Below are 72089 nucleotides of genomic sequence, written 5' to 3' on the forward strand. Positions count from 1 at the left end.
AATTTTAACTACTGTTCTGTAGCCTAAAGTCTATCTAATGGATAATCTCCTTCCATATTACACCCATACACTCCAATATTATGTTACAACTCCCAGCATCCCTGATCAGTGGCCATGCTATGTGGTGTACTGATGAGCATTAGAGTACTGATGAGCATTAGAGTATGACATGTGTCTGGAGGGCCAAAGGTTCCCCATCCTGCTGCATTACTCAACGTAAATCACTATTTATTCAAGGAAGCTCATGACCCAAGTCTTTAATATATCTGGACATTGGAATGCATTTCTTAACTTCTAGACCAGTCTTAGTTTCTAAAAAACCAAGAATATTGACTGAACATCTCTAAAAGAAAATCAGGTCAAAATGGTGAAACTGAAATTCTGAGACGTGTCAAGAATATTTAAATTAAAATTATCCTAGACCTATCCATTTTGAACAGGAAAAAGTACATTATTGCACGTCATGTATTTCTATACAGCAAATTATGTTGAATAAATTATCTGCTTATGGTCTCAGGTGGCTTTGCATTTTCATCATTTGCCCATTTGCACAAAGACTGCAAGTATCTCACTGCCGCTATTTTCAAAATTTTATCTGCATAATCATTTCAGATTGCTTGTTTAATATAATTTCATTACATTACATTGGGGAAGACTGTGCCCTGCCTTACCATGTGTTGCTTTATGCTTCACTGTGGATGATATATTTCCACTTCAAAATAAATGCTGTGTACATAAGAGCTAGAACATTTGTGGGAAAGCACTGCAAATGTGTTTTTCCCAAGCTGTTTTTGAAATTCATCTCTTCCATTTGCTGCACTTAACTCTGAAGTTCATCTACTTGACTGGCAACAAGTTCTGCACGATGCTGACTCTGTCATTTACTTTAAAGGATATTTCAGAATTTTCATGTCTTAAGAGAAGTGAACAGAGTTCTGTATCAAAAATCATCAGAATTGCCTTGCTGGATTACATTGTGTAGTACCATTTTCTAGTAGTGGCCAGCCAGTGAACCAGATCATGCCTTTGAGAGTGCAAAAGAAGGACATTAAGGACCTTTCTTTGCTGTTTGCCACCAGCATTTTGTAGTGATGTATGCTGCCTCTGAACATACAGGTTCATTTCTGGTTTCATGGCTAATAAATATTTGCGCCATTCCAGATAATAAACAGTAGAAACATTTTGCACAAGCAACATCAGTTTCATGCACTGTTGTCACAAGGGAGCTCATTATTAATGTAATAAAATAACACACTTTTTACAAAAGATATGAAAATCAATAGAGTTAAATACTTAACTCATTGAGGCAAACCTGGATATTTACAACTGATCATCTTTAGTGATGGGGTGAATTTTGGAACTGGGAGAATGAGAATTCCCCCATTTTGGAAAGCTTCATCCCATTACTAACCAAGTACAGTATCAGTCAAAATCATAATAGTGTTTGCCTGTACCCCTGCCATTAGCCATTCCTGTCTACCAGCCCCCACCCCCTGCAGCTTCCAAAACAGCATACAGAATGGTTCTAACTCATCTAAAGTCCTGAAATGATGGCTGATTTATATGATCATTGTAGTGTTTCTGGTGCTGAAACTGTGAATTCTTTCTATCTGTAGCCAATTGGTCAGAAAGTGCCACTGCCATGCATAGAACTCAACCATTTTTCCATGCTACTGCAAGAGAGGCTTGCTTATTCAAAATATAATCTCACACATAGTAGTGGTTGGTTACACATGACTTGCTGGCTACAGGCAGGGGCAGTTGATGCATCTAACAATGTAAAGCAACCACTTCATGATATGAATCATTATGGTTTGGAACTGGCCTGGCATTTTTGGCTGAGGAGAGTAAAAACCTGGATTTCCTACATCCATACACAACATGTTCACTCCCTTCCCTTCCCATCACTCTAATTTTCAGGATTATTCTTACCTTCTTCATCATACTCACCCCCCCATAGTTATCAGGTACTTTAAATTCAGCCAGTGCAGCTAACTGACTATATTTTAAAGTAGTCATATCTTAAGAGGCAATTTATATGGTTCTCACACAACTGTAGCAATAATTTACAGCTAAATGTCCTACCCCATAAAATAACTAAATGAGTTTTCTAGTTTAAAACTGCTTAAATCATACTACTCTCTCTGCTTATGAAAGAATAGATTCCCCTGGCCATGCAAAAGTAATGATATCAAAATCTGTTAATTGTAATATCTCTTTTTACATGTTCTTTGTTTACAGCCCTGTTCAGCTTGATCTTCATTTATTGTCAATTACATTCCTTTGTAGATCATGGCTTTATTTATTTCAGAAGTCTTATCTGTATCAACATTGACTGATCACTTGTAAATTGTGCTATGCATTTTTACACATAGTAATTCCAAATAGATGAGTGACCTTCCACGCAAAACCATTTATGCAAACTAAAGCATATATTCATACAGCATTTCATTCCCTTTCTGTAGCAACATTTTATTAAGCATTCCTTTTGAGAATGCCTCCTTTAAAATGTGCATTTTCTTGTATTATTGTTTATTGATTTATTGTTTTATTAGAAAAGAAGCCATGATGACCAAGAATCAACATTATTTCTACAAAAAAAAAAAAACAAATACTGGAAGCAGATTTCTTTGAGTCCAAGTTATAGATAGCTCACTAAAAAGAGAGAGAGAGATTTTCCACCAGTTCCCATGTTCCCCGGATACCTCAGATCCATCTCACAGGTACAGAATGTCTGATGCCTGTTGGCAACTTTTTATCCAACCTGGCCTGAATGTGTTCATCAGGATAACTAAGCTGAAGGCCCCTACTGAGAAATGACAAGACAGGGTTTTAACACTTTGCAGATAAACAAAGACAGTTCTCTCTTAATCTGTCTCTCAAACTCATGAAGTCATCCAATGAAGTTTTTTTTCAGTTGAAAGGTTCAGGATAGCCAAAATAAAATATAGCTTCCCACAATGCATAATCAACTTATTAGAATTCAATATAGCACAATATGATGGTGTCCTTTAGAAAGGATTAGAATAGGTCCCTGACTCACATGGAGCCCTCCTTTTGCAGCTTGGTGTGGAGGTGGGATGGAGGAGAGCAGGGGCACCATCTTAATGCATTCACATGGCTGGGAAGCAAAGCAACATGGTTGAGTTGGGATGGGGTGGCTCTCCCTGTAAGCCAATTAGCTCACACTTGAATCGTAGGGTGGCACTTGTCAAGAATACCTAAGATTGACCAAAGTAAAATGGTTCAGCCAGAGAGAATTGTGGGGAATATTTCACGTAGGTTCCTGAGATGATCTGTGCTGAGAAACATTAGGACATCTCATACCATCCAGCTGCAGATTGTTACTCTAAAGGGATGCAGCTGAACCTATATGGAGTTAAAAGAAACCAGGCTCTTATATTTTCTGGAGTATTAGCTTAGGTTTGGCAAGTTTTGTTTTGTTTTGTCCATTTCAACCATTCACTGAGTTCATATAAGTGTTGACTATGCCTAGGCCTGCTAAGGGTGACTGGACTTAAAAGAATTTATGTGCTGCTGTCTTTTTATGTGCACTTCTAATATATCTAATAAACTAGCTCATATTACTTGGTGTGTGCTGCTTTGGCTCTGAATCTAGTACCATGACCACAATGCTACTGACTACTGTTTTGGGGTTTGGCTAAAGGTTCCAGAGCAAGGAGTGTACCCATAACTCTTGCCTTGGGAATCTCTGTCATTCTAATTGGTGTTTTGAATTGCCCTTGCTCAGAGTGAGAAGCCAGGTTAAGGAGTGGTGGCAGTCTGCCTATCTTATAAGGTTGGTGTTGCTTGTAACTCAGCCTTGGTAAGGTGAGGCATGGGGAGTGCCTACCCGGGAACAATTGCCCAGGGGGCTGAGGGTTGAACCCAGGAAACAGATGGGAGGTCTTTGACAGCACTGAGCAGGATCGATAGTCTTGGTAAGTTTAGTCTTGGGCAGAATCCATAGTCAGGGTAAGAGGGGGATGGGCTCCCTGCTTTTCTCCTTTGGGAGCTGCATTGTCACATATGGTCCCAGCTCAGGGGACTAGCTGGGTAAAGGCACTCTCTCGTTAGCCTAAGGGCCCAATGGGATCAGTCCAAAATCTGGTGGACCTATTACATCAGGCTAACCCCTGCAATTGCCCCCTTAGCACATGGGCTGGGGATGGAACTTATACATTGGAGCAGACGGGCTGCATGATGATGGGATCCTTGCCCTATGCCAAGCCAAACCTGTAAGCTGCTGTGATCAATGAAATTGTGGTCTTGTTCGTCCCAGAAAAGTCATCTTGTCATGTTTTGCTTCAAATACACTCTCTGCCTTTGTGTGCACCTGAGTCTGCAAAATAGCTAGGTCTGTGAATGATAATTAGCCATAGGTGGTAAATGGGATCTCAGTGTTCAACTCTGATTACCAGATGAGACCCTGGATGAAAAAATATAAAAACAAAACAATACAGCAGGTCATAGAATGGTCATAGAAAAAGCATGGTATGCTCATCATCCACATACCTCTGCTATGAGTTTCCAGAGGCATTTTAAGCCATTTTTCAAATGCAGTGCATTCAACTGGTGAAGCAGAAGTGCGGCCACACTGCTTCCTCCTCCCCTGGCCACACCTCCAAAGTCCATGCATTGAACATGGACAACTGCCTTGACACATAAACAAGCACTCAACCCCACCCCACTCCACTCAATCAACTGGGAAGAGGACAGAACAGAGTACTTCACACAAGTAAGCAAGGGTAGGGGGCATTTCTGCTACAAAGTATAACTGCTGTAATTGTATCATGTGTTTCCTCTTTCTTGCAGAGTGTAGGGTGTTCCCCACATTTCCCTCTCTGCACACATACACAGAAAGACAAGCTTTCTGTTGGCAGACCAGGCACTCCACACCAACCATTCCTGTCTTTGCCTTGCAGGATTGCAGCACAGATGTATGCAGAGGAAGAAGAAGCTGTCTCTGCACCAACAGGGCTCCTCTTCCACCTCCAAGGCAGAAGATGTAAAAATGTTTGCAGTCACTGCAGTCTCCCTTGCCCAGTGGGTGGAGGGAGGGAGGTTGAGGCATGAGTACTGGCTGAATATTCAAATGGCATTATCATTGCTCTATCTTAGGCTGCTTTCACACTGCACTTTATTCCATTATTCTGACGATTTCTTACTTGGTAATTTGTGCATTATATTTAATCTTTCACATGACGCACGAGCTAGCCCCAGAATTCTAGTGGAATATAGTGGAAGTTTTGCACTAATTTCTGTGATAAATGATACCAGAAATAATCTGTTAGCAAGGTGGGAACTCGGAAGATTGCAGGAGTTTTTTGCTAGCTGCAGCCGCTCATGTGACAGGCATCCCAGCATACAATGCATTCCTGCTCTTTAGCCGCCCAAGTTTTTTTTTTTTTTTCCTGATGAGCGTTATACTGGTATTCTGGCATCAGTGCAGAAAGCAGCAGCATTTCCCACACACACCTTGCATGACGACGGGATGAGATCTTAGACCTCCTACACAATGGGGAACAGTGTGCATGTGTGAGGGATGAAAACAAGCCATGTGAAAGACAGATGTGTGAAATGCCGATATATCGGCTGAAAAAGCTGCTGTTCCTTAATGCAACAGGTACTGCAGTGTGAAAGGGATTTTAGAAATTGGGACAGAAGTGCTACCATTTAAATCCATTAAACTAACCCAATCATCCCCATGTGGGAAAGCAGCCGAACTCTCTCACAAACACCTACTCTGCATCTAGGACCATGTGTTCAGCTACTGACTATTGCTCATTTCTCTCTGTATATCTGCTCCTGCTCTCTACAGGCCACTCTCCCATAGGTCCTTGATCCATCCTTACCCTGTTCTGTGCCAACCATGAGAGAGACCAATCCCATGACTAGCAGCAGTAACCTGGATGTTCCCCTGTTGCCAGCCTAGCTATGCAACAGGTAAAGGTTGAACTACAGGCAACTGTTGAGCAACTGTCCAAGGTACAGGAATACTTCTGTGGTGAGTGCTTGGCAACCCCATACATGAGCCTTTTCTTTTCAGAATGTCCTGCAGTCCAGATGCTGTGCAATAAAGGCTATAATTTTTGCACATATTTTTGCTGCCAAGATGTGGTTGATAGGGAATCCCTCTAGTGTGATCTGGTTTCACCTGGCCTCAGGATGGGACTCTGAAGAATTGTTCAGGGATCTTGATGCTGTCTTTGCCAATGGGTCCTCCACTGTCTACTTGATCAGGTACTCTGGAGTTGGCGGGGGAGCCAATCATCTCAGGGAACACAAAAGGAATGGGTGTTGTTGCCAAGGTGCATGAGGTATCCCATTTGTTGAGAGAGAAGGATGATGAGGGGAAGAGGGAGGAAAAGGAAGATGTGAAGCAGATAGAGCTGGTGAAAATGGAGGGCCCCAGCCCAATTTCTGCATCACAGTTACATTAGGAGGAGCTTCAGGGACGTGTGGGGGAACTCTGGTGATCTGTGAGGGGTGGGAGGAGGTCTAGCAACCCTTGTGGGGGACTGGGGGAGCTCTGGTGACCCACAGGCTTGAGAAGCCTTGGCAACCCATGAGGGCAGGTGGACCTCTTGTGACCCATGGGGAATGGAGGAGTTCTGGTGACCCATGGGGGAAGGGGAGCTCAGGTGACCCCTGTGGGGGAGGGGAGATGCTCTGGAGACCTGTGGGAGGAGAGGAAAGGCTTTGGTGACCCATGGGGCATATGGGGAGCTTTGGTAGCCCATAGGGGAAGGGGGCAGCTTTGGTGACCCATGGGGGCCAGGGGAGCTTTGGTGAAGGTAGGCAGGATTGGTGAGCAAATCAAGCAGGTGCAGATGTCCCTAGTATCTTATGTTTTGCATGAGTAACTTGGAAAATTCTTTACTGTGTCACTTTTCCTTTAGTTTCAGATTTTTGGATCTCGTGTGGCTGGTCTTTGGTGCAAATGGAGTTCATTTTTGTTTTACTTAAACTAGAATATTTCTCATAGTTTTGCAAGAGAATATGCACATAGTAATGAGAAATGAGTTTTGGAGCTTTAGTAGTATACTACATAAACTTTTGACTGTATTGAAAGCATAAATTGCCCCAAAACTAGTTGGTTAATAAGATCACTGACATTTGCCCTTATGAATCTATTTCAGTTTAAAGATATCTGTTGGGCATATCAAATCCACATATGATCTGAAAGTGGCAATAACTTTAATTTTTGTTCTGTATATGAATAATGTAAAAAAGAAAAGCACAATACATTATATATTAGGAACAAAGAGGACCAAGGTTTGTTTTCACATTTTGGTCAAATGAGAAATTGCTAGGTTTTGAGAGCCCTCATAGCCCAACTTTTCAAAAAAGAGTTGATGTTTTGTCAATATTGATTCAGTCTTCCTGGTGTCAGTGGAGTAAAAAATAATAAACTTCAGTTGCTGCAGGGACATGAAGAAAATATGTTTGATTGATTCTTCCATTATCCAATGACAGCTATTATAAAGCAGGGAGTAAAAAGGGCAATTAGATTCTTACATTAACTGGGGAGGGTGAGGAAAAAGCAAAGGGAACTGCAGTGTTTTAGAGAGTTGACAGAGCAATAGCACTGAAACACGCAAAATTAGAAGCTGGAATGATCAGTCTATCAGGCATACTTTTCAAAAGTCCATAATTGGTACTTTCACCCGCTACAGATAATGATAAGTGCTATTTAGCAGTATTTAAAGGAGAATGATGTCCAAAAGTAGTATGCTGATTAGGAAGTAGGGTAATTGTGTAGGCATTAATGCCAAAAGTAAATGCAGAGTGAAGAGGTGGAGAAAAATATTGAAAAGTTGTGCATTACTTTTGCTTTTGTTACTTAGCTTCATCTGTTCCAGGAATAAAGGCACTTTTAGTATACCACTTACTTTTAATTTGCTTCTCAGCTTTTAAAAACACTCAAATCTTCCCTGTCCTTAATTATTATTATTATTATTACTATTATTATTATAAAACCCCTCTCAACTTTTTGTCCTTTATTTCTACAATGTTTATTTCAGCCTATTTCCTCATTAAACTAATATTATTTTTATTTAGGAAATGTATAGACTGCATTTCTCCAGGCAGTGTATAAATAAAATAGAAGATCAAATACAGTTGAGTCCATAGTCCACTAAGAACAAAAATATATAAAACCATCATAAATTATATCTATATACACACACACTGTGTATATATATACACTGTGTATATATATGATCTCAAAATGGTTTACAATGAAGTACATATAACTAAACACAATAAGTACACTAAAAACCATATCAAAATACATGGAAAACAGCGATAATGCAATATAAATGACATTTTCATACATATACATACACATACAAACATATGCATAAAACCATCATAATTAAACAAATGTAAAATCAATAAGACTTGTAAAACAGATATAGATGACTGAATTATTTGTCTTGGTAGGCTTGCCAAAACAAACAAAATTATCATTGATGGTGGCCCAGGACATGGGTCAACTATCCATTTGCAGCACCATACATGTAACTACATTTCACACTCTAGGGGAAAATTCTAGTGATAACTTTTTAAAAGAAAATGTGAACAGTCCATGAAACTCATTCTGTGGCCGCTTTATAATACCCCCATATGCTGAAGTAGATAAACCATGGAATCTCTTCAGCTGATCAGTAACACTTGTTACGAATGGACCTTGAACTTCCTCATGAGCAGAGCTCACTAGAAATGCAAGTTCCCCTATTGAGAGCAGCAGGATCTTTGGCTGGAGTTACCCACACGTCACCCCCAGAGCATGTATAAATTTACCCTTCACCCAATGACACACACACACTGAAAGTAAAATAAAGAGTGGTTTTATTAAGAGAAGAAACAAGGAAAAATATTGCTGTTTACAATTACAGTTAACAATGAGCAGCTTTCTAACTATTATTCATTCATTCATCAACACTGGATAGACTAAAGCAAAGAGACTAACCCTATGAACACTTTCACATGAAGCTCACCCACACAGAAAGAAAAAGGAAAGAAAAAGGCCCAGAAGCTGCATATACCTTTCCTGGAGAGTTGCTGCAAGACTAAGGCTGAGAGAGAGACTTTCCTATCTAGCCCAATGAGCTAAAGTTCCGCCCTTTGTAACCAGCACTAGATTTGAAAGTTCTCACCCAAATCCTTAGCTTAGAAGCTCTGCAATTGTCCTGAACAGGCTAGGGTGCGTTGATAAGAAAAGCAGCTGTTGGAGCCCTCCAGGAGAGGAACTGCCAACCCCTTCTCACTCCTCATGTTTTATACCTTTTCCTAACTAAACTGACCTCAATGTAAACCCAACTCCAGGAAGATGTGGACCTGACAAATAAGAACAATGAAAGAATTTAGGATCATCAGTCAAGGAATTTGTTGTTTTTCCAGAAACCATTCCTTGAGGAATTCCCAGATAATGACTGCAATCTCCTACCTGTGAACTCCTAATGTTCTGTCTCTTCCTTTAAGATTATCATAACGGTTATGCAGACCATTTCCTCATTTGAAAGGAGCTATCCTGTCTCTTCCTAAAGGCTTAGATATGCATAAAATTTCCTAGTTTGAAAGGAGCTATAGAAATGCATAACATTTCCTAGTTTGAAAGGAGCTATTCTGTCTCCTCCTAAGGCTTAGATTATCATAAACATTTCCTTTGTTTGAAAGGAGCACCTATTCTTACTGGGTGACATTCCCCAAATTTCCATAGGAGTCAGGAAGTCTATACCGTCAGGTTTTCAAGGTCTGTACTCAGAGGTCACAGAGGGGCTGTCTCCCAGGAATCTTTGCTGTTGCAGGCTTTCCAAACTCTGGTTCACTGAGGTGAATCAAAGATTAAAAATCCCCAGTATTTGATTCCTCATTACATACTATATATTTTTTTGGTTGCATTTCTATAACTTAGTTACTACGTATTACCCAATGGCACACCAAAGAGAAATTAAAAGGATTTCTCACCACATGGTAATAGATCCCTGCAATTAAAAAGAAAAAAACATATAAATTCATAATGATGTTCTGCAGTGTAATGACTGCAAGTTGATAATACAGTTTATCTTTAAAAATAATACCTTTTGCTAGCACATAAGACTTACAATGAAATTTTTCTTTCAGTAAAAAATTAGTATTCTAATCCATCATAAGGGAATTTGTTTCTTTAGAAAAACAAACAAATACTATCTACAATCCTCTACATGGGTACCCAGTGAAAGGGTGTGTTTTCAATCAGAAGGACACATGACTAATGGTATGCTGGGTTTTAAGCTCAATTTACTTTTCTCCTGAAATATACATCAGAATAAATACAGTAATTGTAACAGATTAATTCAATTCGTTTTCCTTGAACTCCCCTTTCCTGTGCAAGTGAAAGTGGGAGGTGGGGGAGAGAGAGAAGCCTCTGAACTACAAACAGAATTGATCTACTTTTGGTCTATGACAGAGAAAAAACACCTTTGACCACATTATGCCAAAGCATTGCTAAGGGCTGTACTTTCACAAGAAAGGTTGGGAGTTTCAAGCTGCAGTCCTAAATATACTTTAAATGGAGTAGGTCCTTTTGAACTCAGTGGAATTTACTTCTGAGTAAATATGCTTAGGGCCTTGCAACCAGTGTGTGAGTGGCATAAATTGACTGGATCTTTTTTTCTTGGGGATGATGATAAATTACACAGCTTCCATTGTTCCATGTGGTCATTTGAAAAGACATCTATAAACTGCTCCCCTTTCAATAATATGTGAATAGACCATGAAATCCATATGTAAGCCATACACCACTTTTTCTTTCTATCCTGTGTTTCATTTGTGATTCACAATCTGCCTTTGTGTTACATTTGTGATCCACAGTCTGAACTCATGAACAGAAGGGAAGATTATATGACGATATATTTTGAATTCTATTAAGTTTACATACTTATGCACTTGGTCAGATCCTTAGCTTTCTTTCATTGCAGAAGAACAAAGGGAATGGTTTAATTTTCAGCTGAAGAATTCATATTCTCCGTTTCTAAGGTTACCACCTAAGGCTTGTATATTAATCTGCTATGTACTTTTGGAACAAAGTAATATCAAAAAAGATGATCTGCTTCTTCAAAGACAGAGGAGACATAGTGAAATAGTAGCTAATTGCATTCTTCTGCTGATAAATTGTAGTTTAGTTGAAGGACAGTTGTAATTATTTCTGTTTCAAGGGTAGCTTAGGCACGGTATCCAAGACAAAAGCTTCCTAATCTACCCTTCATTTCATTTCCAAGGTTTAGGAGGGGTCAGAGAGATTATGCCCAAGCAAGGTCAAGGTGATTTTTAAATAATAATCTCAAACTCTAGTTGTTCCTGCAATGTATACTTATTTTCCTGATGTCTATGCAAAACTATTAATGATCTAAGTGGCAGTAATAAGGTGAGGGTTTATCACAGAGAATTAAAAATTCCTTGTACACAGCTGTCAGCCCCTAGTTACCTTATGAGTGTGTGGGCGGCTGTCTGGCAAGTGGAAAAGAAACATCTAAATGTTATAATAAGCAACATTGTTCAGTGAAAATGTAGTCAACAATCCTGAACCAAACTTGTACATACAAATATATTCCTATATGGCACCTACTTTTTACTTTTTTAGAAATAATGTGAGCATTGTCAAATATATACTCCTGATTCAGATGTTACAGAGAAATAGAGCTGGGTATCATCAGCATACTGTTGACATCTCGCACCACTTATAGGACCCTTCCAACTCTACTATTCTATGATAAGTCCCGAGCTGGAACACTAGAGGCAGCCTCAGCATGGACATTGAAATCACCCAGGACTATTGTTCTGAGCTCCTCCAATACCACAGCCGAGATGGCCTCTGCCATATAAGCCAGAGAAGCTGCAGGGCAGCAGGGTGGATGGTATATCAGTAGCAACCCTAGTTTCCTGTCTCCTTGGCCTGACAGCAGGTGCAGGCCCTCACAGCCAGCTCCAAGACAGAGTGGTTTTCTGGTGACAGAGATGGAAGTTCTGTAGACCACAGCAAATCCTCCCCTCTGTCCCTGCAGCCTGTGCTGGTGTTGCACTGAATATCCAGGTGGGCTAAGCTGGGTCAGATCAACTCCTCCCAGCTCACCTACCCAGGTCTCAGTAATGCACACCAGATTGGCACCTTCATCCATGATCAAATAATAGAAATAGAATATTAGAGTTGTAAGGGGCCTATAAGGCCATCGAGTCCAAACCCCTGCTCAACGCAGGAATCCAAATCAAAGCATTCCCGACAGGTGGCTGTCCAGCTGCCTCTTGAATGCCTCCAATGTTGAAGAGCCCACTACCTCTCTAGGTAATTGGTTTCATTGTCATATGGCTAACAGGAAGTTTTTCCTCATATACAGTTGAAATCTGGCTTCCTGCAACTTGAGCCCATTATTCCGTGTCCTGCACTCTGTGATGATTGAGAAGAGATCCCGGCCCTCCTCTGTGTGACAACCTTACATGTACTTGAAGAGTGCTATCGTATCTCCCCTCAGTCTTCTCTTCTCCAGGCTAAACATGCCCAGTTCTTTCAGTCTCTCCTCATAGGGTTTTGTTTCCAGTCCCCTTATCATCTTTGTTGTCCTCCTCTGAACCCGTTCCAGTTTGTCTGCATCCTTCTTGAATTGCAGAGACCAGAACTGGACGCAGTATTCAGGATGAGACCTAACCAGTGCTGAATAGAGGGGAACTAGTACTTCACACTATTTGGAAACTATATATGGATGAGTATGGTCTTATTGTGCACCGATCTGGCATTAAACAACAACACATACAGGCCAGTGGGCACAGCAGATGCACAATGAGGAACCCATCCATGGGAGGAGTGGGAGGGAGGGAGGAAGAAGGCGTAGACAGCTTTGCCTTTGTCTTCTATGGTAATTCACCCCCCATGGCTATGTCTCCCTCTGCCCATAATCACTGAAATTGGGGTGGCATCACCGATGTCCTTTCTTACTAAAATTCCTCCTAAACACCTGATATGGACCCAACAATAGCCCACCAACAAAACCTATCTGAGCCAAATATCCCAGCAGGCCTCTGCGAGAACTGGGAACACTCAGACCCACTCAATGTGTGAACAGGCCCCATTGCCCTTCAGTAGTGCTGTCAGGGTAGGACTTTAGAACAGAAATCTGTCTTGGCAGAATGAGCAGTAGGACCACCAACCACAGCAACATTACCGTACCACATTTTGAAGTAAGTGAAACAGTAGAGGCTAAACCTTTGAGCAATGGGGCATTTCCTCACTAACCTCAGTCTGCACTTAGCCAGCCCCCACCTGCCTGCCTTCTCACTTACAACCAGTCCAGGGCTTGGCCTAGGTCTCAGGTTCCTCTCCCTCCTTAGTCTCTGTTTTACTCTTGCAGATCTCAGCAGGGAAGAGGTGGGGGACAAAACTAGAATTAGTTGGCTCTGCCTGTCATTGGCTATGGTTTCACCTGCTGTTGGGGCTCCCTGCCTTGTGCTCAACCACTCACAATTGACAGCAGCCACCATTGGTGTGAAGTATTACTACATGTATCTCTACTTAATATCTATCCAATAGGAACAGTTGTAGTTGATGTACAAGCCAAAGCCAATAAATGTATTCCTGACCACTGTGGTCACTTGGGCTTCCAGTGACAATAATGGGGCAAAGGATCCTTCAGAAAGAGTACATCTCTATCCAGAACAGCTGACCCACCTAATTCCCAGATCCATCCATTCCTCAGATTTTCAGTCTTGTCAGGATTCAGTTTCAGCTGAATATGGTCCCTCAATGCAACTCTCTGAAATTAGTCCCCTAGGTAGGAGCAGAACCACTGAAAAACAATGCCTTCTATCCTAACCCACAAAGCTGGTCCAGTAAGATACTTTTAAAGAGGGCTTATAAGAGGATTAGAAAATTCATGGAAGATAAGGGTATCAAAGGCTACTAGCCATGATGGCTATGTTCTTCCTCCACAGTTGTGAAGACACTATGCTTCTGAATAGCAGTTGCTGGAGGGGAGTGCGCTCTTGTGCTCAGATCTTGCTTGTGGGTTTCCCACAGGCATCTGGTTGATCACTGTGAGAGCAGGTTGCTGGGCTAAATAGGCTTCTGCGGGGAGGAAGGGCGGGATATAAATCAATTAATAAATAAATAAATTGGCCTGATCCAGCAGTCTCTTCTTATGTTCTTATGTTGATTGTATCAAAAGCCACTGTGAGACTGAGCAGAAGCACCAAGGTTGCATACCTTCCCCTATCTTCATGAACACGAAACTACTACATAGAAAATGGCTTACTACTAGCACACACTGTTTACCAATTTGTTTCTCGGACAAAGAAAGTGTTGGTGTTCAAAATGGCTTAAGGTCCAGTATACCTTACGGCTCACCTCCTCCCATGCTGCCCTGCCCACTCTTTAAAATAGGAAGGAGAGGCCCTTCCCTGTGTGTGCCTAGAATGGATGCATGGGTGGGTGAGACATGAGAGAGCGGCTGCACCCAGATTGTGGCACACTTTGCTTCATAAAGTGTGACTGGGCCCTTACATCAGTATTTCCTGCTGAAGACCTTTTCATACTAGCAGGATTTCATTTCATCAGGCAGATAATGCTTTTTATTATTTTTTACAATTGTTTTATGGGATTGTAAAGTTATAAATGTTGGAAGCTGTCCTGAATGGTTTTTTTAAAAAAAACATGTTTTATTATTTTTCTGAGTGGTGTATTTGACACTAGAAGGGCAGGATATAAATGTTTAAATTTATATCTGGAACTCCCTGCCTACTAATAGTAGGCAGCACTTTTCATTACCCTGTGTTTGATCCCTATTAAAAACTTTTTTCTTTAGGCGAGCTACTGAGACATGTAATTTATTATGTATATTTGTGCTTAATACTAATGATTTTGTTTGTTATTGATCGATTTTATTATGTTTACTTGGTTTTATGTTTGATTTTATTGGTATTTTCTTGTGCATATTTTATATTGCTTTATGTAAACTACTTAGAAGGAAGTTGAACAGTATATAATTCTCATTCAAAAATTAAAATTAAATAAATACATGATTCCACTACTGTTGGAAAAAACAATGAAATAATCATCTTTCAGTAATCCTCATCACCACAAATAGGAACAGCCATAGCCCAGTGGTAGAGCATCTCTTTTGCATGCAGAAGGCCCTAGGTCAGACTGGGAAAGCCCCTGTCTGAAATACTGGAGAGCCACTGCTAGTCAGTATAGACAATTCTGAGCTGAATTAATGGTCTGACTCAGTATACAGCAGCTTCCTATGTTCCTGTCAAGAAAAACTGTTCCTATAATACTTTCTGCACTTTCCCATCTCTCCAGTCTACTTAAGCAACAGGTGTCATCACAGTTCAAGGACACAAAAGCACTTGAGGGGGGTTCGGAGCTGGGCCTGTGATGGGTATGGCCTGGGAATATTCCTGAGGGCTGGGCAGAATGTGTTGGAGGGCTGCTGAGATTCCCCACATCTCTGGGATAACAAGGCTAACTGAACACTGTGTATGCTCATATTATTATTATTATTATTATTATTATTATTAATTAGACTTTTATACCGCCCGACTAGCTATAGCTCTCTGGGTGGTAAACACAAGATACAATAAAATCACACAATATAATACAGCAAAAACATATAAAAATAAGAACAATCTGAAATCAATTACAACAACATTTAAAAATTAAGTTAACTTAAATTAAAATGCCTCAGAAAAGAGGAAGGTTTTAACTTGGCGCCTAAAGGAAAGCAACGTTGGCGCCAGGCGCACCTCCTCGGACAGACTGTTCCACAGTTTGGGGGCCACCACTGAGAAGGCCCTAGATCTTGTCACCACCCTCCGGGCTTCTCTATGAGTCGGAACCCGGAGGAGGGCCTTCGTAGTAGAGCGTAGTGTACGGGCCGGTTCGTATCAGGAGAGGCGTTCCAACAGGTATCATGGTCCCGTGCCATGTAAGGCTTTATAGGTTAATACCAACACTTTGAATCTAGCCCGGAAGCATATTGGCAGCCAGTGCAAGCGAGCCAGAACAGGTGTTATATGCTCTGACTGCTTGGTCCTTGTTAACAATCTGGCTGCCGCATTTTGCACTAGCTGAAGCTTCCAAACTGTCTTCAAAGGCAGCCCTACGTAGAGCGCATTGCAGTAATCCAAACGCGAGGTTACCAGAGCATGTACGACTGATGTAAGGTCCTCCTTGCTCAAATAGGGACGTAGCTGGGCTACCAACCGAAGTTGGTAGAACGCATTCCGTGCCACCGAGGCTACTTGAGCCTCAAGTGAGAGGGAAGAGTCTAAAAAGATTCCCAGACTACGAACCCACTCCTTTAGGGGGAGTGTAACCCCATCCAGGATAGGGTATGTATCCACCATCCGATCAGAGAAACCATGCACCAACAGCATCTCAGTCTTGTCAGGACTGAGCCTCAGTTTGTTAGCTCTCATCAAGTCCATTGTCGTGGCCAGGCAACGGTTCAGCACATCGACAGCCTCACCTGAAGAAGATGAAAAGGAGAAGTAGAGCTGCGTGTCATCAGCATACTGATGACAACGCACTCCAAAACTCCTGATGACCGCACCCAACGGCTTCATGTAGATATTAAAAAGCATGGGAGACAAAACTGACCCCTGCGGGACCCCACATTGGAGAGCTCACGGTGTTGAGCAATGTTCCCCAAGCACTACCTTCTGGAGACGGCCCGCCAAGTAGGAGCGGAACCACTGCCAAGCAGTACCTCCAACTCCCAACTCCGCGAGCCTCTCCAGAAGGATACCATGGTCGATGGTATCAAAAGCCGCTGAGAGATCAAGGAGGATCAACAGAGTTACACTCCCTCTGTCTCTCTTCTGAGATAGGTCATCATACAGGGCGACCAAGGCAGTCTCAGTGCCAAAACCAGGCCTAAAACCCGATTGAAATGGATCTAGATAATCGGTTTCATCCAATAGCGCCTGGAGCTGGCCAGCAACCACTCGTTCCAAGATCTTGCCCAGGAATGGAACATTCACTACTGGTCTGTAGCTGTCGACATTTTCTGGGTCCAAGGAAGGTTTTTTCAGAAGTGGTCTCACCACTGCCTCTTTCAGACAGCCAGGGACCACTCCCTCTCGTAAAGAGGCATTTATCACTTCCTTGGCCCAGCCAACTGTTCCATCCCTGCTGATTTTTATTAGCCAAGAGGGGCAAGGATCCAGTACCGAAGTGGTTGCACGTACCTGTCCAAGCACCTTGTCCACGTCCTCGAACTGAACCAACTGGAACTCATCCAGTAAAACATGACAAGACTGTGCTCCGGACACCTCATTCGGATCAACTGCTATAAATTGGGAGTCTAAGTCCCGGCGGATGCATGAGATCTTATTCTGGAAGTGATCAGCAAACTCATTGCAGCGGGCCACCGATGATTCCACCGTGTCCTGAAGGCCAAAATGAAGTAGCCCTCAGACAACTCTAAAAAGCTCCGCTGGGCGGCAAAGAGATGACTTAATAGTGGCAGCAAAATGTTGTTTTTTCGCCGCCCTCACCGCTCCTACATACAGCTTGGTGGAAGCACTAACCAGCGCATAATTGCATCTGTTGGGAGTTCGCCTCCATCTCCGCTCAAGCCGCCTCCTATCTTGTTTCATCGCTCTCAGCTCTGGAGTGTACCAAGGAGCTGTATGAGCTCTACACAGGAGAGGGCACACAGGAGCGATCGTCTCAACAGCCTGGGTCATCTCCGCATTCCACAGATCAACCAGGGCTTCAACAGGAGCGCCAGTCCAATCAGCCAGAAAGTCCCCCAGAGCCCTTTGAAAACCCTCAGGATCCATTAGTCTCTGGGGGCGGACCAATTTAATAGGTCCCCCACCCTTGCAGAGGGAAGAGGCTACTGAAAGTCTAAACTTCAACAAGCAGTGATCTGTCCATGACAAAGGGAGAGATGTAAAACTCCCCACATCCAGATCACTATCCCCATGCCCAGTAGCAAAAATAAGATCTAGAGTATGCCCCGACACATGTGTTGGACCACTAACATATTGAGACAGCCCCATGGTTGTCATGGAAACCATGAAGTCCTTAGCTGCCCCTGACAAAGTAGCCTCGGCATGGATGTTGACATCCCCCAGTACTAATAGTCAGGGGGATCTCAGCAATACCTCCGAGACCACTTCCGTCAGCTCAGTTAGGGAAGCCATTGGGCAGCAAGGTGGGCGGTACACCAAAAGGATTCCCAGCCTGTCCCTCTGGCCCAACACAAGGTGCAAACACTCCAGACCGGTAACTGTATGGACATGGTGCTTGGTGAGTGAGATGGAACTCTTATAGACCACAGCAACCCCACCTCCCCGACCCTCAGATCTACCATGATGCTGAACCAAGTACCCCGGTGGGCAGAGCTGGGAGAGACTAACTCCTCCCTGCTCACCCACCCAGGTCTCGGTTATACATGCCAGATCGGCTGCCTCGTCCACAATCAAATCATGGATGAGGGAGATCTTATTGTGTACTGATCTGGCATTTAGGAGCAGCATCCGGAGATCTGAGAGTTGGCTGAGAGGACGACCAACAAACCTGCGGGTGTGAGAAGGACCGGAACAAGGCACAGCCACTACATGTCTGGGCCGCGTTCCCCTTACCTGGCACGTCCTTCTCAATGCCATACCTCCCTCTGCCCATCACTACGGTAATTGGGGCCCCCTCAAGTCCCCCCGCTTGATGGAAAAACCTCTTTCCGAGGCACATAATAAAACTTATATATACAAACAACCATATATACAAACATACACACTCACTCACAACACACACTCATATACACAACCATCCATTCAAATTCAGACCAACACGCACTCTGTACACGCAAACGCGTATATATAACCAGCCCATTTTGTATGCATGCCTAAGCATGACGATTATGGTATGGAATTTATTTATTTAATTATTTTACCTTAAGTTGTGAGTTTTTTATTGGTTGTCCTATATCATGGGGTCCACCGCAAAATTCCCCTAGAACAAATGGTTTGGACCATTTGTTCTTCCAAACTTTGTAGAGCAGCATTTTCTAGGCTGCTTTGGAAATTCCACACGTTTTTACAAAATAACATGGATAACTGCTTTACAAGATTAATCAGGTCTGCTACAGCCTCAATGAGTATCCATATATTTTATATAGGTTGTGACTGCTTGTTTTTAAATGATACATAGGTCTGATTGATTATATATACCTACATTGCTGACTTTTAAAACAAAGGCTGTAAAGGAGGGATAGAGTTTGGGTGGTTTGCGGTTTTTTTCACCCATGTAGACTGTCTACTGCCTGCTACCATGTAATGTTTTCTGTATAATTCCCATGCTTTTAAACAGAGCTTTGACATGTAAGGCATCTCATTAAGATTGTATAGACCTACATTGCTGGCTTTAAACAAAATGATGTAATGGGGAGCTGTTATTGCAGGTTTCAAAAAGCCTGCATTGGGGAAGTGTTTTAGCTTCCCATATCACTTATAGTATCACCCTCAATATAATTTCTGTTACAGTTCGTTCGGAACCTATGTATTTTATTGTTTTATATTTAAAAGTAATGAACACAGGGAATTGGGTTCCATAGCAAAATTAAATAAATAAATAGATCCCTGGAACAAATGGTAGGGACCATTTGTCCCTCCCAAACTTTTGTAGCTGGCTTGGGAAATCTAACTTTCCACATGCGTGGTTTTAAACATACAGCAACGGAGAACTGTTTTAGCACCCCAATGCAGGTTTAAAAAGACTGCCATGGGAAACTGTTTTAGTAACCCATCTGGCTTATAGTATCACCCTCAATATAATATCTGATACAGAGTGTTGGGAACCTATGTATTTTATTTATTGTTTTCTATTTAAAAGTAATGCTGCCTTAGGATTGGGTATCACTGTATGGCTTTATGGGTCGTGGGGATAAGGGCTGGGGGTTGGGGTAAGAGCTGGGGTGGGGGAATGGGGGGAGGAAGCTAGGGGAGGGGAGGGGAGGGGAGGGGGAGGGGGAGGAAGGGGCCAGGGGGGTCATCAATCATTTTGTCAGGATGTTTTCTGTTTAAACTATAATTCCCAAGCTTTTAAACAGACTTTAAATACATGTTTTCAAATATAAACTTTATTGTTCAACAACTTTAACATCCTTAGTCGCCAGAGAATATTTCATCTGTAGTTTCTTGTGTTAGAACAAGACAATTCATACCGTAAGCTGATAAGATAACAATATGGAGCATGCATTCTCAATTTTAGAGGACGAAATCTGCCCTCTAAAATTGAGAGCTGAAAAAACTTCTATAGCCTCTGTTTCTGATGACACTTTCAACATGTTTGGTCAGTGTGCTTCAGGATCTGATCAACAATTTTAACAGAGTCCTGGGAACGGGCTACCTTTGTAACCAGGTTTAATATCTCATTAACAGTTTCTTGTGTTAGAACAAGACAATTCAGGCTGTAAGCTGTTAAGATAACAACATGGGGCACATTTTTAAAGCATATTTTGCCACTAATAAATCGTAACTTCCTAGAAATCTGTTTCCCTCCAGAAAAGACACTCATGAGAACTCTGTCCCAGGGCATCTATGACACAAGCAGCGCATGACTTCCTCATGTGTTGCATTAAACAGTGCTTTAAAATGGCATACACAATTGTTCTGACAATGGCTTTCATTGCCCCCCTACGTTTTCTTGGTAAAATATTGTCTGTTTCATCAGCTTGAATCCCAAGAATGCTTCTAAGGATGAGATGGGAGGGCTGATTTGATGTCAGATCTGCAGAATCCTAAATAATAATAATAATAATTTGGAAAATCATACACAGACCTTTCTTTGGTTTTATACTACATCATGGAAATAATGACCACAAACCTGCATTTTAATGCTTCCTGTTGATGCCATTTTCCAAAGAGCTGAAGGTGTTGGCTGTTGACAAACTTCAACAGAGTTTTCCGTTGTTGAAGGACCCTAGAAAATTAAGCACATGCTTTAACATTTTTGCAATCTTTATTTTACACTTCCTCAATCATTTACTTTCCAAATAAAAGCTTACCGGCATTACAGCATTATCTGAGGCAATCATCTCTAACATGCTGATCCATCTTTGGTTGACCTCATTCGCTTCCTCTTTTAGCAGTTTAGCTTGTGGAAAACAATCATCTTCATCAGAACTTGTGCTAATATAGCGCTTTTGAGGTTTAGGCTCCTCTACTGCTGGCTGCTTGGTTAATTCCCCTGGACTCTTAGGAGTGCTGCCTGCTTCCATGTCTACTGCTGACTGCTTGGTTAATTCCCCTGGACTCTTAGGAGTGCTGGCTGCTTCCATGTTCAAAACTCAGATTGTGTTCAAAGCTCAGAACAACCCTGGGCATGCAATACTGGCCGGGGGATGTGTTCAAGCCACAGAACATGCCTGGGCATGCAAAATGCCAGCTCTGACCGCCCCCTTTCCTGATTGGTTCAAAACCTGATGGTTACCATAGCAACAGTGGGGCCATCTGAAGGGGGAGAGTTGGAAATGGACCCATTTGGGGTCCATTTCCAAAGGGGTGAGGGGAGGGTGGGAGGGAGGTCAGGGGCCATAAATCATAGCCCCCCCTAGGTCCACAGACAGGGGCTGGGACTGGTGATGTCATTTGGAAGGGGTAGGGCTGGGGGCTGGTGGAAGGGTGGAGGGTAGGGGAGGTCAGAGGGAGGTCAGGGTCAGAGGTCATCATCAATCATTTTGACAGCAGGTGGTCTTTCTATACTACTAATGCAAATGTGTAGTTACATTTCTGCTTATTTTACATCTACAGACCAGAAACGTTAACTCTACTGCTAGACCAAGATGAAATCCAATCACTCTTAATATTGGGTAGAATATTGGAAGAAGAAGCCACTGAAGAATCATGCAAATATGTTTATATTGTTGTGGAACCATGGCCATTTAATGGTCTTTATAAAACAGCAAACATCCTGCCCTTCCTCCCAGTAGGAGCACAGGACTATCCTTTTCAAGTAAATGTTATATGTACATGAACTCCAATATCTTTGTGCCTCTGAGATAATACATCAAGTTCAGTTGTATCAATAAAATGACTTTTGTGGCCATGAAAATACTGTGTGAGCTACATACAGTATCTGCAGCTAGCACTGGAGACTCATAAATAACATAATAGTCACAGGTATCTTGTCAAAAAAATAGTCATTATCTCTAAAATATTGATTAGCAATAAATCAATAAGCTAAATTTCACTTTAGAACCTTGATATTAAATTGCCTAGTTGTAAGGGGGACATATTTCACAATATATGATTCAAATCTCTCTCTCTCCACTTACCTAGTTCAGTATGCAACTTTACATGCTTTGGTATCATCTGTCATTAATGAAATGCACTTACATGAACTAGCTGCCTACTTTTAATTCAAAATGGGCATTACAAAGCATAAGAATCAGTTTAAGTGGGGGCCCAGCTGGGAGAAATGAGGCAGAACAGTGTGTTAGATCCACCATCTGAAATCCTGTTGCTTATACACCTGGCCAGGGTGAAAGATGGCTGTTGCTGATGTTTTCTTTTCAGCTGAACCACCTCCAGACTTATGCAGCAGAGAGGTTCCTCTCTGGGAAATGGACCCAGCTGCTCCATTGCCAGCCCTGCTCCACTTCCACCCTGTTAATTAGCTGGTAATGTCAATTAGTAGATCCAATCAGGGCCCATGCATAACATGCCAAAATTCTGGCCTATGCATCAACCTTCACTGGAGTTTTACCCTGGTTCTGTTTGTTCAGTAGCAATCCAGTGGAACAGGAGGGAAAATGTAATCCATGACTCAAAAAACACTAACTCAAAAATATAACTGAAATGAATGTCACAGCAACTCAAAGCATCATAGGAGATATCTTAAAACAATGTGATAGCACAAGCTAATTAATTAAAATAATAAAATATGGACTAACAATAAATCATGTATTGTTTAATCTGAACTCCCTCAAGTCCCCCTTCTTGTGTATTTTAGCCCTAGAATATTAGATTAAAGAAAGGCATAGTTACCTATGAGTGGGTAGGCATGAAGCCTTCAGCTTGGGCAAAGCATGTGAAAGCAGGACAGAGCAAATAGCAGCAAGAAAATTAGAAAAGGTAATCCAAAGGCTATTCTGCCTCCCCCAACAAGAATTTCTAACTCACTAAAATCTGAATACAACTTTTATACCAACCAGCAAATTTAGTCACGAAGTAGGAATAATCTACTAAATTTACATTAATTTCATTAACTGTAGGTGAAACCTCTTAATATGTGGTCCATGTGCAGCCTATGAATTATAATCCATCTGGGAGGGGGACAAAGGAGCATCTGAGACCCCTGCACCAGTGATTTTCCAAGCAGTGCCCTTTTGCATAGCGTCATCTCCAGCAAGAGAAAGTGACAATCCAAGCAGCTTTCCAATCAAAAATCACACACAGCAGAAAAGTGTCATCCATCTTGGTTCATTATGGCTTCAGCATCCACTTTTAATCTAATTGCCAAATGTAGACCATCTATAGGCCATGTACAGACCTAATTCAGACCAGATTAACACACCCCACTCTCATAATGCCCCATTTTGGGGCCAAAAATCAGCTACTGCCACCTGGAATATCACTAGTGGTAGCTTCCTAAGTACCCATGGTTTCTGTGGAAACAACAGGGGCCTCCACAGCAGCAGAGCCTCCACTGCCATTAGCCAATCCCAGTGGAGAGATATCTGCACCCATTTCTAATCTACTCCAGTGACATAGATTGGTGTTAAGGACTGCACTCTAACTGCAGCTTTTAAAAACAGTTGGCAAATGATAGTGAAAGGTACATCTCATTTTGGGTGATGGATCTTTTGTTAGATCCAGATTATTATTATTTTTGTCACACTATGACTATCAAAGACCAATTCTATTTCAATAAACAAGACTGCAGATGCTGAAAAACATGGGAGCCAAGGCATCCAGCTCATCCCTCCTGTATGCAACATGTGGGAGTTTTGTGCTGCTCTCTGTTCTTCCCATCAACAACCGTCTGTATGCTGGATCCGTTCCTTACACAAGGACAGTGCACATAATGATCTAGGTAGATGATTGACATATCCAGTAATGATGATCTTCAGACAATCCGTCTGTCTCAGATTTTCTCATTACAAGGTGACATTTATAAGCAATGGGCAGCATGCAACAAAAGAATTCCACAAGTGCAAGGAGTTTTAGCTAAACAATAGAACTTCCTGCACACCTCCAGGTGCCCCCCTAAATCTGCTCTGGAGGGTTGATTGAGGGAAATCCTGGAACAAATGCCCCACAGGAAGAAGAGACAGCAGGGAAGTTCCATTGCACCACTAAAACTCCTTGCACTAGCAAAACTGTATGGCTGGATTCTGCCCATTGTCTAAATCTGCATCTCATGCAAATTAAATGTAGATTATCAGAAGTCACAACTGTACTGAATAATCTAAACACATAGAACAGATGAAAACTTCGAGGATTACATAGATTTCACATCTGGATTATTATTATTATTAACAACAACAACAACAATAACAACAACAACAACAACATTTGTATACCGCCCCATAGCCAAAGCTCTCTGGGCAGTTTATAACAATTAAAAACATTAAAAACAATATACAAATATAAAAACACATTTTTTAAAAAAAACAATTTAAAAACACATGCTAAAATGCCTGGGAGAAGAGGAAAGAAACAAAACTTCAAGTCAAGTCTGTCTATTTTTGCAAAATATAGTCGTTTCTTCTGTGCTTTCCTTTTTCACTTTATTCATCTGTTTTTTTAAATCGTACCTTTTAAGCAATATAAGAACGAGACAGAGACATAACATTACAGTAAGGCCTCACTCATACGGCAGGTTAGGTTCCAGACTCCCGCCAAAAAGTGAAAATTGCCAAAAAGTGGAACACTGACAATAAAATGGTGCCTGACGCCCAAAAATGCCAAAAAAGCAGAACAAGCGCCGTATGAGTGAGGCCCTACTGTAATTGAAAACCACCGTATTAGCGGAATGCCGAAAAGTGGAACGCCAAAAAGCAGAGCCCTACTGTAGTTAGTAGTCCTCTGTTCACAGAAGGCATCAGTAGATTTAAGACAAATCTTTCTGAGGTACCTGTTGTAAATGTCTAAACTAACTGCAAATATATTAAAAAAATAAAAACAAATATTGATGATTTCAGACAGACATCAATTTCAGGTCTCTGCTCATTAAACCAGCAATTGATGTTTGTGTACAGAAACTACCACTGAGTTTACAGTCAGCCCCACAGAGTTTTCTGAGAAGAAAAAGCAATGTCTGACATATTTTCTTTTCAGAGAATGACATATTTCAGCAGGGATTCTTTATCAACATTGTGCCTTAGAACAAATCAACATTAAGGACCCATCACACAGAGAGAGATCTGTGGGATATTTCCAGACAGCCTTCACATTCTCTCCAGAAAATAATGAAAGAATGATTTTGCTGTAAACTTGTGGTGGGGCAGGAGGGGCTTATTAAATGCAAACTTTTGTTTTTCTTTGTACAAATAAATAAAGTAATATTCAACCCAAATTGCATGTATGCAGTTGTATTAGCCTATTAAATGCAGCAATGCAGCATTTAAGAACTTTTTATATGTGCTAATCACAGCTGTGCTGTGTTACATTGGCACTTTAATGTAGGGATCCTGCCAAATATTATCTGAAGAAGCCTAGAAGTTGAATTTATCATGCGCATAACACTCACATCAATATAACGCAAGAATTATGACCCCCCATCCCCCCGGCTCAGATTTTGATCGAAGCCAAAGAAGAACTTATACCCTGCCTCTCTCTTTGTCTTCCTCCTATCTGTCACCAAGTCCCCTCCCTCAACCCTTTACATTTCTTGTGGCTTCAGCAGCAGCGAGAGAATGGAGGGATCTCCTTTTCTCTCCAAGGTCTGGCACAGTGCTATGGCTGCATGCAAGGTGCCAGGTGCAAAGAGCACTCAGTGCCAAGCATCAGAAAGTAACGGGAGGAAAAGACCACTGCCAGTCCAACAAGAATGGTAAGGAAGGAGGAAGGAGCCTTTGGGGGGCGAAGCAGGCAGTGGGAGGCCGAGGGAGAGTGATATTGAACTTTCACAGGGGAGGGTTATAGGAGGGATCAGATTCTGTCCTCTTCCCAATGACATCTTTGTGGTTGTAACACGGTCCAAACAAGGTCAGAACTGGTTTTGAAAATGCAAGCTATTGTCAAGATCGGGAGGCATGGTTTGTTTTTCCAGCAATATGAGAACCGAAACATAGCCATCCTTTGATATTCACACTTATCTGAATTTTGTGATGCAGTTCTCCAACCAAGCAATGTTTACAAAAATGCATATATTAGGGGAAAGTGTGCATAAAAATGAATATATTATGAAAATAAGTACAAAAAATATTAGTAATTGTTTGCAAAAATGTCAAATCTGCATACAAAAATGTATTTATTAGGAGAAATTCATTTTAAAATGCTGAAGAATTTTCATGAGGATTTTTTTTTTAATGTGAAGAACCTGTTAAGATAATGAGAGAAGCAAAATTCCATCCATATGTGGTGGTCTGGAAATTGCAGACAGGAAAGAGGTCCCCCTGGGTAAGAAACCTGCCACATTCCATACAAATAGGTCCAGGGGCTTTTATACTAGGCTCCCTTAAAGTTTATTCACTGTGGGGAGAGAACTGAAAGGGATTCATTTTCAGAGTAAAATCTTTCCTTCTGATTAAAAGCTCAACCTGTCAGTCACAACAGAGCTCGCTCTCTCTCTCTCTCTCTCTCTCTCTCTCTCTCTCTGGTGTTTGCTCTCCTTTCTCCCATCACCCCACCCTGGCATTATTCCTTATATAGTAAGCTTAGAGAAACATGAACTTTGTTTCAGTAGAAGCCTGTCTGTAGCATTTTGTTATGCCTGGATTTCTTAGGTGCCACAAACAGCTTTAGGGGTCCCTACGGTGACTCATGCTGCCTTGTACAGATCCCACTTAGTCTCTGACAAGCTCAACATCTCTCCAAGGCACCCTGCTTCCCCTCGGGAGTCCTCCAAATCTGAAAACCTTAATTACAACCCTTTCCTTTCTTCCTTTTGGATTGTGTCTATAAGATTCAGAGCCTGTGGAGTGAGGACTGTGTTGCTTTCTTAAACTTTATACAGCAACCTGAAAAGTTTAGGTGTTGTAAAGAACAAGAAGAGTGGTAAAGTACAGTACAGTGAACTATTAAAAATACTGAACTACTATTGTTGTTATTAGGCAGAGTTCAGAAAGTAGGTTCAGGAACATCTATGCAGAGATTTTTCTGAAGAGGGCCCTAGTCCCATCAGAGAAGAGCAACTACTAAGGAAACTGTCATCTGAGGAGAAGGCTGCTAGTTGAGTCAAACAGCTATAACAGCAACAGTCAAAGCATGAGGAATGCCAGTGCAGCAGCACTACTATTGTGACCTGGTGGCCTTCACACCAAGTTGTCACTTGCACCACTGGTTTTTCATTTTTTTAAGTGGAAATGTAAGAAGGAATCCTTGCCACCTCATAAATAATGTAAGTAATAACTGAAACCCCACTCCAATTGCTGCAACTTTCGCTGGGGTGGGGGGAGGAAGCTGAAGTTGCAGGCATTCCTTCCATCATCAACTTCTCACGGAAGGAAGGTGAAAAGACGTTGTGAAGTTTTAGGATTATTGAACCTGTTGTTTGGGGCTATCTGTGCATTTTTTACACATTATTTTAGTTAAAGATGTTAACTAATAGCAATATTTGATAGCAATGGCAATCACTTATAACTTATTTCTTCTTTAACAATATATTAACATGCAAGTGTTTGCTCATCCAGATTTTAATTCCTTCTCACCCACCCCACCACCAATAAATCTGACCCCTGCTTGTGAAATCATCTAAAAATATATTATTTGAGTTAAACTTCACTCACAGCAAGTTCATTCCTGTTATGCAGCAGGGCAAAGATACTTCCTCCGTGAAGAGAAGGAAAACAGATGAATGGTGGAATTGGTGTCTTAATAGTGCATCAAGATTTTTTTAGGTGTTAGTCCTAACTGGTAGGGCTCCATTCCAGGCAGCAAAATATCTAGGGCTGATCCAGTAAAAGCTTGAATTCACCTCTGGAAAAGTCCAGAAACAACAATGGTTTAGTATATATAGACAAAATTATTATTATTATTAATGGCTGGTCTGTGACCGAAATAAAAATTATTATTATTATTATTATTCCACCCTTCCTCCTGAAGGAACCAAGGGTGGAAAATACATTAACAAAACAATTTTTAAAAAAGCATTCTAAAAACTGATAAAACATTCTAAAAACAGTTACAATTAAAAACATTCTTTCATCCAGTGATTTCCAGGTTCTCAGGAACAGTCTTCTTCAGACATCAAATATGGGGCTATCCTTGAGGTTGGTCTAGAAGCTGCAGCTGGTAAAAAATGTGGCGGCGAGACTGCTCACTAGAGCAGGGTATCTCGAACATGTCACCCTGCTGCTGAAAGAATTGCACTGACTACCTATTAGCTACTGGACTAAGTTAAAGGTTCTAGTTACACTAAAGTTCTAGTTTTGGTGTACAAAGCCCTGTACACCTTGGGACCAGGATACCTGAAAGAGCGACTTATCCCTTATATACCCAGTGAATCACTGCACTCTACAGGTGAGAGCCTCGGGCAGATACCATCTTGTCAGGAGGTCTGTTCGGCACAACATAGGAAACAGACCTTTAATGTGGTGGCACCTACCCTTTGGAATTCCCTCCTCTTAAATATTAGACAGGCACCGTCTCTGTTATCTTTTCAGAGCCTACTGAAGACCTTCCTCTTTCAATAAGCCTTTAAGTTGAGACCTTATCCCAGTCTGCACCTGTGTTGGCATTGCTTATTAATATGTTTTTAAATCTTTTTTTTTTAAAAAAAAACAGATGTTTCTAAACCTTTTTTAAAAAAGATGTTTTTAAAGCTTTTAAAAATGTTTTTAAACAGGTTTTGTTTCAATATATTTTAAAGTCTTTTTGTGATGTTTTAAAGTGCTTTTAGTGCTTTTGTTTGCTGCCCTGGGCTCCTGCTGGGAGAAATTATTATTTATTATTATTATTTATTACACTTATATACCGCCCGACTAGCAAAAGCTCTCTGGGTGGTGAACAACAGAGAATATAGTAAAATACACATATAATACAATAAAAACATATAACATATAACAGTAAAGCTGTTGATCCTAATGAGGTGTCCAGAGCACAGTCCTGCCCTGTTTTATTGGATGAGTTTCAGTTGGTACAGCTCGAGGATGTGGACAAGGTGCTTGGACAGGTGCGGGCAACCACGTCTGCTCTGGATCCTTGCCCCTCGTGGCTAATAAAGGCTAGCAGGAATGGAACAGCCGGATGGGCCAAGGAGGTGATCAATGCCTCTTTAAGAGAGGGAGTGGTACCACTCTGCCTGAAACAGGCGGTGGTGAGACCGCTCCTAAAAAACCCCCTCCTTGGACCCTGAAAATCTTGACAACTATAGACTGGTAGCAAATGTTCCATTCCTGGGCAAGGTTTTAGAGCATGTGGTCGCTCGCCAGCTCCAGGCTCTCTTGGATGAAACTGATTATCTGGATCAATTTCAATCAGGCTTTCGGCCGGGGTTTGGTACAGAAACAGCCTTGGTCGCCCTGTATGATGACCTCTGTCGGGAGAAAGACAGAGGGAGTGTAACTCTGTTGGTTCTCCTGGATCTCTCAGCGGCTTTTGATACCATCGACCATGGTATCCTTCTGGGGCGACTCGCGGATTTAGGAGTTGGAGGCACTGCTTGGCAGTGGCTGTGCTCCTACCTCGGGAATCGTCTCCAGAAGCTGGTGCTTGGGGAGCATTACTCGAATCCCTGGGTACTCCAATATGGGGTCCCACAGGGTTCGGTTCTGTCCCCCATGCTCTTTAATATCTATATGAAGCCGCTGGGTGAGGTCATAAGGAGATTTGGAGTGCGTTTCCAGCAATATGCTGATGATACGCAGCTCTACTTCTCATTTTCTTCTTCTTCAGGTGAGGCTGTTAATGTACTAAACCACTGCCTGGCTGCGATAATGGACTGGATGAGAGCTAATAAACTGAGACTCAATCCTGACAAGACTGAGATGCTGTTGGTGGGGGAGCTCTCTGCCCAGATGGTAGATGTCCGACCTGCCCTGGATGGGGTTACACTCCCCCTAAAGGAGCAGGTCCATAGTTTGGGGGTCTTATTAGATCCGCTCCTGTCACTGGAGGCTCAGGTAGCCTCGGTGGCACGGAATGCGTTCTACCAGCTTCGGCTGGTGGCCCAACTACAACCCTATCTGGACAGAGAGATCCTCGCCACAGTTATCCATGCTCTGGTAACCTCTAGATTGGACTACTGTAATGCACTCTACGTAGGGTTACCTTTGAAGACGGTTCGGAAACTTCAGCTGGTGCAGAATGCTGCGGCCAGAGTTCTTACTGGGGCTAAAAAATATGATCATATAACTCCTGTCCTGGCCCAGCTGCACTGGCTACTAATATGTTTCCGGGCCAGATTCAAAGTGTTGGTTCTTACCTATAAAGCCCTTAATGGCATTGGACCGCAATACCTGGCGGAACGCCTCTTCCGCTATGTACCTACCCATTCACTGCGCTTGACGTCGAAGGCCCTTCTCCGGGTTCCAATGCATAGGGAGGCCCGGAGAGTAATAACTAGAGCTAGGGCCTTCTCAGTGGCGGCCCCCGAGTTATGGAACACCCTCCCTGATGAGATATGCCTGGCGCCTTCTTTGTTATCTTTTCGGCGCCAGGTAAAGACCTACCTCTTTGCCCAGGCATTTAAAAATTTTAAAATTTAAAATTTAAATTTTAATCTATTTTGTTTTAATCTTGTTTTATATATCTTTTATAGTCTATTGTACCCACGCTCATTAGTATGTTAACTTGTTTTTATACTGTTGTACACCGCCCTGAGAGCTTGTTGCTATAGGGCGGTTTAAAAATGTAATAAAATAAATAAAAATAAATAAACGATCAAAAATCAGTTACAACAAAAAAGAAATCAATAACTTAAGTTAAAAATGCATTGGGAAAGAGGAAGGTTTTAACCCGGCACCAAAAGGACAACAATGTCGGCGCCAGGCGCACCTCCTCGGGGAGACTGTTCCACAGTTCAGGGGCCACCACTGAGAAGGCCCTAGATCTTGTCATCACCCTCCGGGCCTCCCTATGAGTCAGAACCCGGAGGAGGGCCTTCGTAGCAGAACGTAGTGAACGGGCGGGTTCGTAGTGGGAGAGGCGTTCCGACAGATAGCGTGGTCCTGTGCCGTATAAGGCTTTATAGGTTAATACCAACACTTTGAATCTGCCCCAGAAGCATATTGGTAGCCAGTGCAAGCGTGCCAGAACAGGTGTTATATGCTCGGACCGCTTGGTCCTTGTCAGCAATCTGGCGGCCGCATTTTGCACTAGCTGCAGCTTCCGAACTGTCTTCAAAGGCAGCCCAACGTAGAGCGCATTGCAGTAATCCAAACGCAAGGTTACCAGAGCATGTACCACCAACGTAAGGTCCTCCTGACTCAGATAGGGACGTAGCTGGGCTACCAACCGAAGTTGGTAGAACGCATTCCATGCCACCAAGGCTACTTGAGCCTCAAGTGATAGGGAAGAGTCTAAAACGACTCCCAAGCTCTGAACCCGGTCCTTTAGGGGGAGTGTAACCCCATCCAGGACAGGGTATGTATCCACCATCTGATCAGAGAAACCATCCACCAGCAGCATCTCAGTCTTGTCAGGATTGAGCCTCAGTTTATTAGCTCTCATCCAGTCCAGGCGGGATATAAATCAAATAATAAATAAATAAATAAATAATAAAATTCCTCCTGAAAGTCAGTAATGATGGAGATAGATGCACCTCACCAAGGGAGGCATTCTTCAAATAAGGTGCCACATTGAAAAGACCCTGTCACAGCTAAGAATGGAAGGATCTGTCAGTTTCTGTTCCCTCCATTTCCCATTTTTGCAAGCTTAAATTCAGTTCTTTAGGTTTCTGCAGCAATTTGTGATTTTTTTAAAAAATGTCCCCCTTTTTCTCCTCATGAAATATCCATATGAAAATTCTTCAGTGTTTTAGTGCAAATTTCTCCTAATAAACCCAGTTTGTGTAGTTTGGACTAATGTGCACATTTTTCAAGTAATTTCTCCTAATGTAATTCATTTTTGCATGTTATTTTCACTAACCGTCATTTTTATGCACACTTTGCCCTATAATATGCATTTTTGTAAACATTTGTTGGAGAACTCCATGGCAAAATTCAGATGTGCAAAGTACAAAGTATGGCTGTGTTTTGGTTTTCATACTGTTTCAGAAACTGCATATTTTTTATTTTTTATTTTCCTTTGTGGGGATGTTTTTGTCTAACTTGGCTTTTCCTTGCTCACTTTTAGGGTGAGTACTTTGGATAGCAGATGTAAAAAAGGAGGAGATTTGGAAAGCACCTGGAGAGTGAAGGGAATGCTAACCCAACCTACCTCTTCATTCATTCATTGGCGATCACTTGTGACCAAGTAAGATTGTCTTCCAAGATAAGGTATTTAACAGTGGATCCATAAGTAACTGTTGAAGCCAATCCTGGATCCCCACAGCCTCCCGCAGTGAGGACACAGGCTTCCGGATGGAAGACAGTCACGATGAGGATTTACTTGACGTGCCTTCCACTTAGCTTGTTTGTCCCTTTTGCCCTGTACTTGTACTTCTTCAAAATCCATAGCACCTTTGATAATAGCCGACCTCCAATTGAGAGGCTCATGGGCCCAAACTTCCCAATTCTTGATGCACATGTTACATTTTTTTAGATTGTCTTTAAGAACATCTTTAAATCTCTTTTGCTGTCCACCGATATTCTGTTTTCCATCCTTAAGTTGGGAGTAAAGTAGATGCTTTGGAAGATCTACCTCCTATTACCAGCTAGTTTGAGAGGACATGGGAAAGAGGCGGACCTTGGCTTGGAAAGTTTTCTTCTTATAACATACTGAGCACCAGTGATGAAGGGCTCAGGTACAGGGCCCTCAGAATGCCTTTATATCAGGTTGATCTGCTTCTGATGGATCAGCACAATGAGAAAGGGTCATGATACCCAGATAGAGGCAAAGGGAATGCCATCTTCAGAGTCTCTAGTAGTTCAAAGGCGTCCACGTTTCTCCTGGTTTATTGCTTCGCTGCAGATCCTGGTATTTGCTTAACAAGCGACCCTTTTTATCCAAGTTTTGCATAATGTCATCATTCCAAGGAAGGTGAGCAGGCAATAGGCTACTCACAAAGGGAGGGGGTTAACTTTGAACAGCAATAGTTGGTGTGATTTCAGTTTGATCTCTGGCTAGACATTTCAGACCCACTTTAACTGCATACAGAAGCTAAATGATTCCTTGGTGTATTTGTGCGTGAAAGGCTGTTCCCGAAGGGTTTTTTTAAATGCCACTTCTCCAGTATACTAGCATAACATACTCTAGAAAAATGTGCTTGCTTTAACAAAAGGCTTTACATTACAACTAAAGGCCACCATGATATTCAGAAATCATCTTAGCTGCACAGAAATGAATTACACTATAGGAGATATTCAGACAAGAGTGAGGAGCAATGTTTATAGGAGTTTTGGATTTTTTTTCAGGGATGGGGACAGACATAGCACTCATGACTGGGTATTTCAGATAGTATGATGCTAGTATTTGCATATGGGTTTCTATTATTTGTATATATGTATACTTGTACACACCCAAATACAAAGAGTAGGAGCTCTCAGCCAGGCTCTGCTGCCACCTCCTAAGGCTTTCACTTCCATACTCCCCTATTTCAGTAGTTTATGTTTGCCACATCACCTTTGAGATTGTAGCCTACTCAGGCATTATGTCATGCGTAAGTAGAACATGTGAACAGGAGAGTGGGGATAAACACACTAGGTCTGCCCCGCTCTATCACTGTGTCTGTTGCCCTGCATATGTAAGAGGGCAGCTGTCTGCAGCAGGGAACCCCCTAAACTTATGGAGACTTGTGTGATATAGGTGTTCTACATCATACAAGGACCCTACACAAGTAGACCAGTTTTACGAATGCAGAAGATTGCCCTCCAACATATGAAGCATGTTGGAGGTGGTCAGAATGATTTTCCCCACACTTACTGCTCACTTGGTCAATTTATTCATGAGTGTAAGAACATAACAAGAACCCTGCTGAATCAGGCCAAATGCTTATCTAGTCCAGCACTCTGTTCTCACAGTGGCCAACCAGATGCCTATGGGAAACCCACAAGCAGATCCTGTGCACAAGAGCTCTGTCCCTATCTATAATTTATTTATTTATTTATTGCATTTGTATACCGCCCCATAGCCGAAGCTCTCTGGGTGGTTTACAACAATTAAAAACATTAAAAACAAATATGCAAATATACAAATTTAAAAACACATTTTTAAAAACAATTTAAAAACACATGCTAAAATGCCTGGGAGAAGAGGAAAGTCTTGACCTGGCGCTGAAAAGGTAACAGTGTTGGCGCTAGGCGCACCTCGTCAAACAGATCATTCCATAATTTGGGGGCCACCACTGAGAAGGCCCTCTCCCTTGATGCCAGCCTCTCAGCTTCCCTCAGAGTAGGCACCTGGAGGAGGCCTTTGATGTTGAGTGTAGTGCACAGGTGGGTTCGTGTTGGAAGCGGCGTTCCATCAGGTATTGTGGTCCCAAGCCATGTAAGGCTTTATAGGTTAAAACCAGCACTTTGAACCGAGCTCAGAAACATACAGGCAGCCAATGCAAGCGGGCCAGAATCGGCTTTATATAATCAACCCGTCTGGTGCCTGTTACCAATCTGGCCGCTGCATTTTGCACAAGCTGCAGTTTCTGAACCATCTTCAAAGGTAGCCCCACGTAGAGTGCATTGCACTAATCTCACATAGAGGTTACCAGAGCATGGTCAACTGAAGCCAAGTTATCCCTGTCCAGATAGGGGCGTACCTGGGCCACCAACTGAAGTTGGTAGAAGGCACTCTGTGCCACCGAGGCTACCTGAGCCTCAGGCGACAGAGATGGTTCTAAGAGAACCCCTAAGCTACAAACCTGTTCCTTCAGGGGGAGTTCAACCCCATCCAGGACAGGTTCAACATCCACCATCTGGTCAGAAGAACCACCCACTAGCAGCATCTCAGTCTTGTCTGGATTGAGCCTCAGTTTATTAGCCCTCATCCAGTCGATTGTCACAGCCAGACACTGGTTCAGCACATTGCCTCTCCTGAAGAAGATGAAAATGAGAAATAGAGCTGTGTGTCATCAGCATACTGATGGCAACACACTCCGAAGCTCTGGATGACTGCACCCAACGGTTTCATGTAGATGTTGAACAGCATGGGGGACAGAACTGACCCCTGCGGAACCCCATACTGGAGAGTCCAGGGTGCCTAGCAATGTTCCCCAAGCACCACCTTCTGGAGCTGACCCATGAAGTAGGAGCAGAACCACTTCCATGCAGTACCTCCCACTCCCAACTCAGCCAGTCGTCCCAGGAGGATACCATGGTTGATGGTATCGAAAGCCACTGAGAGATCAAGGAGAATCAACAGAGTCACATTCCCCCTGTCTCTCTCCCAACAGAGATCATCATACTGGGTGGCCAAAGCTGTTTCCATGCCAAAACCCAGGCCTGAAACCCGACTGAAATGGATCCAGATAATTGGTCTCATCCCAGAGCGTCTGGAGCTGGCCTGCCACCACTCTTTCAATGACCTTGCCCAGGAATGGAACATTTGCCACCGGCCTATAATTATTAAGATTTTCTGGGTCCAGGGAGGGTCTCTTCAGGAGTGGTCTCACTACCCCCTCTTTCAGGCAGCCAGGGACCACCCCCTCTCACAGAGAGGCATTAATCACTTCCCTGGCCCAGCCGGCTGTTCCATCCCTGCTAGCTTTTATTAGTCAAGAAGGGCAAGGATCCAGCACAGAAGTGGTTGCACGAACTTGTCCAAGCACCTTGTCAACGTCCTCAAGCTGTACCAACTGAAACTCATCCAAGAAATTGGGACAAGGCTGTGCTCTGGATACCTCGCTTGATTCACCTGCTATAACACTGGAGTCTAAGTCCTGGCGGATGCTAAAGATTTTATCCTGGAAGTGCCTAGCAAATTCATTACAACGGGCCTCAAATGGATCTACCGTGTCATTGGAGCCAGCATGTAATAGCCCCCAGACAATTCTGAAGAGCTCCGCTGGGCAGCAGATTGATGATTTGATAGTGGCAGCAAAATATTGTTTTTTTGCTGCCCTCACTGCTCCTAAATACAGCTTACCATAGGCACTTACCAGTGTGCAATTGCATCCACCAGGAGTTTGTCTCCATCTGCACTCAAGCCGTCTCCTATATTGTTTCATCACTCTCAGCTCTGGGGTATACCATGGAGCCGTACGAGCTCTACACATGAGAGGGCACTCAGGAGCAATTGTGTCAACCGCCAGGGTCATTTCTGTATTCCACAGTTCAACCAGGGTTTCGACAGGAGCGCTAGCCCTATCAGCCGGAAAACTCCCCAGAGCCCTTTGGAAACCATCTGGATCCATTAGTCTCTGGGGGTGGGTCAACTTAATAGGTCCCCCACCCTTACAGAGGGAGAAAGCCGCTGTAAGTCTAAACTTCAGCAAGCAGTGATCTGTCCATGACAGAGGGACTGATGTAAGGTCCCCCACATTCAGATCACCATCTCCATGTCCAGTTGCAAAAACCAAGTCTAGAGTATGCCCTGCCACATGTGTTGGGTCAATGGCATGTTGGGACAGTCCCATGGTTGTCATGGACATCATGAAATCCTGAGCCGCCCCAGATAAGGCGGCCTCGGAATGGATGTTGACATCCCCCAGAACCAACAGTCTGGGAGATCTCAACAATTCCCAGCAACTGGTATTCATAGGTATTACTGCCTCCAACAATGGAGAGAGAATATAGCCACTGTGGCTAGTAGCCATTGATAGCCTTATTCTCCATGAATTTGTCTAATCTATAGCCATCCAAGGTGGTAGCCATCACTTCCTCATGTGAGTATGATCCCTGAAGAGGCTTTTTTTTAAAAAAAGCATATCAATGAGCAGCTATCAGGATGACTGTCGTCCAAAAGAAAAGGAAACAATGTTAAGAGACTGTAGAACAGCAGCAGTACTGGACTTATGAATGGGGGGGGGCGAGTGTCTTTACATCAGAACCCTAAAAAATTTGATAATAGTGGACAGCCTAACACCGAGTTCTAGCTGACAAGCTGTTGAAGAATATTTGTCCCTTTTTTAAAAAGTTGAGATAATGATGGTCACTACAGATTAGATTTTGACAAGCAAAATCAATATTTTGTAAGGCAGATCTCACTATATATTTAGACATCTGACTCACACACAAAATATGAAACAGGAGTGTTTGGATCCCCCCCCTTAATCTTAACAGGAATGGCTCAAAACATATCACCAGAAGCTACATTTAGCACTTACATTTTCCAAGAGTATTTGATATATGAAAATCAGCAGGCTGCCATGTAAGAAAGAAAGGTTCTGCATACTAACCAGAGAGTGTCTGGCCTTATACTTAAAATATCTGAAATTTAATCCTTCTAAAATGGAAAATGTCCCTTAGGATATGAAGACATGTTTTGCATGGGGGGGGGGGAATGAAAGACTTGTTAAACAAAAAAAATGTTGCTTAAGAAACCATCAGAGAAAAGAAAGCAGTGAGCCACAGACACAGCTCAGTTGTTACGTGGACACATTAGGGCTTGTGCTAAAACTGGAAAAAAGTAACTTCAGAGAAAAACAACTAGTTTTACTCTGAGTCTTAATAGCAGACTGTTGTTTTTTTTGGGGGGGGAATCAATTCTTGTCCCTTAGTGCTGGCATTTTAACAAGAGAAAATGCATTCTAGATGACAGGCTAAGTGCTTTTAGTTAAAAATTGTTGAAATTTGCATGAAATTTAGTGGTAGAAATGGGGCTAATCTCAACAGATTCTTATGCTCCCATTGTTCAAAACATAGTATATGCCAATTAAGGCATGTTTAATTATAAAATCTATTTATGAGAAAGATGCTCCCTTAGGGAGCTTATTCAAGTTCAGTGGTTTTTAACAGAGATGGCTGCTGCTTAATGGAGATGGTAGTAATACTTTCTGGGAATGCCTTCAAGTAATTCAACTGAGTTTTGGTTGTGATGCATTTCGGTTTTTATTCTGATTGTCTGCTCTCATGACAACAGAAGTACTTGCATCTTATACGACTGAAATGTGCAGAAAATTTATGGAGTGCTGCACGGATGTCTGTTGGTTTGGTTTGTTTGAGAAATGCAAAAGGATAACATTGATTGCCCCAATCCATCAAAGCTCCATAATCCACCCGCCTTCATAATCCCTACACACAAAACTGTAGTTTTCTAATGGCTGGCTTTCAACACCAAGGCCATGGCAGTGCTTTTTCTGCTCTGACAGTCATGACAGTTACCAAAAACACAGAGCAGCTGTGAATACGCACAGTGACATCCTATACAATGTAAGTGCACAAGATCCATCCATTTTTATCTGTGCCTGTTAGTGATGCATTGAAGCCTGTTCTCCAGCTTCTCAGAAGATTTCTTCACTTGCAAAGGGGGTCAATTGTTCTGCCTCATTCTCAGAGTACTTTAGAATTTCTTCAGATTTTAGTGGGTGGGTGGTTGATCTTACTGTTGTGAGGTGTCCATGGCTGGGGTATGCATGTTTTCTTTCCATTTTTAAATTCAACTTAATTGGTAAATTTATTTATTATTATTTTATTTATTTTATTTATTAAATTTATATCCTGTCCTTCCTCCCAGGAGGAGCCCAGGACAACAAACAAAACACTAAAAACACTCTGTTGCTGTTATGTGCCTTCAAGTCGATCACAACTTATGGCGACCCTATGAATCAGCAACCTCCAATAACATCTTTCGTGAACCACGCTGTTCAGATCTTGTAAGTTCAGGTCTGTGGCTTCCTTTATGGAATCAATCCATCTCTTGTTTGGTCTTCCACTTTTTCTATTCCCTTCTGTTTTTCCAAGCATTATTGTCTTTTCTAGTGAATCATGTCTTCTCATTATGTGTCCAAAGTATGATAACCTCAGTTTCATCATTTTAGCTTCTAGTGATAGTTCTGGTTTAATTTGTTCTAACACCCAATTATTTGTCTTTTTTGCAGTCCATGGTATCAGCAAAGCTCTTCTCCAACACCACATTTCAAATGAGTTGATTTTTCTCTTATCCGCTTTTTTCACTGTCCAACTTTCACATCTGTACATAGAGATAGGAAATATCATGGTCTGAATGATCCTGATTTTAGTGTTCAGTGTTACATCTTTACATTTGAGGACCTTTTCTAGTTCTCTCACAGCTGCCCTACCCAGTCCAAGCCTTCTTCTGATTTCTTGACTATTGTCTCCATTTTGGTTAATGACTGTGCCAAGGTATTGATAATCCTTGACAAGTTCAATGTCCTCGTTGTCAACTTTAAAGTTACATAAATCTTCTGTTGTCATTACTTTAGTCTTTTTGACGTTCAGCTGTAGTCCTGCTTTTGTGCTTTCCTCTTGAACGTTCATCAGCATTCGTTTCAAATCATTACTGTTTTCTGCTGGTAGTATGGTATCATCTGCATATCTTAAATTATTGATATTTCTCCCTCCAATTTTCACACCTCCTTCATCTTTGTCCAATCCTGCTTTCCATATGATATGTTCTGCGTATAGATTAAACAAATAGGGTGATAAAATACACCCCTGTATCACACCCTTTCCAATGGGGAACCAATTGGTTTCTCCATATTCTGTCCTTACAGTAGCCTATTGTCCAGAGTATAGGTTGCACATCAGGACAATCAGATGCTGTGGCACCCCCATTTCTTTTAAAGCATTCCATAGTTTTTCCTGATCTACACAATCAAAGGCTTTGCTGTAATCTATAAAGCACAGGGTGATTTTCTTCTGAAATCCCTTGGTCCGTTCCATTATCCAATGTATGTTTGTGATATGATCTCTGGTGTCTCTTCCCTTTCTAAAGCCAGCTTGGACGTCTGGCATTTCTCGCTCCATATATGGTAAGAGCCTTTGTTGTAGAATCTTGAGCATTACTTTACTTGCATGGGATATTAAGGCAATAGTTCGATAATAACTGCATTCCCTGGGATCCCCTTTCTTTGGAATTGGGATGTATATGGAACGCTTCCAGTCTGTGAACCATGTTTAGTTTTCCATATTTCTTGACAGATTTTTGTCAAAATTTGGACAGATTCAGTCTCAGTAGCTTGTAGCAACTCTATTGGTATACCATTTATTCCCGGTGATTCGTTTCTTCCAAGTATTTTAAGAGCAGCTTTCACCTCGCATTCTAAAATTTCTGGTTCTTCATCATACGGTTCCTCCGTGAATGAATCTGTCATCCTGGCATCTCTCTTATAGAGTTCTTTAGTGTATTGCTTCCATCTTCCTTTTATTTCATCTAGGTCAGTCAGTGTGTTCCCCTGTTGATTATTCAACACCCCTACTCTTGGTTTAAATTACCCTTTCATTTCTCTAATCTTTTGGAACAGGGCTCTTGTTCTACCCTTTCTGTTGTCCTCTTCTATTTCTATACAGTAACTATTGTAATAGTTCTCTTTGTCCCTGCATACTAGTCACTGTATTGTTGCATTTAGGGTTCTGACTGTGTTTCTATCTCCTTTTGCTTTTGCTTTCCTTCTCTCTTTAACCATTTGAAGAGTCTTCAGTCATCCATTGAGGTCTTTCTCTCTTTTTAACTAGAGGTATTGTCTTTTTGCATTCTTCCCTGATAACGTCTCTGACTTCAGTCCATAGTTCTCCTGGTTCTCTGTCAACTAAGTTTAAAGCCTCAAACCTGTTCCTTATTTGATCTTTATATGCTTCTGGGATGTTATTTAAATTGTATTTTGGCATTATGATTCCTTTGTTGGTCTTCTTTAGCTTTACTCTGATTTTCGATACGACCAATTCATGATCTGTACAGCAGTCTGCTCCTGGTCTTGTTTTTGCAGAAAGTATGGAACTTCTCCATCTTCTGTTGCCAGTTATATAATCTATTTGATTCATATATTGACTATTTGGTGACATCCACATGTACAGTCGTCTTTTTGGTTGTTCAAAAAATGTGTTCACAAGAAACAAATTATTGGCTTCACAGAATTCAATAAGTCTTTGCCCCCACACAATGAAGACTCGTGACACCATACTGGAATAATGTTATATTTATTAAAATATAACATAAGTCCAATGCAATACAGCCAATTAATTAAGTATACAACACTTCGGGCAGGTGAGGTTAAACCTAACAACGAGGGATTACACCCTCAACTTGTAAAGGCATCCATTCCCATAATTACGTAACCCCAGAGTCAAGGATGTGGGTGAAATCCTCCCTCCTTGCTCTTGGAGCCAGCTGTGTGGTTCCAACCTCCACACCATGGCCCCGCCGTACAGGCGTTCACCATGATGCGCAAGCAGGTCCCACAAGGACACAACCCAGATCCCCACCAGACACAAAGCCCTGATGGTTCCCTAGGGAGTGCCCCTTTATCATGATGCCTTAACTGCCTAAATTTAACCCCCATATACCTCACCTGCCCGAATTCTATGCCACAAGAGGGGATCAGCTTAAGCTTGGTCCCCTCAACCCAAAGAGGATAACAAACCCCTTAACCCCACCATAAGATCCTCCAAAAACAGGTCACATCCTTGCTCAGAAAGATGAACAACGTCATCACGAAACAGATGTGGGGCATGGAACCTAATCCTTTCATGAGGAATAACTGCCCCACCAAGGGACAAAACTAGATCCCTAACCTTCCTATTAACCCATTTCCTAGATCTATCTATCTTATTGGGGTGCACTGCACCCCTCCAAACCCTTCTGACAAGCATTTCTGACCATACAATTATAAGATTGGGATATAGGCGGATAAGCCACGTGAGATCACACATAACTTTGAGCAGCAAATCCAATCCAGGACGCTGCACCAAATCATTTTCGCCCAAACGAATTAACAATATGTGTGGCCTGTCCACAATGGACATGATCCGGCACACAGAAGGCATCAACGCATCCCATAACATGCCCCTCCGGGCTTCCCACTGAACCGTAGCTGTGGCCGAAAGCTGCAGCTGTGTTCCAGGAACAGACAAGGATGCCCTCCGATGAGCCCTAAACAAAATTGAGAGGCCACACAAGACGATCCTCACAGGAATCAGGATGTTTGTCAAACCTATAAGAAACAAAAACAAATTCCTCCGTTAAAATCGGACGTAAGACTTAAATGCATCGGAACACCATCTGCCAATCGCCTGTATATCGCTTATACTCATGCCCACGAGGGCTGCGGCCGTAGCCGCACCAATCCGGAATGAATGCAGCCCATAGACTCCAGCATCGCGACCACTGGCCAACAAGGCCTGCCGAACAACGGCCCAAAATTGAAAATGAGTCAGGGCAGTTCCATCAGCATGTATAAACAAATAAGGCTGGCCCGCTGGCCGAATAGATAAGAATTGACGCATTGCAGACACAGGGCACAATACTGGGACCTGGCAACGTCGTAAAACAACCATACTGCCACGGCCCTTTTGATCGGTCTTAGAGACCCGCAGGGACAACCTCACTAAATCAGCACCTAATGTGCAATCGCCAAAGCATAAGGCTCTATAAGTCACATTGCGCTTAGAAGGGGCCAATACTTCGCTAGGGCGAAAAGCACCATAAAACATTGTCAGAGTTACTGCGGTGAACAGGTGCGACTCATACTGAGATGAGCATAAAGAATTAAACAGTGCCAGGATCTGGAGAAGGACATCGGGCATGATTGGCCTCCTCCGGTCAGCGGGCCTGGGAGCGGAACGCGACCAACCCTCAAGGACCTTTCTGACCCTAAAATCTACAGAATGATCCGGCAGCCCCCTTGCCTTCGAAATAAAGGCTAGCACCGAGAGGTGGCCGGCGATAGTAGAAACAGAATTATTGTGCCCTTTTAAATATATCATGAACTGCAATAAACGATCCACAGGAATAGGCCAATCCAAAGGCAGCTCCGAGACCATGCGGAAAGTCTGGAACTTAGCAAATGAACGCATATACGCAGTTTGAGTACTGGGAGCCAGAGCAGCAGCGATAGCAACCCCAACTTCTAGTTGCCAAGGTTCCACAGGAAAGGTGGGATTGATACTGGATCCAGAGCCGCTCTAGGTGCAAGCTCCCGAAAGCGCGCCATCTGTAAGCGGGAAAGTGCATCAGCAACGGTATTCATCAAACCTGGAACATGTCTGGCCATGAATAAAATATTAAAGCGCAAGCATTGTAATACAAACGCACACACCAAGCACATAACACGAGGAGACTTAGAAGTTTGGGCATTAATAATGCTAACTGCGGAAATATTATCGCACCAGAAGCGCACTGTGCGATTTTGAAATGCCTTTGGCCAGATATGAACAGCTACCACTATTGGAAAAAATTCCAAAAATGTCAAATCAGAAGTAATTCCGGTAGCCTGCCAACTGTCAGGCCATCGCTCAGCGCACCACTGGGATCTAAAGATTACCGGCAGCATCGGAATGCACCTGTAATTCTGCTTCTAATAGCAATTCCTCCCTCCAAAAGGAAAGGCCATTGAAATCCGTCATGAATTCAAGCCACATGTGCAAATCCTCCCTCATCCCTAACGTAATCCTTATGAAATGGAAGCAGGATTGAACTCCCCGCATGGCATCGCATAGACGCCTGAGGAATGCATGACCAGGTGAAATAACTTTAGAAGCAAAAACTAAATGGCCCACAATTTCCTGTAACTGGGCCAAGGTGATCTTCTTCCGCTCTAGGGCTGAATGAAGCAGTTGACACAGTGCAACCAACTTCTCAAGCGGCAAACGTGAAGTCTGAGCCACAGTATCTAACTGGATCCCTAAGAAAATAAGGGAAGTAGTAGGGCCCTCAGACTTTTCAGGAGCTAAAGGGACTCCCAATTTGTCAGTTAAAGTGGCAAAGGAATGCATCAGATGGGAGCAGTGAGAAGACCCAGCAGGCCCCACAAATAAAAAATCATCAAGATAATGAGCAGAGAAGGAGGACGATGCTTTCATCCTCAATGCCCATTCAAGAAATGTGCTAAATGCTTCAAAAGCAGCACAAGACACAGAACAACCCATTGGCATAGCTCTGTCTACGTAAAACTGACCTTGAAATTTAAAACCAAGCAAATCCACATCAGCAGGGTGTACAGGCAAAAGGCGAAAAGCGGATTTTATATCACACTTTGCCAGCAAAGCCGCCTTTCCAGCTTTCCTAACTACTCTCACTGCCTCATCAAAAGAAGTATATCTGACTGAAGCATATAATGGGGAAATGCCATCATTGACAGAGGCTCCTTTCGGGAAAGACAAATTATGAATAAGGCGATATTCCCCAGGCTGCTTCTTAGGGATAATACCTAAAGGGGAAATCCTCAAATTTTCAAACGGAAGACAACTGAAGGGGCCTGAGATACGATCAGCAAGTATCTCTTTATTAAGCTTGGCCAGAACCACGGGCGCTAACGTACTAAGAGAGGGCTGATTGACAAACGATGTAGCAATCCTAGGACCCTCAAAAGGGATACGAAATCCATCCTTAAAACCCTGAAGTATAAAACTAGCAGCCTGCTTATCGGGATAAAGCTCTAACAGCTTTGCTAACGGAGCCAGCTTGATCGGGCTACTGGCCTTGCGACGTACTGCCGCTATTGCCAGACCCGCGTTTTTGCTGTTGATGCTCCCCTGTACCCTGTCGAGCAGTACGTGCCCTCTGGCAAGAGGAACTGGAGTGGTTGCCTCCACACAGTGCACAGACGTGTCTAGATTTACAGGGACGTCTAGAACATCGGCCACTGCTATTGAATAACCAGCAGACTTGCTGGGATTGAACCCAATGCCTGCCTTGGCTGTAGCCCGAGGCGGAAGTCTGCACGCGTGCCAATAAATGCCCACTATCAGCTCTCTCTCCTGTAGTGGGCCTGGCGGAAGTCATAGATCGCAACCACAGTCCTGCATGTTCAATATCCCAACAAAGGGTGGGATCCAATGCTGCTCTTTGCCTGAAGTTCTGATCATACCGCAACCAAGCGGTTCCAGAGAATTCACGGAAGGCACGATGCACAATATCCTGATATTTTATCATGGACAAAGCCCTAGACGGATAAGCCTGTGTCATAACACCCATATAAATCGTATAGGCATTCAACCAATTAGGCCATACCCGATCCACTTTTCTTTTTATCGCCTCCTCACGCTCTTTAACTTCTTGACCATCTTTAAGCTTAACCTCAGTTTCACGAAACAGGAGAGTAAAGAGATCAATATACTCTCCCCTCCAATTTTTTTCTTTCGTTCCTAACAATAAATGATCACCTAACGGAAGGGAGGTATCGCCTTGAGGATAAACCCCATGTGGCAGGGGTAAATAAGCAGGTGATGAAGAAGAGGAAGTCAAAGGCGGCTGCCAAGGACTCACGGCAGCCGCCGGCCAAGGAAGCTGTGGGTGCTGGGGTACCACACACCTCCCATAAACACTACTGGGTGCGTAGCATCTCCCAACAAAGGAGAACCAGCCGTTGGTGTATCCCTGTTAAGGGCATTGGAATCCTGTGCTTGTGTATTATAAGCTTGTGAGTGCATAATTGGCTCACCTGTATACGCAGCAGGAGAGGCAACCACAGGCTGTGCTGCAAACCCAGACGCCCTATGAGTAAATGCGGCAGCATCATGTGAGACTGGAAGCTGAACTTGCATAGGCCCAGCAACCGGCGGGACTGAAGGCGTGACTGAAGAACTGGAGGCAGGAACAGTTGGCAAACAAGCTGGAGGCGTAGGAATTGCTGGCTCCTCGCTAGGTGCTGCAGCTTCCAGAACCCCGATCCTAGAAACTAAATCGGCAAGAAGACGATTTTTAGTCATTCTGGAAGCCAACCGCGCAGATTTCTTACCTGCAGGAGCGGAACTCATGCCAGCTTCAGCATCCAGCGGCTGCATGCGTTCCTTTTCCAGCGCCTCCACCCTAGCCACCAAGGCACGGATGGTCCCCAAATCCTCCTCTTCATCAGAAGACAGGTTCTGCTGGGGTGGAGGATGCTTTGTAGTTTGTTTCACAACTCGCACTCCTTTTTTCTGTTGAGCCTTCCTGGGTGGCATGGTTGTAAAAAACCAATCAACAACAATTATGCAACGTACCAAATTGCAATCACAACCAGATTGTAAATTTGACAATTTTTAATAAGAAGTAGCACACCTAAAGTGCTAATTACACTAACCAATAAATTGAACTTAACTTATTATTATTATTATTATTGTTGTTGTTGTTGTTGTTGTTGTTATTAACCTATTAACTAAATATGTATTTATATATATTTATCTATATGAATGGGGTGAGGGGGGATGTAAACTAAAGGGAATTGGGGGATTGGGGGGTTATATATTTAAATGTAATAAACTGAACAAATAACAACTATAAATCAAATATTAAAACTAATGCAATACCTAAATAATTAAATTAACATATGCAATAATAATAAATTTATTTAAAATTTTTGGTCAAATTGAGGTGAGATAACTGCCGGACCAACACCCAGTATCAACAAACAAACTGAAATTACGCCACAGGAAATCAATGGGGGGGGAGGGAACATATTATAATGTTAACGAAAGCAAGGCACAATCAAATAATACACACAAACTATAGCAGGAACATCGAATCAACCAACTCAAACCCCCTTTTTACTAAAACTTAAAAGGCAATAAACCATAAAGGGAACACAACCAGGAAGTAAACCAGCCAGCGTGCCGGCCGCCGCCGGGGCGCGTGGGCAGACGCCCGCCGCCCAGCTGATTCGTCGGAGATCAGATAAGGACAACCAAGGGGCTTAAGGAGTAAAACAATTGACAAACAAATCACTATCAAGTAAAATAGAACGAACGTCCAAACCGCAAACGGAGCAATGTGGAACGAGGACAAACGCAGCTGCCGCGAGGCAAAAAAGGCAAGAGCGGGAAAGACGGAGCAGCCTTATATATGCTGCTCAGCGCCTTACCTAATTGGATGAGCGATCTCACGTGGCACCTAACACTTGATTCGAGAATGTTCCCAAGTCTTCCCTATAACTATGGTGGAGGCAAATACGCCCCTAATTAGGAACGTCATTCTCCTGATTCATTTCTGTCTGCTAGGCCCCATTTCCCCACAATTCCTAATTCTTCTCTGTTCCCTACTTTTGCATTCCAATCCCCCATGATTATCAGCACATCTTGTTTTGGTGTGTGATCAATTCCTGTACTTCTGTGTAAAATCTCTCCCATTCCTCTTCTTCTGTGTTTGCCATCAGAGCATAGACTTGCATGATGGTTATGCTGATAGGATTCCTGTTTAATCTCATTGATATAACTCGCTCAGACCTTGCATTGTAGCTCCTAATTGCTCTTGCTACATCACTTCTCACTATTAAAGCAACCCCATTTCTTCTTAATTTCTCATTTCCTGCATAAAATATTTTGTAGTTGCCTGATTGAAAATGTCCCATTCCCCTCCATTTTAATTCACTCATGCCAAGTATTGTAATGTTGATGCGTTCCATTTCTTGCTTGACAATTTCTAACTTTCCCTTCTCACATTCCATGTTTCTATTGTGTGTGTTGTACAACTCCGGACTCTCCCTTCGCATCTGTGCGCATCAGCCTCTGGGCTTCCTTTCAGCTTTGACCCAGGTGCATCATTAGTCACAGCGCTAATCATACTTGTCCTTTGTTCTTCCCCAGTAGCTCGGTGAGTGCCTTCTGACCTGGGGGTCTCATCTTCCAACACTATCTCATGTTGCATTTTGGATACTCTGTTCATAGGGTTTTCGTGGTAAGAAATATTCAGAGGTGGTTTACCATTGCCTTCCTCTGAGTTTGGATACATCTTAGTCTGGTGTTTCAGCTTTGACCATTCTGCCTTGGGTGCCCTTGCTAGGAGTCTAGCCTCTTGGTCTAGCCTCCTGACGGCATTGCTCTTAGCTTCTTCAGCACTCTCAAACCTCCTCACCACGTTAAGGTGTGCATTCTTTTTTTTTAAAAAAACCCTCTAAAACATCTTTAAAACAGACTTTAAAATATATTAAAGCAAAACATCTTTAAAAACATCTTAAAACAAGACATCTTGTTTAACAAAAGTTTTAAAAACATCTTAAAAAGCAATTCCAACACAGACATAGACTGGGATCTCGAATTAAAAGGCTTGTTGAAAGAAGAAGGTCTTCAGTAGGCGCTGAAAAGATATGTACTGCCTTCAAGTCAATTCCAACTTATGGCAACCCTATGAATAGTGTTTTCATGAGGCTGAGAGGCAGTAACTAGCCCAAAGTCACCCAGTGAGCTTCATGGCTATGCGGGAATTCGAACCCTGGTCTCCCAGGTCATAGTCCAACACCTTAACCACTACACCACAAATGATAACAGAGATGGCACCTGTCTAATATGTAAGGGGAGGGAATTCCAAAGGGTAGGTGCCACAGCATAAAGGTCCATTTCCTATGTTGTGTGGAATGGACCTCCTGATAAGATGATATCTACAGGAGGCCCTCACCTGTAGAGCACAGTGATTGATTGGGTATATAAGGGGTAAGACGGTCCTTCAGGTATTCTGGTCCCAAGATGTATAGGGCTTGGTACACTAAACTGAACAATGAAAGGAAAGAAAAAGAAAACAAATAAAATAAAATAAAATGTCCAAATAGGTATCCACTCAAAAGTGATGTCTATATGAAATGTGTTCAAATGTAGCCAGGGCAGTGAGGTCTTCAGTCCATTGACTAATACACAGTGAGCTTTTATCCTTCCAGGCTCAATGTATAAGTCTGTTAGCAAAAATTAGGGCTAGCAAAGTCCACTTTTGTTGCCCTGCTATTAATTCACATATTACAGGAATATAGTTTAAAGTGCATGAACACCTACAAATATCAAGGATTTATCCTGTACAAAATTAATACAGATAATACTTCAGAACAGAAAGAATATATCACTGGACAAACCCACATCATATGCCTCAACTTTTTCTTTCTGTTAAACATTTCTCCAGCACTCTGCAGCCTCCTTAACTGCCTGAGTCTCCCAATCTGAAAAAGCTGCATGTAAGGTTACCTCGTGACATTTCCAACACTGATTTCTTGAAAAGAAAAAAGTCTTTGCTTTTTAAAAACCTGAACAGCTGAAACAGTAGACAGCCTCCCCTTCTTCCTGTACTTATAGGAAAGCTCAGCTGAGGATGGAGTTTTGAGAAGAGGCGGGCACCTGGGAAGGCTGCAGAGTGTTTTTAATTGTTGTAAACTGCCCAGAGAGCTTCGGCTATACAAATGTAATAAATAATAATAATAATAATAATCACGAGAGAAATGGTTTGTAGAATGCAGAAAGAAAGAACACTCACAAACACCCCTAACTGCCTCAAAAGTAAGGTAAACAAAATCCCACTCATAAGAATTACACTGAACTTTCTGTTCTTTTTTCATAGTTTTCAAATGCAATTTCTTTTCTCATTAATTGATGGAGAACAGTTGAAAAACGTGGGGTACATTTTTGACACGAAGTGTAATGTATAACCCATCTGTCTGAATATTAGATGGGCATGTGTATAATGAGATCAGTTGTGTTGTAGACTTATTAAAATTAGCTAGGAAATATTTCAATATGTTTTGTTAGGGGGAAGGTGGAGTGGCCAAAGCTAAGAATACAAAAACAATGATGTGATGCTCATTTACTAATCAATGTTCAAGGATCATAATATCAATTACAGCTGTTCGGGTCCTCTAAGAGGTAAACACATTTGCTAGGAATGACAACTCCCTGGATTGTGATAAGAAATACAGTTCTAAGCACACTTCTGCCAATATTTTTATAACCCTTGGTTATATGCAATGATTAATTGTTACATACAGTTCTTAGGATTCTTTAACCTTCCCTAACAACAGTTTTAAGCAAATACGGACCAAAAGGAGCCCATGTATATTTCAAATGTCTTTAGTGGGTTAGTAGTACCTACTGACTTTTCCCTAAAATATGTTCCAATCATTAAGCACATTCCTTGCACCAGGAACAAAGTACATTCAAATCTTTCACTTACCCATAATTAGAGCTCATGTGAAATTTCTCAGAAAATATTATTCTGAGAAAATGTTTTGTTTCCCTTTTTTCATGCATACATTACCTAGAAAATGAATTAACTTTGTAGAATTTTCTCCACAATTTGTGTGTGGGTAGTCATGGTGGCTGCCATTGCTCCTCACACAATGCCATGGAAAGATGTTCAGACTGGGGGATTCTGGATGATGGAAAAGGGTGTCCATGCTGCCAACTAAGTTCCTTTTGCCCTCATTTGCGGTTGCAGGGGGGGAAACCCACTTGGAAAAATGAAATAAGCTGTTCTACTGCCATATTTCTCTTCTCCTGGAGAAATTTGGTGTAATGCTACACCCATTTCTCAGCCCACAGAGAGGTTGGAGAATTTTAAATGGCCATTTGCACACAGGTCTATATATGACAATGTTTCTTTGCTGTAGGCAAACTTAAAATAACCACACCTAAATGCTGTGATTTGCAGTAGATATCAGATATTTTCCCAGACTTGCTATATATCAGGCAAAGCAAAGTGTTTTATCCTTATAGTTGTAGCCCCATTGCTTTCTGGGTGTTTGTCCGTAGAAGATCCTGGTCAAAAAGAAGGGGTTGGGAAAGGCCAGAGGAGCTGAGAGAGAAAAACAAAGAGAAGAGAGAAATGAGGCAAAAGCATAAGAAAGAATAGGAATGTGTGAATTAAAAAAAAATTTGTTAGTGTCGACATTGCCTATTGTGTACTCCTCACCAGGAACAAGATACATAACCAAGGATTATATCCAATAGCTGTTACGTTTGCACAGCAGACTTCCACTTGTGCAATGGAACTTTCATGCTTCATCTCCCCACATCCTCAAAATCTGCTCCAGTGGATTGGGGGACCCTCTGGAACAGATTTGGGGGATGTGCAGGTGGAGGAGAGGAAGACCTGTTACACAAATGGAACATTAGATGTTCATGCAACATTAGATACAACCCCAGATTTCTACATGCAAGCATGTGTTCTATGACTGAGCTGTTGCCCTTCCTCTATAAGTAGCTAGGATATAGTTCCACAGTTAGCATACAAAAGATCAGACATAGCAGACAAAAGACCACACCTACACATTACAGCTGCACAATTATCCAGGGACTGCATGTTACACTAAATCTTATGTCAATCCAATTCTGTAGTAAGTCCTGTAAGCTCATTACAGTTCATAAATCTTAATGGAGCATGGTTGTGATGATGAGGAATGAATTTTATTTTCTTATCATACACAGAAATTGTGAAAGTTCCCAGAGGGAGGGTGACATGTTTTATCCCTGACCCAGCAGCAGCAAGTTCAAATCCTTCAAACAGCCACAGAAGCTCACATATACACTTCCCAAAGTTTTTACAGGAGCTCTGTCTAGAGACCATGTCCTGATCTGCATTTTTGTGTGTATCTGCAGTGTCTCAAGATCTTAGAAAATGACTTTCACCTTATAAGTACAAATCAAGTAAAAGATTGCATTCTATTAATTTCATAGTAGACTATGTTCCCTGGCTAAGATTCTCTCAATTGCATTAGTATCATATACACAATGAAAATGCCATATAGCTCTGAGAATATTTGCTGAACAAAATGAACTTCTGAGGACAAGCACATTAAGATGAACACCTTGTCTGCTGCTAGATAGTTCTGCAATATGTAATGTAATCCAGCCTAGGGTCTCTAGTAGCTCACTCCTAATAGGGTTGCCAGGTCAGAAGCATCCCAAACCCTGAGATTTCAGGGGTGGGCCCTAGTGATGTCATGGGGGCAGGTTGTGCTGATGTCATGGGGCAGATCATAGTGATGTCACAGGGGAGGGCCCGAGTGATGTCACAGGGGAGGGTCCGAGTGATGTCATTAAGTATACCTTAACCATCAACCACAGTTGCTTGGAGCATACAATTTAAACAAAAACATTTCTCTGGTTGGAAATTAAGCTAGAAATCTTAGCTAAACGATACAGCCTGGGTAGGGAACATTTAATCTAGCCTACTTGCTTCTCGCAAGAAGGGTTTAAATGCCCTCAGGCCAGGCCACTCACCAGAAGGCCATTGTAGGAAGAAAGGAGCCTAGTGTTGTGGAGATGTTAGATAGGAGCACTCAGGAGTAAAGATGGATGCCCTTGAAGGCTGCAATTCTAAACACACTTACAATAATAATAATAATAATAATAAAATTTTATTTTTAGGCCGCCTATCTGGCTGAATAAACAGCCACTCTAGGCGGCGTACATAATTAAAATTTAAATACACATATAAATACAATCATAACATATTCAATTTACCCACATCTGTACACTACAGAATTAAAATTAACTAGTGATTCTGTATGCCCGCTGAAACAGCCATGTTTTTAGTCCTTGGCGGAAACCTACCAAGGAGGGGACATGGCGTAGGTCATATGGCAGAGAGTTCCAGAGGGTGGGGGCCACAACTGAGAATGCCCTCTCTCTGGTCCGCACCAGTCTAGCTGTTCTAACTGGTGGGACCGAGAGAAGGTCTTGAGAAGCTGATCTCATCAGGCGGCATACTTGGTGATGCTGGAGGCGCTCCTTTAGATACACTGGACCGAAACCGTGTAGGGCTTTAAAGGTTAACACCAACACCTTGAATTGGGCTCGGTAAACAACTGGTAGCCAGTGCAGATCTTCCAGCACTGGGGTGATGTGATCCCGCCGGCGGCTATTCTTAATCAATCGTGCCACCGCATTCTGTACCAGCTGTAATTTCCGGACTGTCTTCAAAGGTAGCCCAACGTAGAGCGCATTACAGTAGTCTAAGCGAGAGGAGACCAGGGCATGCACTACCCGTGGGACCAGATGAACCGGAAGATAGGGTCGCAGCCTCTGTATGAGTTGTAATTGATACCAAGCTGCCCGGCTCACTGCTGATACCTGAGCCTCCATGGACAGCTGGGAGTCAAGAATGACCCCGAGGCTGCGAACCTGGTCCTTCAGGGGCAAACTAACCCCATTCAGCACCAGGTCAATATCTCCTAATCTTCTCTTGTCTCCCACCAGCAGTACCTCGGTCTTGTCAGGGTTCAGTTTCAGCCTGTTACCTCCCATCCATTCACTTACGGACTCCAGGCACTTGGAAATAGTCTCCACAGCCAACTCCGGTGAGGACTTAAATGAGAGATAGAGCTGAGTGTCATCCTCATATTGGTGGCACTGCAGCCCAAATCTCCTGATGATAGCCCCCAGCCGCTTTACATAGATGTTAAATAGCATGGGAGAGAGGATAGAGCCCTGTGGCACACCACAATTAAGAGGCCAAGGGTCTGAAACCTCCTACCCCAATGCCACTCGTTGGTGCCTATCAGAGAGATAGGATCAGAACCACTTTAGCACATTGCCCCCAATTCCCATTCTCTCCAGGCAATCCAAAAGGATACCGTGGTCGACGGTATCAAAAGCCGCAGAGAGATCCAGGAGGACGAGGAATGAGTATTCACCCCTATCCAATGCCCTCCTCAAATCATCCACTAGAGCGACCAAGGCTGTTTCAGTTCCATATCCAGTCCTGAAGCCCGATTGGAATGGATCTAAATAATCTGCTTCCTCCAAGTGTGTCTGTAGCTGTTTGGCCACCACGCGTTCGATCACCTTGCCCAGAAATGGTAAATTGGAGACTGGGCGGAAGTTATTCAAATCTTGGGGATCCAAGGAGGGCTTTTTTAAGATGGGCTTTATTACCGCCTCCTTGAGGGCAGATGGCAGTGCCCCCTCTTCCAAGGAGGTATTTACCACCGCCTTGATCCCTTCGCTCAGTCTCTCTTTACAGCTCACAATGAGCCATGTGGGGCAAGGATCAAACAAACAGGTGGTCGGTCTCACAGTAGAGAGCACCTTGTCCACTTCCTCAGAGGGAAGAGGCTGAAACCGATCCCACCGGACCGGATCGCAACTGACCGTCTCTGGCCTGCTTCCTGTATCCACGGCGTACGGAATCGAACTCTTCAGACAATCGATTTTATTGGCAAAATGTTTCGCAAATGCGTCACAGGAGGCTTTAGAGTGCTCCAAGGGTTCCTGCGCAACTGGACCGACCAGGCTTTGGACCACCTGGAACAATCTTCTGGGACAACATTCTGCAGACGCAATAGAGGCAGCAAAGAAACCCCTCTTTGCTGCCTTTGTTGCCACTTGGTAGGCCGCTATTGCTGCTCTAACCCGTGTCTGATCATCTTCTGAGTGAGATTTCTGTCACTGGCATTCTAGTCATCTCACCTCCTGCCTCAAACCCCGCAACTGTGGAGAGGACGTTTCGGGGCCACCCGGTCTATTGCCCCGGAGATCTCCCTGTTCCACTCTGTCACCACGGTTTCGACCGGGCAGTCTTCAGTCAGCTCCAAATCTCCCAGCGCACTCAGGAATCCTATTGGTTCCATCAGGCGTCTGGGGCGGACCATCCTAATAGGTCCCTGTCCCCTGCGGAGGGTGTGCGGCAATAGGAGGTCCATTTTCACCAAATAGTGATCTGACCATGACACGGGGTCTGCAGAAATAATCCCCATTTTCAGAGCACTACCTCCCCCTCCCGAGACAAATACAAGGTCGAGAGCATGACCGGCTACATGGGTGGGCCCAAAATTACTAAGGTGCAGTTCCCAGGAAGTCATGGTTTCCATGAAATCCCGAGGGGCTCCAATGAGAGCCGCCTTGGCATGCAGGTTGAAATCCCCCAAAACCAGAAGGTTGGGGGAAAGAACTCGCACAGCCGAGATGACCTCCAGCACCTCGGTCAGGGAGTCAGCTGTGCAGCTGGGTGGGCGGTACACAAGGAGAATCCCTAAACTGCCCTTAGGGCCCAACCTCCAGTACATGCAGTCAACAAACTTGGTATCGTGGGACTTCCGGGAAGGGTGACTTAGCCTGTGCCTGCTTTTGAGACGGGCTCCTGCCTCAAAAGAAGCTTATTCAGATATATCAGTCAGATTTTTTTTTTTTGACTGATTAAACTTCTCCCGGGTAGGGAGAAACGAAGAGATTAACCTCAAAGCCTATTTTTGTTGGGACGACCAGATCTCATTAATTTATGGGACGAGGTCCAGCCGACGAAGGTGGGACGGATTTTCAACAACAAGCTCTATCTGATAAAGCGAACGTTCATCTTATCTTCTAAGAGAGAACGCACTAACAGGCAAGCACCCTTCTTTCTATATTTTTCTTTTACTTGACTTAAATTGTTGCTGTTTAAAAGAGATTTGCCAGATTGATCGGTTTTCGACATCTCACTGGGGAGCCATAACTTCTCTCTGCTACTCACTAATTAATAGCTTATCTCTGTTTTTGTTGCAAAAAGCTGTCCTGGATTTGCATTCTAAAGATATACACAGAAGAGGGATTTCTATTCCAGATTTTTATTTTGAAGAATATTATATTGTCTGAGACTACTCTCTTTTTGGTCTATTTTATTTTGACGAATCTGTTTCCTGACGACCGCCATTAATTGTTTCGATCCTGGGAACTGCATTTTGTTTACTTAAGCATGGAGAGATAAGGCTGTCTGCTCTGTTTATACTGTGATGTCACCAAGTTTGGAGTATTAACCCAATTGTTGCTGAAATAAGAAGTGGTTTTCCTATATTTTTCTTTTAAAATGGCAATTAAGAAAGTGGCTGAGAATCTGGAAATAACTATGTTTCAGAAAATAATGGATGAGATTGAGATAACGAAACAAAACCTGCGACAGGGTTGTAAGGAGCTGAAAATTGAATTGAGTAAAATGAAGCAGGAGATTAAAGATATAGGGGTCCCTGTGAGAGAGGTGACCCTGGAAGGGGTCCCTGTGAGAGAGGAGACCCCGGAGATTGGAACAAACGTGGAACAGGAAAAAGATTTGGAGTCTATGGACTTTAGAAACAAAATCTATTGTTTGGAGACACAGGAGATTAAAGACATAGGGGTCCTTGTGAGAGAGGAGACCCTGGAGACTGGAACAGGGGTCCCTGTGAGAGAGGAGACCCTGGAGACTGGAACAGGGGTCCCTGTGAGAGAGGAGATCCCGGAGATTGGAACAAACGTGGAACAGGAACAAGATTTGGAGTCTATGGACTTTAGAAATAAAATCTATTGTTTGGAACTCAATGTTATCTCTGAAGAAATTAATGAAGATTCTAGAGATAAAGTTATCAATGGCATGGATAATCTTCTGGACTGGAATGATGTGATGGAGCCCAATATAGAGAAAATCTATGGAATTAACTGCAGCCATGTGACAATGGAAAAACTTTCAAGAGATGACCCAGTGTATTTTGAAAAAAAGAACAGAGATATGATTTTACAGCAGTATTTCAGCAACCTATTTAGAATGGATGGCAAGAAAATATTTGGGATAGAGGTAATTCCCATCAGACTCTTACTATATGACTATGGCTCTGACAGCAAGATTATTATGGAATACTGATAATGGAAGATTGGATACTGAAATTACTGGACTTAACAAGACTACTGAAGATGGAAGATGGAAAATGGAACTAATAGGGATAATAGAACAATGGCTACTGAAATTACTGAACCTAACAGATTCTGATGTGATGGATTAATTGAAATGTTTATTTTGACTATGGTTATGACAATAAGATTATCATAATTAGTAATGAGATGGATTAATCGATATGCTTATCTGGAAAAAAAAATTGATAGATATATTTCTTAAAGAATTGAAACCTCTCTTTGACTTTTTGTGGAAAGAATAAAGTAATGTTTATGAGATTTGATGATTAAGTAAGATAACTACTGGAGGAAAGTGATTTTATAATATGACTTAAGAGACAGGATTGTTATATATTATAGACTTATAACTGATTTGATCTTTGACAAATGGGAAGTCAATATTTTACTCTTTATTTTTTATTTTTTTTTTCTTTTTTTTTTTTTTGTTTAACTATTTTTGATTTTGTTTTTTGTCTTTGAATGTTTTATGATTTTGTCTTGTATGTTTTATGAAAATCTGAATAAAAATTATTGAAAAAAAAAAAAACAAACTTGGTATCGTGGAGAGGGGGTCTGGCAAAAATCAAGGACCTCCGATAAATAACTGCCACTCCCCCTCCCCGCCTACCAATCCTTGGCTGCTGCGCGTACTGGAAACCGGCTGGACACATAGCCTCAAGCACAGGAGCTGAGGCCTCATCCAGCCAGGTTTCCGTAATGCACATCAGGTCTGCGTTCTCATCCATGATCATGTCATGGATGAGAGATGATTTCTGTACCACAGACCTGGCATTACACAGCAGCAGTCGAAGATTGTTTGGGGCTGCACCTCCCCCAGTTATCTTCTGGTGGTGGGCAGGCCCGGAACATGGAATGGATATTAAACATCTATTCTTCATTCCCGGAAACTGGCCTGGCCTGCCCCTCACACCTATCCGGCATCTGCCGCCCAGCCTCTTAATGTCGTGGCCTCCCACCCTCCCCACCGAAACATTTTCCGCCAAGCACATGTCCCTCTCTTACCTGGGCTCAACAGAATCTCCCACCCCCCCATGGGTTAACAAAGCTGTTATTATCCTCCTCTCTGCAAAATTCTAATTCCCAAGCAGTCTTCTCCTTTCCCTTATGTACACCGCAAGGGACCGGTGGGCAACGCATAACACAGAGTCGCCCCGCAACTCTGCCACTCCCCACAATGCCCCCCCGCCATCGCCGGGCCGACTCTCCTCCACCAAAACAGGGAGGCAGGCCATGCCCAAACTCCAGCTGTCCCCCTCGACGCTCTTCAGCCACCGCCGGTCCAACGGCGTCCGCGGCCTCTCCAGGCCCGGCCGTCCTCCATAGAACTCAATAGGACTTACTTCTGAGTAGTTATGGTTTGGATTGTGCTGCTGGTAAAGCTTGACTAGGGATCCTCTGCAGAGATGTCCATAACCAAGCAGGGTTGGCAACCCCCTCCCTGCAATGCCCTGCCCCTACATTTTTACATGGCTGCTCCAAATTTCTTTACAGATTTGACCCTTCACTTCAGAAAGAGGTCTGAGAAATGAGTAAGAGTAAGAAGATTCTCTACCCTCTTCTGTCTACCTTGTGAGCTGCTATAAACTCACTTTGACTGCCAACTCAATTCCAGTGAGTAATAACTGACAGAGAGAAAATATACATGGTTTTATCTACTTTCACAGATAGCAGCTTGGGAACAACAATTGCAGCCACATTTCCCAGTATGTGAATTCTCTTTTACCACTATTGCGGAAGAAACAAACCATCATGAAACCAACAACGTGCATCATCAAGGATATAAGGGGGCTGAGGTGAGTGCATGGAACCACTGTTGTTGCTTCTATGGCTGTAAGGGAGTGAGGTTAAGGGTAAATGATATGCAATCAGAAAAGGAAAAACAAAACACAGTGATGATTTCCTAAATGCAATACCATATAAACCACAACAAAATTCCTATGAGTAAGGCAGAACACTCAGCATCCCACAACCAGTCAGGGTTCCTAACCAAAAGCCAAAACTAAAAGAATCCTAGCTGCCAGTCAGCCAAGGTCACAGAAATCTCCATGGATGGATGCCTGACGTAGGCATGGGCAGTTAGTGCAGGATGCTGAGGCACGATCGCTGACAAGAGTGATACCCTATCAGCACATAATACCTTTGACTGGTTGCCTATTTCTGGTCACAGAAATCCCCATGCACCACAACCTGACCCACGGACTGCAGTTAGTGCAGAATGCTGTCACTGTGGCCCTTGAGTCTCTTCCCACTTTTAGGAACAAAGGAATCTGCCTTATACTGACTCAGGCCATTTGGTACCATCGAACACAGTACTGATGACATGGACTAGCATTGGCTCTCCAAGATTCCAGTCTTTTCCAGAAATTGAATTTTGGACCTTTGCATGCAAAGTTTATATCCTGCCATTGAGCTACAACCCTTTCCCTACTTTAAAAAGTATATTTTAAAATTGTTCTTTTCAATTCACTAATGAATGCACAGCATACCTAGAGCAGATGCACATCATTCATTTAAAGCTCATTAAACACACATTTGAGGCACATGAATCCCACTACAGAATCATGGGAACTGTAGTTTGTTAAGGGTAGTGGGAACAATAACTGTGAGAGGGAAACCATACTTCCCAGGATTCTTTAGGGGAAGTCATGCACTTTAAATGAAAGTTGGATGTGCCTTAAATGTATTGTGTGGATCTACTTAATAAACGTTGCCTGCATGTAAAGTGTTTTAATTAATTTTTTAAAATGGAAATTAGCTATAAAATTTACTGCGTGACCATGGGCTATTCACCATCTCTCAGCCTAGTCTGCCCCTCAGGATGAAAACAACGGAGGGGAACCATGAACACCCCAAGGAAGAAGGGCACACTTAAATGTAGAGGAAGTAATAATTTACAACCATAAATTAAATACTTATTGGGACATAGTATGAAGAAATATTTATATAAGCATAATTGTCAAAGATGTTTATTATTTACACAACCTATAAATATATTTGTAGTGTAATCCTATGATTGTTTACTCAGAAGCAAGTCCCAATGTTAAGCAAGTTATCTCTGTTATCTTTTTGGTGCCTTTTGAAGACTTTCCTCTTTCAACAAGCCTTTTAAATTGAGACCTATCCCAGTCTGCATCTGTGTTGGAATTGCTTTTTAATATGTTTTTTAAAAAACAATGTGTTTTTAAACCTTTTAAAAAGATGTTTTAAAAGCTTTTTTAAAAAAAATGTTTTTAAAGTTGTTTTGTTTTGGTGTATTTTAAGGTCTGTTTTTATGATGTTTTGATGTGTTTTTAGTGCTTCTGTTTGCTGCCCTGGGCTCCTGCTGGGAGGATATAAATCAAATGATAAATAAATAAATAATGTATTCAATGGGACTTACTCAAACAGAGTAAGTGTGCACAGAACTGCAGCCTAAAGTCATAAGGAACATTCACCCAACCCAAAATTCAGAATCATGCTACTTGAAGTTGTTTTGTAGCTGTTTATACTTTTAATGGTTATTGGATTTCAAAGGGATTTATTTCTTGTTGTGAGCTGCCTTGGTTTCCAATCGGCAATCCTACCTCACAGGGCTGTTGGGAAGACTGCACACACACACACACACACACACACACACACACACACACACAGAGGAGATGTAAAAATACATAGACCCCATATAATAGTTTATTGTCAAAACCAATTGGTCATTGCAGAACTTAAAAAAAAATAACATCAGTATTAGTTTTCTACATAATAAAAGTAGTGATACCTATGTAAGCCCTGCCTAATTGCTTTTAAATAGGATTGGAGAGGAGAGAAAGATTTACAATACAAGCACAATCCTTTGCTATGTTCACTCAAAAGTCCCATTAATTTACAGCACAATCCTAACCATGTGTACTCAAAAGTAAGTCCTATTGAATTCAGTGGGGTTTACTCCGGGATAAAGTGGGATTAGCATTGCAGCTTTACTCCCAGAAAAGCAAGTATTGGATTAAAGCTTCATATTGGGAAGGTTTTCAAAACAGTGCCATCTTCAACAGCCCAGGAAAATTTAAACTTGTTTGACTACAACAAACAACAGAAAAAAAGACCTTTGGTACTGCTGAAAGGTAGGTATACTTACTCAATTTATGAGATTTTCATATAAACCAGATAAAACAACAGTTTTCTACATTTGCAGTGGAGTTTAGGTACTGCCTGGAGGCCCAGAAATCCCTTGTCAATCACAACCTTGACTTTATTTATTGGCTACAAACCTGCAAGAGTGGGGTTAGAGCAGCCAGCTAAGAGATCTTTTCACTGAAGTTTCAGGGGGGCGGCTGATGTTTTGGTGTTTATCTCGTGAACCAGACCACCTAGAAACTTAATTTTTTAAAAAATGAAAATGAGAGTCCAGAGATTAAGCTGACTCAGTTGGAGAGGACCCAAAAAATCTGGACTCTCTGGCCAAAAACTGGACATCTGGCAACCCTAAAAAGGATCCTCCAAATGATCTGTTTATTGAACATGCATCCTGATTTGCTTGTACAAAATTTACACAGGGAGGTTAGACTATGTCCGGTCTTTATTGAGAATTCATTCTGATTTGTTTGTGGGACAGTTTCATTACAATAAGCATTCACCCTGATTTGCTTGTGAGGTGTTTATACATCTTCCCATTAATCATTTGTTTCTCCCACACTTTTCAGTGCATTTCATTGTCACTTCCATAACCACAAAAAGTGGTTCTTTTATTTTAAATAAGGTGGATTTGCTGTAAGGGTAGCAGAGTGCTTTAATCCACTTTAATTGTGAAAACCTAAATTTCTGGTATGTGGCTGAATGCCTTCCATAAAATAAGGATATCCTGGAGGCACCGCAAATCAGCAATTTTGTTAAAAAAAATGTGTACTTTTTAAAGTCAGACAATTCTATTTCCTTATTTGTTCTTGTGCTGTGTCTCCTGCTACATTCTATAGTATCACTCTTCATTTATCTGGAAAAAGAACAAAGTCTTTCTTTTATCCTATCTGAAAGTCTTTCTTATCCTCCTTCCGGTGCCAAATGGCTTTTTGAAGAAGAGCATAAAATGATGCCAGCCATTGTTGCTTCTCCCCAAAACAAGTAATTGATTCTTTAATCTTTGAGCCTGTTTGGTACATTGTGTTGGTCTCCAAGCAATGATGCTCTCCTGTTATTCCCAATGTGATAAAATAAGGATAGCCACCTTTCCCATATGGCAGGTTTAATGAATTTATCAAGCTAACAAGTACCGTGCCATCTGCCCCTGGTGAAGGGAGGTCATTAATCAGAACAGACTTCCTAGCCACAGTGTGTCTTCAATGTGCTACCAATGCCTTGAATTAATGGATGGAAAAAGAAATTGGAAAGTAGAAAAGAGACATAAATGAAATGGTGCATAAAAGGGGGGAAATTGATTTCCCAGGACAAATAGTGAAATCACACACACAGTTTAGAAAAGAAATTAAAATGGTTTGCACTAAAAAGATCTCCAAACCAAAAGGTAGTGAGCTATTCTGCAAAGTAACCCAAATGAATGGCATTCAAATATATCCACCATTCAGATGGGAGTTCAGGCTGTCAAAAGTATGCTGGAATAATTGAGAAGGGAGATTATTTAGTTTCTGTATATCTTTCAATAGATGCTTGGAATAATGAACGTTATCAGTTATTGTCTCTGCTGACATGTTGGCTCAAGAAGTCATATTCTGAATAAAACTTTTGTATCATCCTTAAGTTTATTACATTTGTCATATTGAGATTTGTGATCTACATATATCTTGTTTTGAGGATTTGTAGTACATTAACCTAGGTATCAATGCAAATTTGAACTTGAGTTCTTGTTTGATTATTTTAAAAAATTGCCATGATTTTGCCTTTATGCATTGCTGTGCTTGGTTAATGCTGTGCAAACAAACAGCAGTTTGTTGGATAATCAATGTTAGCCTTCTATATACCCCATCTCATCTACTTTGTCACAAAAACAATCCTTGCAATTAACAGCCTAGCAACATGTGAAACTATTGTATCACTCGCACTCACATCTTTGGGTGTTCTTTCTTTAAATACATCTGCAGAGGGAATTTCTATGGGGACCACAACATATGGGGAGAGGAGATTTAAACCTTCCAACCCTTGCTGCGATCCCAATGATAATTGCTCTCCATACTGCAATAAGGCATAGAAAAACCTCCCATTCATGCCCATGTGAAGCTTTAAGAACATAACAACTTAAGAAGAGCCTGCTGGATTAAGACAGTGGCCCATCTAGTCTAGCATCTTGTTCTCACTGTAGCCAACCAGATGCCCGTGGAAAGCTTGCAAGCAGGACCTGAACACAAGAGCACTCTCCACCCCCTCCTACAGTTTCCAGCAACAGATATTCAGAAGCATATTGCCTAACAGCATGGCTAGCAGCATTTGATACCATTATCCTCCATGAAGTTGTCTAATCCCCTTTTAAAGCTGTCCAAGTTGTTGGCCTTCAGTGCCTCCTCTGGGAGTGAGTTCCATAGCTTAACTATGTGCTGTGTCTTTTATCTGTCCTGAATCTTCCAGCATTCAGCTTCATGGGATGTCCACAAGTTCTCATGTTATGAGAAAGGGAGAAAAACTTCTCTCTATCTACTCTCTCCATGCCATACATAATTTTATAAACTTCTGTCACCTCTTACCTTTTCTCTAAATTAAAAATCCTCAAATGCTGCAACCTTTCCTCACAGGGGAGTCACTCCATCCTGGGAAGTTCCCTAGGAAGAGGGATTGATTGTTAAACTACTCTGAGATGTGTAGCTTTATGAGGAAAATAGGGGCCTCCTAACAATGCTCAGCACTTTTAACAAACTACAGTTCCCAGAATTCTTTGGGGGAAGCCGTGATTGTTTTCCCCAAAGAAAATGACCCTTTGCCAGCTGTGTCATGAACAGAGGGAAATAGGTAAGCCCCATTTCAGCATTAGGTCTGCACTGACAGCAGAAAGGAGCAAAGAACCATTGAATTGCTCTAAGGTAAAGGGAGAACCTTCCTTTCTTGGCAAAAAGTCACCTAACAGGGTCTGAGGTGACAGAAGTAGGATGTCTCCTACTCCCCATTTATATAAGGAGGGTTGGACAACAACCTGGATAATTTTCACACACTTCTGAAATTGGAGATTGATATTAGACTAATAGCTATTGCCATAATGTTCTCCTTGTTTTCCAGTTTGCTATCAAGTTAAAACCAATGGTCCATGAGCTTCATTCAGGTGATCCTGACATGTCCACATTAAATATTCCTATTGATTTTTCATTGTATTTTAATTCCTTCTTTTATTTCTTATTCTGTATTTTATTGTATTATAGTTTGAATTGTATAGAATGCAAATTGTAATACAAGAAACACAAGTAGCAATAAAAATACAATTAAATATCATACACCATCTACAGCACTGCATTACAATAGCTACAACAGGCAGAAATATCATTGTGCAGGTGGTCCATGTGAAAATAAAACTGGGAACCACTGATATACTGTATATGCATCATGTCAAGTTGCAAAACATACACTTAAAGCCTCACAAAATGAGGTGAGTTTCAAACCAGATCACTGTAAATGACAGTATAACTTTCCACAAAGAGAGTGAGTGAGCGATCTTATTCACACTTTACTTGCCATGTTTACTTGGGAGCAGGGCCACACTTTTATCCCAGTCTTGTTCCTCTAACAATTGTGGGTTGTGTGCAGTTGTTTGTAAACCAACACCAATGTGTGAGCACCAACATGTAATGACTCTGCACAATGAAAATACCTGCATGTCCAGAAATTGTTATATTGTTTTAGACTTTGTAAGAATGGTTTTATTGGTTTTTAGAACTTGTACTTTTTTGTATTTTATTTCATTTTTTATTTTTTTTTTATTTATTTAATTTAATTTATATACCGCCCTAAGCCAAAAAGGCTCTCTGGGCGGTCTACATAAAAGATAAAACAAGCAAAATATATAAATACAGTAAATATAACAGAATCAACAGTCAAAACAACAAACAACAACCAAGCAACATCAAAATATAACAATAATAAGATACTGTTTAAAATACACGATAAAAACAATTATTAAGATACATTTTAAAATGCCTGGGAGTATAAAAAGGTTTTCACCTGGCGCCGAAAAGATAGTAGCGTCGGTGCCAGGCGTACCTCATCGGGGAGACCATTCCACAATTCGGGAGCCACCACCGAGAAGGCCCTAGTTCTGGTCACCACCCTCCGAGCTTCTCGATGGGATGGCACTCGGAGGAGGGCCTTAGATGTCGAGCGCAGTGTACGGGTAGGTTCGTATTGGGAGAGGCGTTCCACCAGGTATTGCGGTCCCATGTCGTGTAGGGCTTTATAGCTCAAAACCAGCACTTTGAATTTAGCCCGGAAACAAATAGGAAGCCAGTGCAGACGGGCCAGAACGGGTGTTATATGAGCGGACCTTCTGGTCCGCGTCAGTAGTCTGGCCGCTGCATTCTGGACTAGCTGTAGTTTCCAAACTATCTTCAAGGGCAGCCCAACGTAGAGCGCATTGCAGTAGTCCAACCTAGAAGTTACCAGAGCGTGAACAACTGAGGCGAGGTCATCACTTTTATCTTGTACACCACGTTGATGGCTTGAGGCTGTGAAGCAGTTTATAAATTTTAATAACAATAACATTATTAATATTAATATTAATTATTATTATAGCTAGGAGATTGATTTGCTGTTTTGCAACTTACAATTTTATTTTGTGTTTTTAAATGCACATTTTGCAACTTATACTACTTCCTGATAGCTATGTGGTTTAATGTATGCTCTGTGCACAGTATCTGTTGCAGGTAATGCACCAGCACTTGTAACAAATAATCTGAACGAGTGGGGAGCGATAGACAGAAAGGCAACCTATTTTTCACTCGCTGATTCCTTCTTCAGTAACTGCTTGTTTGTTTTTCCCTCTTCAAGTTTTACTTCCTCCCCTCCTCTTCATTTCTAGTCAGTCAAAGATAGTGTCTGTGATTGTGAGCCTCACGGCTCTACAGTGACCACATGTAGTGCCTGTAGTCAGAATGACTTTATTTCCCAGTAGTAATAAACCTTGTTTCTTTATTCTTTCAACCAACAGCCTTACCAGACTAGTTATTTCTGCACTCTGCTGCAATATACACCAAACTCCAATAGTATCAGCCTCATTGACTTCAAGCTGGGAAGAGTTAACCGTTTTCTGAATATATGTTATAAACATCTGCATTGCTCAGTTAATCTTCACGTTGAGTGCATAAAGATAAAAAACTAACGAAAACAGAATCAAGGTTAAAAATGAAGAATTAACTAGTAACTGTTTGTTAAAGTTATATACTCTGACCTCACATAACTAATCTTACGGGAACATAAAACTAAAGGTGTAACTACAGCTCTCTTCCCATAACTGTCAGATCTGTGAGAGATCTCCTAACAACTCTCAGCACCCTTAACAATTTACAGTTCCCAGGATTTTGGGAGGGAGACCATGACTGTGAGGATGGTATAAGCTTTGAATATATGGTGTAGATATGACCAGAGTGTATTTAATTGCTTACAGTTATACATGATTGTTTGCCTTAGAGATTTTCCCCAAAACATAAGCCAAACTTTGTTTTCCAAAATAATTCTCAAGCCCGATATGAGAAAGTTTTGTAGCTTGATCAGTTTTTTCATAAAGTTTTAATTGTTAATAGTTATGGTATATTGATTGCAATATTCCTTTGCAGATATCACTGTAAAAAGACATTTCTTCAGTAATTACCTTCATGTGAATTTAAGGAGCTTCTGCATACTAGTCCAATGGCAACTTAAACCACAATAATGACATATAAAGTATGTTTGAAGATTAATGTTTCAAGATTAATTCAACATGCATAGCACTTAACATTTTATATTAGGTTGGCTATGGTTGTATTCACTAAAAGGATTATTTCAAAGACAATGAACTGAAATTATTCAGCAGAGCTCTGCCAAAATGTTTGTGACGAACACTGTAGTTATTTGAAGCTCATTTGATTCTTCTGAGAAGATGATTCCTGGACATCTAGAAGACCTAATTTGGTTTCACAGTCTAGCACATCAGTCTTTGCAATAATATTGCATGCAATGGTCTGTGTGACTGTGTTTTTACAGTGGTTATTCCATGCATTTCTTGCCTGGCCCAGAAAGTCTTGAGACTAATTTCAACATTACAATGGAAGCTCCTTGAAAGAAACCCTCTTTAGCTGCTGTGATATATGATAGCCATGATAAGTCATATGATTTGCCAGTGTACATCACCATCGTTACACAAACAGTTTCTACACTACCTCCAGACATCAACAACATGGCTGTCAGTAGACTGGGAGCCTCTACACAAGGGGGGGATCCCCATTTATTTATGTGCTTTATGGAATTTATATAGGCTGCCTGAACATTGTTCTCTGGGCAGCTAACAACATAAAATAATCAAATATAATATTACAATACCATAAAACAACTGCAGCATTTCAGCATAACTAAAAACACAATATTTCAAAACAGTTTATTGAAAAGCCTGGAAAAATAGAAGGTACCTGATACCAAAAAGACCAAAACAAAGGCACTAGGTGAACCTCTCTGGGGAGGTGTTCACCAAGAGGGCCTTCTCCCTCCCAACCATCTCACTTCACTTGGCAGGGATACCCAAAACAGAAGCAGGGAGAAAGTGATCTTTCAGGTATCCTGATCCCAAGCCATCTCAGGCTTTAAGAGTCAAAACTAGCATTTTGAATAGGGCCTCAAAATGTATAGCTGACAAAGAATTGTGTGATATGATCAAAATGTAGTCCAAACAAAAAGCTACCAGATAACTATGACTACGGATGGTACCTGAAGCTCATAGGAGGAATTTGAAGTCACTGAGGCCACCTGGGCCTCTTGCAACAATATTGGATCAATAAAGACCCCCCAACTGTGAACCCAATCTTTTAGAGAGAGTGAAACACCCTCCAGAACATATTTAACACCACTTATACATTACAGTCACTACATGTCTTATAGTGCCTGTCAGATTATGTACATACCTTGGCTATTTATTTATTATTTGATTTATATCCCGCCCTTCCTCCCAGCAGGAGCCCAGGGTGGCAATAGCTTATCCCATACTAGGGAAAACAGTGGAAACAAGAGGAGTGTGGGTAGCTGCTGTTTCCTGGAGGTGTCCACCACTCTTTATAGTAGCAGAAATGGGGACAAGGGTTCCCTTGCTATTGTTCCCATCACCTCTGGGCTCTCTTCTTCCACCTATGAAAAATGAGCCCTTCCTGGTGCCCTTCACATGTTTTGGACTAGAACTCCCATCAGTCCCAGCCAGCATGCCCATTTCACTGCTGGAAAATGATGGCAGTGATTTCTCCCCATCCTGATCCAAGGACATTATTTCTTTCAGTGAATCTAAGGAAGGCCAGTAGTAGATCACAATGTAGTGTCTTTCATAGTGCACTGTGGAGGGGAAAACATTACTGTCTCTGCAGCTGTACAGTGGCACTTTCAGATCAGCCCTAGAAAGCAGCACAGACAACATTATGTGGAAAATAGTCTAGAAAGTATTAAAAAAGGAGGGAGATGAGGCCAAGAGTATATAAGATTCATTTCAATTGCAGATTGAAAAGCTCAAGGTGAAATAAACTTTAGATGTAAATTTGCCTGCCATGTTGAGAATGACAAGCAACAAAAAGTCAAGAAATGGTGCTGCAAACTTTCACAACTTTATCATGGGTTGTAATTTCACAAGCATTGCTTGAGCACACATATCCCGTACTGATGCTCCCACAAGGCAAAATATGGCTGTTCTGATTGATGGTTTATGTGAAGGATGCAATGGATGAAAAATGGAAGAATTCATGAGCAGATTTCAGTTAGTTTTAGAACTGCTGTGTGTATTTTCCAGCTCATTGATTAAGCTTATCAAACAATGAAATAATATTTATAAATATGAGTGATTGTGGTGTTGTTTTTAACTAATCTTTCAAATTCTATTTTTTCTGGGAATGTGAGTTCAAAAATCACATTTTGAAAGGTGATGAAATCACGTTTTGGAAGGTAATTAAACTGTCTTGTTCTTGCTGTTTAGGCTTTATTCCCCCTTTCTATATGAAGTCTTTCCTTTTCCCTCTGCCTTTTAAGTTGGTGATTTAAGCTGTATTGGTGTTCAGTGATCTTTCCTGACCAAAGAAGAAACTAGTTTGAGACCTATCCTGAAAAGATACACCCTGAGGGTGCCCTTTTAAGTTCCATTTTTCTGGCACCAAGGAGCACATTGCCACACAAAATGCATCTTCCTATTCAAATGTTGCCCTTATTTCTTCAAAATTCTTCCAAATTGTCAGCTGCCTTCAGAATATTAATTCCCCACCCCACCCCAAATTGGGCCAAAAATGTAATCCCAGGTTGTTCTTTATTCTTGCTATAATCCCAGGCCAGGTACCACTGGGCAGCCAGGTGGGGCATGGGCCAAGGGCCCTGGGTGCTCCCAAGTGACCTTGCCTAGATCTGCAGCCTGGGGTTGGAAGGGTGGAGCTCCATGATCCACAATGGCATTGGGTCATGGAGCATGATTTGCAGTCACAAATCACAACCCAATGCTCATCACAGAGCAGGTGATCCACCACCCTCCCAGACAATCCCCCCTGTGGCCAGCATGGGCTTCCATGTCATCACATCAGCATGTGCTGACATCAGGCACAGGAGGCAAGGCGGCCACAGGGAGTGTCGGTGCCCAGGAGCCCACCCCAATCTGGTGCTGGTCCTGTATAATCTCTGTTTTGCAGATATAGCCATTTTCAAATGGCTTTATAAAATGTGTTTATACAAGTTTGCTTGTTGTATTCCCTATAACTTGCATAAGCTTGGATTTCCAGATGCACCTGCTACTGCTTGTGCCTGGAGCAGGGCTTGGCAAAGTTACTTTTTTGAACTACAACTCCCATCAGCCCCAGCCAGCACGGCCACTGGATAGGGCTGATGGGAGTTGTAGTTCAAAAAAGTAACTTTGCCAAGCTCTGGCCTGGAGGAAGTCTAGCTCTGTGTTATGGATTAGCCTTATCATAGCTCTATTAAGACAAGAAGCAGAGCAGTGAATGTTATTCTTGTAATGCTATTCTCCTTTCTGTCACCTTATTCTTCATTCATCCTTCATATTTTCAACTGCTAACCTAATTTGGGTTCATTGTCAAAAAGAGACCATCATTGAACCCTGTCACCTGCCATGCTAGGTAACCATTTCCAACACTGGATGGCCCCACCACATATTGAAACCTGGATAGAAGAGCTTTTTGATATGTTAAGTGAATTAGCATATGTTGGGTGTAATTCTACTAGCACTAAATTCGGAGGTATCTGGTCTGAAATCTTCGAGCTCTGATTCCCCCCCTCCCCAATTTCTGAATATTGCTTCTAGGTTAGAAGCAATATCCAACCATTTCTTTGTCCTTCTCCTCTTTCTTTCTCTTTTTGGTGAACTTCTCTGTGGCTATGAGGACACTAGTCACTTAGAGTAAAGTGTTTCCATTGCCCACACCTGGAAGGGGAAGGGGTTGATCTGCCAATCAGTTGCAAAATCTTTGAAGCAAATAAAAAATGCACTCATGCTGCTCCCACCAGGTTTTACAGTAAAAAGGAGCAGGGTTTGACTAGCATCGTGTGCCTCTGTTTTCAGAAAAGAGAGGTGGAGACGCACTGGAACCGGTAGGTGTGTTTCTACCCTTTCTTTTCCTCTATGTCAGACTATCTAGATCCTTTTCAATCTGGTATCAGTTTTGGCACTGAAACTGCCTAGGTCACCCTGATTAATGACCTTCATTGGGAGAGAGACCGGGGCAATATGACCCTGTTGGTTCTCCTTGACCTCTCAGCAGCTTTGACTACTGGATTCTAACTTGTTACTGGGGTCTCAAGCCGCTTCAGTCGATATGAGTGCTTAATCCCAGGTTAGGCTGGTTCACCAGCTATGGCTGTTCCTGGATTGGGATAACCTGGCCTCAGTTGTCCATGGTCTGGTGACTTCCCACTGGACTTCTGGAATGTGCTCTATGCAGCCCTTGAAAGCAGTCTGGAGACTGCAGCTAGTGCAGAATACAGCTGCTAGGATGCTAAGTGGGGCAGCCAGTTGGGAGCAAGTGTCACTGGCCCTGGGAGTACTATACTGCCTGCCTGTGAGCTATCAGGGCCAATTCAAGGTATTACCATTCAAGACTCTATATGCCTTGTGATCCAAGTACCTAAAAGAGTGCCTTCCCCAATATCTATGATCAGCAGGGAAGACCCTGCTAGTCATGCAGCCACTGGGGACTGCCCAATTTGCAATGACCCTCAGCAGGGCTTCCTGGGTGGTGGTCCCCCTTTTGTGTAATGCCCTCCCTAGTGAGGTGCATCAGTCTCCCTCACTACTCACTTTCAGGAGAGATTTTAAATCATTACCATTTACCCAGAAATTTGATACCTAAAAGTCCTCTCCCTGGCAACTCTGAAATTATTAGCTTGAGAATAGGTTATTGCTTTTAGGAGTTTTTCACTATTTTAGAAGGCTGTTTTTAACTCTTTTTAGAAGGCTGTTTTTAACTCTTTTTTGAAGTTTTAATTGTAGTTGTTTGCCACCCTGGGCTCCTGTAGAGGAAGGTGTGAGGTGTAAATCTAATGAATAAATAAATGAAAATAGTGGGGAATCACCCACAGGCCTCATTAGGCTTACCAGGTCTTCCCCATTTGACTCGCAAGGCTGTTTTAGCCAAGCCATGTCCACTTGCCCTACACCTGATCTCATATATGATCATTGGGGCTACAAATCACCATGCAGGGCTTTAAGCAAGCAACAATGATCAGCTGATCATAGAGTCACAGAGTTTATGTGTTCTTGTTGTGGACCATAGAAGGGGGCATGAGATATCCAGGGAAGCTGAGAACTCCTATAACTTTGTTTACATTATAATAATATTTCAATAAACTTTGAAGGGAAAATGTGTGAAGCTTAATAAAGAGACTCCAAGGTCCAATAATAAAAGAAAATCCTGTATCTGTTGACCTGTGGTTTGAAACTCAGGTAAGTAAAACACGATAAGCCAGGTGAAAAATACTATGTTCTTGTTAGCAGATCATTTGAGATTGAAATTGCATGCAAAATAACCATTTCGTCAACATGCAGGAATCAGCTTTGGAAAGATGTCCACTGGTTACTTAGCTGAAGCTTCTTCCTGCAGCACATTCATTACAAATTCCATTCCTTGTCCCCTCCTACTGATTTCCCTCCTGTCATTGTTCTTCCCCTCTGATTCTCCCTTTCTGATGTCGACATCCTATGTTGCTTTTGCTGTTGCATTCCAGTACCAGCTGGTTTGCCACCTGTCCATTTAGTGAAAGAAAGGGACTGGGGATCTGTGGAAGCTGTAGAAATGAAAGAAGTACAAG

This window comes from Rhineura floridana, chromosome 5 (assembly GCF_030035675.1).
Source record: "Rhineura floridana isolate rRhiFlo1 chromosome 5, rRhiFlo1.hap2, whole genome shotgun sequence".
Classification (NCBI taxonomy): domain Eukaryota; kingdom Metazoa; phylum Chordata; class Lepidosauria; order Squamata; family Rhineuridae; genus Rhineura; species Rhineura floridana.